The sequence below is a fragment of the Apium graveolens genome, chromosome 5 (assembly GCF_009905375.1).
Source record: "Apium graveolens cultivar Ventura chromosome 5, ASM990537v1, whole genome shotgun sequence".
Lineage (NCBI taxonomy): Eukaryota > Viridiplantae > Streptophyta > Magnoliopsida > Apiales > Apiaceae > Apium > Apium graveolens.
The window spans coordinates 282,702,289-282,774,377 of record NC_133651.1 but is presented as its reverse complement, the minus strand read 5'-3'; the positions used below and the strand labels follow the sequence as shown (position 1 = coordinate 282,774,377).

Below are 72,089 nucleotides of genomic sequence, written 5' to 3'. Positions count from 1 at the left end.
TTTGATGATGACAGTATCTTAATGAGACTGGGTATTTCTAACGTTCTACATTTACATGAATTAGTGCGTCAGATGCATTTAAAATCTCATGTTAATAAAAAAACGTAGATCTGAGTTGTTAGATTGATTTTTGGTGAGTTATTAAGGACCTAGCCTGGTTATTAGAAAAATACCCAAAACTTGATTCAAGTTATTGCACGTTCAGGTAAAAGTATGAGTGCGGTATTTAATCAACTTTTTCTCATTATTCCATTTTGCTAGAAAAACATGCATGATAATCAAATTTTAAAATATGTGTAAATCTGGATTTGATATTTTTTAATAATGGTAAATTATAAAATAATTGGATTTTAAATTCTAATTTATTTTTTCAAAATTAGAAGAAGAAAATTAAATTTTTATAATTATAAAAAATGGCACGGTTAATTTAATTTGAAAACTATACATTTAATGATTTTTTTATCGTAGTTAACCCGCAGCCGCTACCCTTCGGGTGCGCACTGGGTACCACTGACTCATGAGGCATAATCATAAATTTTCCTCCGTGGAATTCGAACATGTGACCAAGAGGATAGTTATCCCCATTTTAACCAACTGAGCCAAGCGGACACATTTAACGATTTTATACATTACCCTTATAAACAAATAAGTAAATATAATTGTTGATATAATTAACATTATATTTTATTCAAAACTTTGTGAATGAATATTAATCTCACACAATTGTTTAATTGATATAAATTATTTCATGTTTTAAAAAATCATGATAAATCATCAAATCATATTTTATCAGAGATATGAAAAGATTAGGTAACTGAATATGTTTAAAATTACTTTAATATTAAATAATTTCATATATGAATATAACTTATAAATTCACTCAATTATATAACTTGATTTGTTCCTTTTTATGTTATTTAAAGAACAATGATTATATTGTTCATATAAATTATTGTATGAATTCTTTCATAGAGATTTAAAATTATAATTTTAAACTAATATTTATTACCCTTTAAACGAATTTAGAAAATCTTGATTGGAAAATTAATATATATCATTATTAAGTTAGTATACGAAAAAAAAAGTTGAACTCATACACGGACAAGACTAAGCAACGATTCAAATAACGCTACATTAGTACTTATACCAGAACACAATGAATGCATACATTATGCATAATGATAAACATACATATATTTGTTAACTACACACCGTCATCATGTACTTAAGAACATAGTATTGACATTTTAACACAGGAACACTGAAATTGGAATGAAATATCATCGATTCATACACAACAATTTTTAATCAATGTATATCCATACATATTGAAACTACCCAAGTTATGATTAATATGAAAATTCTTTAACTCGAGATCACAGACAACCAAAAAATTTTTCATCATCGGAATCATCAAAGCCTAAAAAAATAAAACTATAAACATTGCATGATATATCATTATTCAACAGGGTAGACATACTAAGATATTAAACGATGTCAATTATCAGTTTAGAATAAGTAATAAAGAAAGCGTTGTAATATCATACAAAATATATGGGCGTGCTTGTATTTTAAGAGAGTCGAGAGAAAGAAAGATTGTAAGATATTGAATACAACACATAGGGGGTGAATGTGTTTGGATATTTTGCCTTTTTCAAACTATTTTGGAAGGTGAACAAAGCAGATTACTTTGTAGAGATATTGTGTTTAAATAGAAATAATAAAGCATGCACAACAAACACAGTATTTTCAAAACTCACTTAACTTTGTATTAAAATTAAGTATGTCATGCTACAAATTTCTGGGTTCTTTTGTTAGTAAAGAACTAAGCTTCTATCTTGAGAGAGTTAAAAGAAAATCTAGATCTATTTTTTTATTACAACTAAAAACAAAGGACAACTATTTATTTTATAAATTAGTAAACACAGATTTACACAACATGCAATAAGATGTACTAGACCCTACTTTAAATTATCTCTAAAGCTTTCCAGTTCTGGCTTATTGAATCTTTGCAAATCGTGTAGGTATGTAACTTTCCTTTGTCAGTTAATCTTGGCCTTTGATCTTGCACTCTTCAAGCTGCTTTTCTAGACTTTTCAATCTAATTGATTAGATCATTTATTGATTGATAATATTGAATCTTTAATTGGTCTGCATTCTGTACTTGAGGTTCATATCGAGATTTCTAGTTTGTTTTATATAACCGGCATCTCGATGAGTATAGTGGCTTATCGAGATCTCTGAGTTCTTTATAAGTGTCTTTGACGAGGTCTTTGAGTTCTCTATAAGTGAACTTGACTTGTCAAGGTCTCCAAAACTCTGTATGTAGAGATGGCTTGTCGATATCTCTAAGATCTCTATAGTCATTTTGACTTGTCAATATCTCTGAGATCTCTAATGAGAGATTGACTTGTCGATATTTTCAATCTTCATATCTTTATTTTGACTTGTCAATATCTTTAAGTTCTCTATATACAAAATGACTTGATGATATCTCAGAGATCTCTATATACATTTTGACTTGTGGATATCTCTGAGATCTCTAATGAGAAATTGACTTGTCGATATCTCCAATCATCATATCTTCATTTTGACTTATCGATATCTCTGGTACTTCTCTATAAGCCAATTTGGACTTCTAGATAAGTCATTCGGAAGTTCTGAATGACTTCCCTATATGACTTGATCTCTGACTTGTAGATATCTTGACTTAGAGCATTTTTCCTAAAACAGATTTATTCAAATCCAAACTTCTTCACATTTTCTCTGAGGCATGATCTTCTTGATCTTCTTCTAGAGTTTGTTCTTAAACTTGAGACTGTTTACAGAAAAATACTCCAGTTTGATCTTTAACATTTTTACAGACTCAAGTAATACAATACAAAATACATATATATTATCATTCAACTAAATATTAGGGGTTGTCAATGTGACTTAGTCTTGTTATAGTACAAGCATGTCTTGCACAACAAGCTGCCCCAATTTGTGAGAAGATTGTTTATCACAAATTCATGCCTGGTAACAAGACTAACCCCAAGTTAAAAAGAAATAAAATGTACAAAAATTGACAGGCTTAATAATTTTAACATTTAAACTCTGAGCAATTACATTGGTTCAATAGAACAAAAACTAGGTAAAATCCTCATATCCTGGTTCCTTCCTGATGAGGTCTTTGAGATTTATAAGTACATTGAGTTCTTCAATAATTTGAGTCCCTCTCAAGGCTTCTACCAGTTTGAGGCAATCATCCAGTTTGTATCCATTGAGGTAATTAACTATGAATCTTGAGTAACTACCAATCTTGATATTCAGAAAATATCCATCCTTTGAAACTCTACTCATTCCCTTTGCCTTGAGCTCATTTGACATTTGTTCAATTATTGCAATCTCTTCTGCATACTTTCTGTCTTTTTCTTCCTTTTCAGCCCTTTTTCTTGCATTTCTTTCATCCCTTTCTCTCACCTATACACACAACACAGCCTTCCTAACCCTTGTAATTGTGTCCTTATCCTTCATCAAGCCAATCACTCTTTTGAATTCTGTGGTTGAAAGTGTATCCATTAAGTTCCTGCCAAGTAGAGTGAAGGTACCATCCTGGTAATATATTCTGACTTTTATATAAGATACTGTTAGATATATTGATAATGTATGGCTAATATGTTTTATGTTTAGATTTCAGATCTTATTTGAACAGGACAAATCAGTACTTAACTGTTGATCAGTACTTATACTGGAAGTCAGGACTTAAGGGATATCAGTACTTATGTTATCAGGAGATAAGCATCAGGAGATAGATATCAGAACTTAAGTGCTGAAGGACGATCAGATAAGGACGGTAGCTGGTTGAAGTTAAGAAGATCAAGATAAACATAAGAAGAGATAGCATGAAGAAGGAATTCCGTGAAGAATGGAATACTTGGAATAGAAGATATCTGATTGATATATTTTAGGAAGCAGAATTATATTCCATATCAATTAGCGATTATCTTGTAACTGTGTAGTATATAAACACAGACATAGGGTTTACACTATAAGTGTTATCATTATCGAGAATATTATTTACTGTAACTCTAGCAGATCTCGTGATATTTTGTTCATCACTGAGAGATAACAGTTCCAGATTGTAACAGAGTTTATTGTTTCAATAAAGTTTGTTTTCTGTTACATAAGTTCTTGAAGTTTGATTTGATTGTAATAAACACTGTATTCACCCCCTCTACAGTGAAAGTGTGACCTAACAAGTGGGTATCAGAGCCTTCTGTTAACACACATACAGTTAAAGATCCAAACACAATCATGTCTGACACAGAAACTCCAACTAAGCCTACCAAAACTGAGGAATCATCAAAGACATCAACTCAGAGTCGATATGAGACTATCAGAGTTCCCATATTGAGACCATCTGAATATCCCATATGGAAGGTAAGGATGACCATGTTTCTGGAAGCAACAGATCCAGAATACCTTGATAGAATCAAGGAAGGGCCTCACAAACCTACCAAGCTCACTGTTGTAGTTGCAGGTGAAGCAGCAAAGACCGTACCAAAGGAAAAGAGTGATTACACTGCTGAAGATATAGCATCTATTGCTAAGGATGCCAAGGTACGACACTTATTGCATAGTGCCATTGATAATGTAATGTCAAAACAGGGTAATCAACTGCAAGACTGCTAAGGAGATATGGGATGCACTGGAGACAAGGTGTCAAGGAACTGAAACAGTTAAGAAGAACAGGAAGACAATACTCACTCAAGAGTATGAACACTTTGACTCTAGGACTAATGAGTCATTGACTGATGTATATGATAGATTTGTCAAACTCTTGAATGACTTGTCATTAGTAAATAAGGAGTATGATCTTGAAGATACAAACCTTAAATTCCTGTTAGCTCTTCCTAAATGTTGGGATTTGAAGGCAACAACAATAAGAGACAACTACAATCTTGATGAAACAACTCTTGATGAAATCTATGGAATGCTCAAGACTCATGAACTTGAGATGGAACAAAGAAGCAAGAGGAAAGGAGGAAAGTCAAGGACAGTTGCTCTCAAGGCTGAAGAGGAATCCCCCAAACCACCTTCCTCAAAGAAAGACAAGGGTAAAGCTCTTATCATAAAGTCTGATACTGAGTCATCAAGTTCTGAGAGTGATGATGACTCAGATTCTGAAAGCTTGCCTGAAACTGATGCTGATGAGGAGATGATGAAGCTGTGTGCTCTTATGGTGAAAGGAATCACAAAGATTGCATACAGGAAGTTCAGGAAGGGAAAGAAGTTTTCCAGGAAAGGCATAAGTTCTGATAAGAAGAATTTCAGAAGATCTGAAGGAAGAGGAGGAAAGATTGACAGAGGAGATTACGCTAATGTTAAATGTTATAATTGTGGTGAGAAAGGCCACATATCTCCTGATTGCAAGAAGACCAAGAGTGACAAAGGCAAAGCTCTTGTCACAAAGCAGAAAAGCTGGACAGACACCTCAGACTCTGAAAGTGAGGAGAACTATGCATTGATGGTAAATGCTGATAAATCAAGTTCTGAGAGCAGTTCTGAAGCTGCTGAAATAAAGGTACCTCAGACTACTTATGCTTTTCATACTGATGATATTAATGAGTTGAGAAGATATCTTAAAACCATGTTTGTTAGTTATAGAGATCAAACTTTAACATGTGAAAGATTAACTTCTGAAAATCTTGCTTTTAGGAAAAGAAATGATTTCTTAGAAAAAGAGTTAGTCATGTTCCATCAAACTCAGAAGGATAGAGATGATGCTTTTTATGTTAGGGATGAAGTGCTAAAAATGAATGAATCTCTAAAAACTGAGTTAGAAAAGGAGAGAGAGATTATCAGAACTTGGACTAACTCTGGCAAAACAACTCAAAATTTGCTAAGCAGTGGAAACTGGAAAGAGGGCTTAGGTTATGGAGAAAATAAAATGAAAAAGGAACTGTAGAAATTAAGCCTGTTGACAAGCAAAAGCTGAAGTTAAAACCTGTTAAGTTTGTAACTGAAAAATCTAAAAATGAGAAATCAGAAGTTAAAAAGGAATTAGCTTCTGACAAACTAAAACAGGAAAAGACAGCTGAAGTTAACATAGGCTTAATGACAAAGAAGCAGCTTAAGCATAAGCTGAAAGATGTTAAGAATGCAAACAAGGTAAAATCACCTAGGAAAAACAGGAATGGAAAGGAAGGTGTGAATAAAAGCAATAACTATAAATCTGTTCCTGATGCTCCTAGGAAAGCGTGTCATAACTGTGGAAGTTCTAACCATCTGGCTTCTTTTTGCAGGAAGAATAAGAATATTAACTCCTTATCTACAAAATCAGGAGTTAAGAGTCAGTCTGTTAGATACAAACCACAAGATCCTTGTTTTCATTGTGGTAGTTTATGGCATTCCATTTATACTTGTAAGGAATATCATAGTTTGTACTATGATTATTATCAAATAAAACCTTCTTTAAAGAAAGTTTCTGTTGTTCCTTCTAGTGTAAGTTCTGATTTAAAGTCTGGTAGTATAAGTTCTGATAAGAAAACTGTTAACATAAAATCTGATGCTAAATCCGCTGCAAATGTTAACAAACCTAAAAAGGCCAAAGGATCCAAGCAAGTCTGGGTCCTTAAAACTAATAATTAGTGGTCTTTTTGATTGCAGGGCAACAGGAAAAATATTTTAGTTCTGGACAGTGGATGTTCAGGACATATGACTGGAAATAAGGCCCTGCTATCAGACTTTGTGGAGAAAGCTGGCCCAAGTGTTTCTTATGGAGATGGCAACATTGGAAAAACTTTGGGATATGGCAATATCAATCTTGGGAATATCATCATTAAAGATGTAGCTCTGGTCTCAGGACTTAAACACAACTTACTGAGTATAAGTCAAATCTGTGACAGAGGTTATCATGTTGATTTCTTTGCAGAACATTGTGAAATAGTTAGTAAATCTAAAGAAAAAATTGTTCTGAAGGGATTCAGGCGTGGTAACATTTATGAAGCTAAGCTTTCAACAAGTTCTGATGGTTCTGCAATCTGTTTAGTAAGTAGAGCCTCAACTGAAGAAAGCTGGAATTGGCACAAGAAACTCTCTCATTTAAACTTCAACAAGATAAATGAACTGATCAAGAAAGATCTTGTGAGAGGACTGCCAAAATCAGTGTTTGTTCCTGATGGTCTTTGTGACTCATGTCAGAAGGCTAAACAAAGAAAATCTTCGTTCAAGAGCAAGACTGAATCATCAATTCTTGAGCATTATTATCTGCTTCATGTTGATCTATTTGGTCCAGTGAATGTCATGTCTATTGCAAAGAAGAAATATGCGTTGGTCATAGTAGATGAGTTCACCAGATACACATGGGTGTATTTCTTGCACACAAAAAGTGAAACTGCATCTATCCTGATTGATCATGTCAAACATCTGGATAAATTGATCAAAGATTCTGTGAAAATTTTGAGGAGTGATAATGGCACTGAATTCAAGAATCAGATAATGGAAGAGTTCTGCAAAAATCATGGAATAAAGCAGGAATTTTCTGCTTCTGGAACTCCACAGCAAAATGGAGTTGTTGAAAGGAAGAATAGAACTCTCATTGAAGCTGCACGAACAATGCTTGAAGAAGCAAAGCTTCCAACCTATTTCTGGGCTGAAGCTGTGCAGACTGCTTGTTTACTCAAAATGCAACACTCATTAACAAGCATGGAAAAACATCATATGAGATGGTGAAGAACAAGAAGCCAAATCTCAAATACTTTCATGTATTTGGATGTAAGTGTTTTGTTCTCAAGACTCATCCTGAACAGCTATCCAAGTTTGATCTAAAAGCTGATGAGGGAATCTTTGTTGGATATCCACTTTCAACAAAAGCCTTCAGAGTCTATAATTTGAGAACAAAAGTGGTCATGGAATCTATCAATGTCTCTTTTGATGACAAGAAGATCACTGGACTTGAAGATTGCATTGATCATGATCAGCTGAGATTTGAAAATGAAGATTCATATTCTGATACCTCAAGTCCTGACAGTCTAAGTCCTGATACTGTAAATTCTGATGGATTAAACTCTGATGTTATTGAAACTGTGGTGACTACGTCAAAGGAAGATGCACCAATGCAGGGGGAGCATACTCAAGATATTATCACATCTCAAGAAGCATCAGAACATACATCTGGCTCTTCAAATTCTGATTCGTCAAGTTCTGATAAGCCAAGTACTGACAGTACTGAAAATCTAAATACTGAAGGATCCAACTCAGAGAGCATAGTTTCAGGGGGAGCATCAGAAAATGAAACCGAAGACAGCATGAATCATGGGGGAGCATCCAGTTCTAGAGAAAATCTTCCATCTGCAAGGAAGTGGACAAAATCACATACACCTGATTTGATAATTGGAAATCCTGAGGCAGGTGTCAGAACTAGAACAGGTACTTCGAATGAATGTCTTTACAATTCTTTTCTCTCTCAGACTGAGCCAAAGAAAGTGGAAGAAGCTCTTCAAGATGCTGATTGGGTGCAAGCAATGCAGGAAGAGTTGAATGAATTTGAAAGAAACAAAGTCTGGACCTTAGTGCCAAGACCTAAGAATAGATCGGTTGTTGGTACAAAGTGGGTATTCAGAAACAAAACTGACAGTGATGGCATAATTGTAAGGAACAAGGCAAGGCTGGTTGCAAAAGGATATTCTCAACAGGAGGGAATTGACTATGATGAAACATTTGCGCCAGTTGCTAGGTTAGAAGCCATAAGGATATTCATGGCTTATGCTGCTCACAAAAAGTTTACTGTCTTTCAAATGGATGTGAAAAGTGCTTTTCTCAATGGAGAATTGGAAGAGGAAGTATATATTGAACAACCTCCAGGCTTTGTAGATTCCAAACATCCAGATTATGTCTACAGGCTTGATAAAGCACTTTATGGACTTAAGCAAGCTCCTAGAGCATGGTATGAGACTTTAGCTCAGTTTCTTCTGGAAAGTGGATTCAACAGAGGAACTATTGACAAAACACTGTTCTATCTCAACCATGGCAAGGACTTACTTTTGATTCAGATTTATGTTGATGATATTATTTTTGGGTCTCCAAATGACAAACTTTGCAAAAAGTTTGCCAACCTAATGCAGTCAAGATATCAGATGAGTATGATGGGAGAACTTAGTTATTTTCTGGGCCTTCAAGTCAAGCAGAGTGAAGAAGGAACTTTTATTTGTCAATCTAAGTACACCAGAAACTTGCTGAAGAAATTTGGAATGCAAGACTGTTCAAGTGCATCCACTCCCATGGCCACTGCAACAAAACTGGATAAGGATACTGGTAATTCAGTAGATATTACTGATTACAGAGGTATGATTGGCTCACTTCTCTATCTAACTGCTAGTAGACCAGATATCATGTTTGCTACCTGTCTTTGTGCAAGATTTCAAGCAGATCCAAGAGAACCTCACTTAACAGCTGTAAAAAGAATCTTTAAGTATCTTAAAGGAACAGCTGATCTAGGATTATGGTATCCTAGAGAATCAGATTTTAAATTAATAGGTTACTCAGATGCAGATTTTGCAGGTTGCAAAATTGACAGGAAAAGCACAAGTGGTAGCTGCCAATTTCTTGGAGGCAGGTTGGTTTCTTGGTATAGCAAGAAACAAAAGTCAATTTCCACATCAACTGCAGAAGCAGAGTATATTGCTGCAGGAAGCTGCTGTGCACAGATTCTCTGGATGAAGAATCAGTTACTGGATTATGGGTTAACATATTTCAAAATCCCTATTTACTGTGATAATCAAAGTGCTATTGCTATGACAGGTAATCCAGTTCAACACTCTATGACAAAGCACATCAGCATCAGGTACCATTTCATCAGGGAACATGTGGATGAAGGTACAGTGGAATTGCATTTTGTTCCCACAGATCAACAAGTAGCAGATATTTTCACAAAACCACTGTGTGAAGCTACCTTTACAAAATTGGTAAATGAACTTGGAATGATTTCAGGTTCTTTCTCTAAATCTGCTTAAACTTGTTCTATGTTATCAGACTTTATGATCAGTATTTACAGAATTAATCTCTTTGTATATTCTGTGCATTAATTGATAAATGTCTTTAAGTACTGACTGTTGTCTGATATATGTTTCTAAACTCTGATAAGTGATATGTCTGTTTCAGTAACTATTCAATCCTATGAGGATAACTGTGCTAGATACCGATCTAGTAATCTTCAATAAACAAATGATTCCATAGAAGAAGTAATTATTTCAGTGGAAATCTTATGACACTAGCAAATTCTGATAACTGAGCTTAGTTAAGTTTACTTTGTATATCTTATTACTAAGTCACAAATTAGAATAATGCTACTCATCTGTTAAGTTCTGATACTAGTAAAACTGCTGAATGTACTAAGTGCTGATAGACCTCTCTTATTAAAAAAAAAATCAAAGAATAAAATCAGGTACTCCTTTGAGATCTAGAGTAAAAATGTGAAAGGGACGACCCAAGTGCATTGCTGGTATTAAGTAAATATGTATTAGAAAAGCAAAATATTTTCTTGGTGACTTTTCACACTCTATGATTACTGGAGAAATACTCTGATAATAGCATAAATTCTGATAAGCAGTCGTGACTCACTTACACTGAGAAGCCACTGTAAAAGAGAATTTTAAAGATGCATAAAATTAGCACAAAAACAGTTGAGGTGGACTCATGCATGAACTCATTTATCAGTAGGTTTCAGGATAATGACAGCTCTTTAGCAAAATTTTAATTATGACTTATTTCTAAGATGTACTGAAGTAGATCAGACTTTACTCTTTGTCTGTTATTTAGCTTAATGCACACACTAATCACTCCATCTGAATGATGAAAATTTCTGTGGTGGTCTATGTTATTTTAGATAAACAGTCATTGTGTCATTTTTACACAAATTCTGAGGACAAGTTCTAGTTACACGTTCTGATGATTAAGTTCTGACGTTCATAACTAAGAACTTGTATGAGTATTTACTAAGATGAGCATTTTTTTTCGAGTTAAGAAATTATGTTCTGATGACTGTTAAGTTCTGGTATAGGTCTAAGTTCTGATTTCTCAGTCTAATCCTTTACTTGGCTTATCTTTGGATGAAATTTAATAACAGTCTCAGTTTGTACTCGCATATGTTGAAGTGGAAGATTAATAGTCACTATGATTAGGATTAATGGTTTTGTACTTGAACAGTCCACTGTTTCTTGTGTCTTGTGCGGTCTAGACCATGATTCCTCTTTCCAATGACTGTTATTCTTTTTCAAAGTCTAGGGAGACGAGGTAGAATTAATTCTATCTGTCAGCATTAAATATCTTCGCGTCTCCTGGCATTCTCTTGCCTATATAATCAGCCACTTCACTTTAGCCCTTTCATCAATTTTTCTCACAATCGTAACTTCATATTCTTTTTCAAAAGCATCATGGTTCGATACAACATGTTTTTGAATTACCAAAATTTTCATATGGAGCTTAGCTGCGCCGACTGGCAGCAGGAGTGGCATGTAACTGCCATTCCTGAAGAGATATGGGGCTCTGTCCCACAGGCGGTGCTGAACCAACTTCTGTTCTTCGAGATGGACTACCAGCTTCATCTTGATCGATTGGAGGCGGAACGGCGGGAAGCTATCCGTCAGCAAGAGCGAATCATTCGACTCGCTATCTTGTTTGTCGAAGATAGGAAGAGGAAGATGACTTAATCTCGTCTTCTTCCTGTTCTTCTTCATCCTCAGCTTTGTCAGGCTTCTTTGCTAGGACTAAAGCTGTTGACGTTAGGATTAGAAGCTTAGGGAAAATCTTGTATTGATGTAATTCCTATTTCATATATGTATTGACTTGATATATTAATGAAAACTGTTTTTACTTCAAGATTTTGTCTCTGAGTTATTTTATCTTGGGTTGTTAAATCCTGCTTGATATTCTGATGACCATTTAAATTTTGTCTTTATTTAAGTTCTGATTCTTTGTCAGCACTTATTCATCGAAATTATCTCGGTCATTTTTAACATGATTCATTTTCAGGATATTAATGTAGCAGTGAAAAATAATTCAATCAGTGCTAACGGTTTAAATTTTGAATTAAAACTGTGTCTCTTGATAAATGAAATGGTTTTTCCTTGAAACAAGGCAACTGGGTAAGTAATCATTCCTGTTTTCTCGAGCCCAGTAACTATTCGTTATTACTGCATGTCTGACAGGTGTCCAACGGTAACATTCTTTTTCAGAGTATAAGAACAACAGAGAGAAGATTTCTTTAATCTTTTATTTTCTTTATACTTTATCTCTCTTCTTACTTTTACTCTCTTTCTCATTCTTTCTCACGTTGGTTTTTCATACAGATATTATCTCAAACACCTAACAGGCATACTTGAATTTCAATATTTTTTTTTCACATGGCACCAAAGGATTTAATCATTGATGGAGCAAAGTTTGTTCCAAACAACTATGCTGCAATTCTTGATCATGCTGACGCTCCATCAAAATTACATTTTGTGCAAGATCTTCTTGCACATAGTGAGGTTGGGTACGCCTTAACTCAGCCTGAATTATTTTCAAGTCAACAAGTTCTGCGGTTCTGGAGGACTGGAGTTTTTGATGATGGTGGTAAACGAGGAACTCCCAGTATTATCTTCCAAGTGGGTGATTCATCCTATGTAGTCACTCCTGGTACAGTACGAAGAGCATTACATCTTCCAGAAGATTGTACCTTCTCTATACCAGAGGAATCAGAACTTCGGGGGTTAATGACTGATTTGGGATATGAAAAGAGTCTGACGAAACTTGGCCAGTTGAAACGGGCCAATATCAGAAGAGAATGGAGTTTCTTCTTCGATTGCATCACCAAGGCTTTTGGCAACAAGTGTTCAAATTTTGATGCCATCCCAATTCTGAGTCAGCACATCGGGTATGCTATTATCCATCAAACTCATTTTGATTTTGCAACTGGAATAATTGGTTTTATTGGGGATAGGATGACAGAGGATCGAGATGTTGTTTATTTTGCTAGATTCTGTCAACTTATTTATACGTATTGTACTGCTGAACCCCAGTTAGTCAGCACTCAAACCCCACCTTTTAAGGTTGCAAAAAGGTACTTTAACGACCTGATAAATGCTGACACAAAGAAATCAATGGTGAGACAATTACAGATTCCTCAGTCTGTGAAACAGATTCTGGTAAATGCTGATCCTGCTACTTACAAATCTGTTTACTCAAATGTTCAACCAACTCACCATAACCAAAATCCATCAACCTCAGTACCTACCTCTCCTTCTACTCAACCTACCCTCAGAACTTATCTCAAATCCTATCTCTCCACTTCACAGACTGCTCAACCTTCTTCTTCAGCACCTACTGTGAAGCCTACATCCTCTAAGCCAAAGAGAACAAAGACTGTTCCTCAAACACCTCAAAAGAGGAGAAGCATTACTTTGAGAGATGAATCAGATTCTGAGGATCAGATTCCCTCTTCAGAACATGTGGTAAATGAAGCTGAGAAGGCAACTTCTCAGAAGGATTCTGCAATTGGGGGTTCTAGGCTTCTCAAGAGGCTTAGACGTATGACGGTTCCTGAAACTCCCAAGGAATCCAACTCAACAAGGAAGTACAAGAAACAGAGGGCACAAAGGCCAGTTTCAGATGATGAGGAGGAAGCAGCTAAGGAAGGGGATCAGGAATCTCTGATCTCACAAGACAAGGAATTTGCTCCAGTCACTTCTTCTCCATCAACTCCATCTCAGGAACCTGTATCTGACAAGGCTAATTCACCTTCTATGTCTCTTGTTGATCCAGGCACAAGTGCTGAAATTGATATTCAGAACCTGGTTGTGCCTGAAATACTTTTCTTAGAAGCTCCAACAGCAAATAATCCTTCCACAACACCTCTTACTGATGCTGTTCAAACTCCTGAGTTATCACTAACTCCTTCTCTGCATCAAGATGCTGATGATCAGATTTTAGGTGAGCATCAGGATATGGCTGTTGATCAGAACTTAGTATCAGATCAGCAATTAGAGGATGTTGAAGCCTCCATTGCTACTCACACAGTTGTCTTATCAGAAGATACTGATTCTCTAAGTTCTGATGCTGCAAATGTTGGAGATACTGGTGAGGCTGCTACAACTGTAGATGCTGATGAAGCAGGTCCTTCAGGACATACTCCTCCACTGACTCTTCCTAAGTCTGAACTGGTAAAGGAGTTTGTTCTCAGGGATGCACCAGTACCTTGGAGTGAAACTCCTGCAGGTCAGGAGTGGACTAAGGAATGGAACTCAGTTTCATGTGTTCCAAATGCTTTACATCTTGCTGAGCACTTGACTAAAGCTGATGAAATGTTACATTCTGATGATTTTAAAACCCAGCTTAGAGTCACTGCATTGAGTACTAAACATCTACAAGGTCTTCATTCCAACACTCATGCAGAGCTACACAAGATTCAGGAGAACTTTATCAAACAGGAACAAGTTTGGAAAATTGATAAGAAAAAGTTCTTCCAACTTACCATTGACAGGGTTGCTTATATTGAGAAAACTCAAGAGAAGCAACAAGCTCAGATTGATCAAATTCTGACAAATCAAGCTTCTCAGCAATCGCAACTTACTGAAATCCAGACCTCAGTGGAACTACTTATCTCTCTTTTATTACCTGCTGATGCCAAAAAGGGGGAGAAGGTAATTAAGTCCAAATGCAAAACCAACAATTCACTGCAAGGAAAGGATGATGGAAAAGATGACCAAGGAAACTCTGGAATGGGTAGTGGTCATAGTCAAGGTAGAAGGTTTACATCAAGACAAGCTAGTTCTGATACTGGGAAAAGAATAAGTTCTGCTGCTGGTAAAAGGACAAGCTCTGATGAACTTCTAGATCTTGATGAGGAAATGTCAAGACAGTTATTTCTTCAAGAAAATCCAGGGATGGACTTGGAAAGTTTAAAGGAAGAAGAAGCCAGAATTAAATCAGAGAAAGTCACATCTAAATCTGAAGCTTCTGGTAAAAAGTTACTTCCAAAACCTAAAGGCATTGTGATCAAAGAAAGGATACATACTGAAGAAACTTTGGCTAGATCACAACCACAGATAGATCCAAGATCCAAGGGTAAAGAAAAGGTTGGTGAACCTATCAAGCCTTATGTACCTCCTGAGGAAGAAGAAATTACTGATGGAAAAGATGATCTTGCTCTGACTTCAAGAAAAGTTCTTAAAACAACCTCTGACATGGCTCAAGTTGTTCAGAGTCAAGAAATTGTAAGTTCTGATATTCAGAAGAAGCAAGTAACCTCTGACAGTGCTCAAGTTAACTTGATATCAGAAAATAAATCTAAAACACTCCTACCAGGATTCACTAAAGCAAAACAGACTCAATCTTTGAAGACTACTCCAAGTGGTTTTGAAGCAAGAGTAGTTACTGGAAAGGAAGCTAGAGATAAAACTGGATTGGGAAGTGCTGATGAAAGAAGAGTACACAACACTACCAATGATCCAACTTCCTTGAGTGAACCAGGTATTGGAGCAACTCCTGAGAGATTGAATCAACTAGAATCTGTACAAATGGTTTACCATACCTACTTGAAGGAACACATCTTGTTGTATTTCATGACAGATGGTAGGGTTTATCATATAAGACAAAATGCCATTCCTTTGAAGTATTTTGAAGAATTGGAGCATGTACTTTTCTTACTTCAAGTGGATAACAGATTAACAGAGACTGCTGCAAACTACTTAAAAGAACAGATTCAGAGACAGAAAAGACTTTATTCTGTTAAGTCTGACAGCATATATGTTCCAAAGTACAGAAATCACAATGGTGATATTGTTGATATGAAGCCTAATACTGCACAGATCAGAACATATCTTGGTATTAAGGGGCTTGAATTCAATCTAGAGTCTAACAAAGCTTATGTCATAAGACTAGATCGGGAGTTGAGAAGAGCAAAGATTAATGATCTCAGAGCTGCAATATTTCAAACTGGTGAAGATACTGCAGAGCTTAAAGATGTCAAACGGAGAATGATTGATGAACTCAGATATGCTGAGAAATGTTTGTTGAAGAATTATCTCAGAACAACTCCTGACATCAGAGAGATCAGAAAATGATGAAGCCAAGTCAAAGATCTACAACTACTTAAATTCTGATGTGTATACAGACCAAAGTTGTTATCAGAAGTTGAATTGGTAAAAGCTTTAAGGACTGTAAGTTGTAGTTATCTTGTCTATTTCTCATGCATTTGTACTTAATGTTTTTGACATCATCAAATATCTGTTAAACTTGTATATTTTGCTAATTTACAAGTTGGGGGAGATTGTTAGATATATTTGATAATGTCATGGCTAATATGTTTTATGTTTAGATTTCAGATCTTATTTGAACAGGACAAATCAGTACTTAACTGTTGATCAGTACTTATACTGGAAGTCAGGACTTAAGGGATATCAGTACTTATGTTATCAGGAGATAAGCATCAGGAGATAGATATCAGAACTTAAGTGCTGAAGGACGATCAGATAAGGACAGTAGCTGGTTGAAGTTAAGAAGATCAAGATAAATATAAGAAGAGATATGCATGAAGAAGGAATTCCGTGAAGAATGGAATACTTGGAATAGAAGATATCTGATTGATATATTTTAGGAAGCAGAATTATATTCCATATCAATTAGCGATTATCTTGTAACTGTGTAGTATATAAACACAGACATAGGGTTTACACTATAAGTGTTATCATTATCGAGAATATTATTTACTGTAACTCTAGCAGCTCTCGTGATATTTTGTTCATCACTGAGAGATAACAGTTCCAGATTGTAACAGAGTTTATTGTTTCAATAAAGTTTGTTTTCTGTTACATAAGTTCTTGAAGTTTGATTTGATTGTAATAAACACTGTATTCACCCCCTCTACAGTGAAAGTGTGACCTAACACCCTGTATCTAGGGAATACAGGAGGGACGATTCAAGGATAACCTTAGAGGTTTTACAAGGAAAAAGGTAATATTCAAAGTTCTCAAGAATAGAAATTTTGATAAAGGAAATGTGACGTAATAATAATAATGCCAGGTGGGGCACGTATTGAACCATAAGAAAGTATAGATCAACCCAATGAGGGTCGAGATTGGTGAAAACAAGAAGGACCCAAGATAAGAGACGTTCTAAGTATGATCGAGAGTCAGTCGTGGCAATGTTCACATCTAAAGACTAAGGCAATGACTTATGGAAAAAAAATGGTGATTTTTTTTCTTCTCACCAGGACTTAAGAAAAGCATTTTCACATAAGCAATGATTGAAATGAGGTAGAAAATTTATTTTGAAGTGGTTAAAAAAATGACATTGATGGTATGGAAATTTTACTATCAGGAAAGGTCAAAGAGGTGGCCGACACTTTAAGTGTAATAGGACAATTATAAGCACACGTGCCAGAGGAATACAGTGATGATGGTTAAAACCGTGAAGGTTGTATTATGGTTTGAAAGATTGACATTCCTTCTGATGACTGTGCAATACCCAACCGTAATAGTAGTTTGGTAAAGGTTTAATTTGTGTAATCGCCATGAGCAGGCTATCTATCTTAGAAGGTACTATCTTGAGAATAAGCCTGGACCATGTTTCAAAAGGACTAAACGAACCTTTGAGTTAAGTCTTCTATCGAAGGTATATGAATAAGAATGGTATTAACCTGCTATCGTTGCTTTGATTGAAACTCTTCTGCAATTTTATCTGCTTCATGTCATGTATGTACATCAGGATCTAGAATGTTCTTCATGAATCATGAATGATAATTATGTTACGTCCTCAGAAGAATCCGATACGGCAGGTATGGACTCCGTATGGTTAGCTATTAAGACTTCATGGAAAATAAATGATGACAGTAGGTCAGTAGTGGACCATAGTAATGCAGCAATGATTCTGCGAGTAATGAGCTGATTACAACCGTGAGAGTTGTATTGGAATGGATGTTGCTAATCGGGTCGTGTTGACGTATAAGTTATCGTTGATAGACTAATTAAGTTGATTATTTACCTATTGAATATTTATTCCTTCTTATGAATAGAGAGCCGTATTACTATACGAGGAAAGTTGCAGTGCAAGCATAGAATTCTAGTAACGATGATGTCTATAATGAGATCCCAGATTCAATTTTCGATATCGAGGGAGTTTCAAAGGTGATTGTGTATAAGCTCGAGGAAGAGCATGGGTCCATAGAATGATGGACGAAATAGCAAAAATATTTAGGCATGTGAAATACGATACTATAATACTTAATGTTGATATAAATACATATATGTTTTGTTCTCCTATGACAAACCTCTATAGTTCAGAGGTAGGTTCCAAGCCAGATATTTTGTGGCAGTATATTTTTTTTTTCATATACACAATTCTCTTCAATTCGTTCTTTTCTCTTCTTTTCATTTCATATAAGCTGAGAAGAACAACCCTTCCAGAAGGGGAGGTATTGCCGAATGACTATCTATCTGTATGATAGAAGCCTAGTAGGATACCATCTATTGTTTAATTGCTTGTCAAGTACTAAAGGCCGGCCACCTTCTGTACTAACTATGCAATAGAACAAGTGTTCATGATCATAGTGATCTCTCAATAAATTCTTTTACTTCTATATGAAGGACCAAGCTTTCGAAGATGGAGGAAGCTAGAAAGGAAGTGGTACCAAGTATGGTGGTATTCCGATTCTAACGCGTTAGTGATACTAAGGTTGACGTGGTTATTAAAAGGTTATAGAATGCTAACGAGCAAAAGTATAACCAGTATAATATTAGGAACGGAAGGTAGTAGCGATTACGAACTGGAAAAGAGTGGGTACTGAGAAGCAAAACCTATAGCGCAAAAAGCTATAATAAGAGTCTGTGTAATAGACTTGGAAGAATTTGGAATGATCACTTAACGCGGATGAGTTTTCTCACGATAATAGATCTTATGTCAGGTATCGAGATGTCGCCTTATGAGATCCTTGAGGGAAGACAATGTCGATCTCCCTTATGTTAGGATGAAGTTGTAGAGCGCAAGATGCTCGGACCCGCAGTAGTCCAAAGGACCAGGGATGTAATAGATCTAATCAGAGGACGGCTGGTAGTAGCCCAAGATGGACATAAGAAGTATGCTGATTTGACTATGAAAGGACAAAGAGAATGAAGGAGGGAACCTTGTATTGTTAAAAGTATTCCCTTAAAAAGGAATTGATGAGGGTTGGAAAGAAAGGAAAGTTTAAGTCCACGAATTGTTGGACCCTTGAATATATTAAGACGTATTGGGAAGTTAGCATATGAGCTATCCCTACCCCCGAACATGTAGCAAGTCATAACGTGTTTCACGTATCAATGTTAAGGAAATGTAATTCAGATGACAGATAAATAGGGGCATATGAGCGCATAGACATGCAACCAGACGTAACCTATATGGAGCAACCAGAAAGGGTTATAGACTAAAAAAGGGACAAGTGCTTAGGAGAAGAGTTATCAAACTAGTCAGAATTTGATGGTAGAACCACAATGTGGGAAAATTACGTAAGAGTTAGAAAGTGCAATGCTAAGAAAGTATCCCTACTCATTTTCTATCTGATTCCGGGACGGAATCCTTTTAAGGAGGGGAGACTGTAATAACCCCCATTTTTGGAATTTTTGAAACCCTTATGAATATTGTTTTGCTGATTATGCTGAATAAGAAAACTTTTCATGCCACACTATGTAGGGGTTCTTTTATTGATCTTCTGGGATATTATTAGTACTCTATGTGGTATATAAGTGTATGTAAAGATCGTCAGAATCCAAATCCGAACACTTTGATTTTTCCCGAAAACCAACCAGATATCGAAAGAATTGAGTATAAGGTAACAGGATAAAAAGGATTTAAATTCAAGGATTTTAATAGAGGATCATAAAAGGAATATAATGTATTGAGAAAGGTTAAGGGAACCTAAGTAATAAGATCCCGGGTATGATCCCTCAAACGATAAACGAAAACGAAAGTTAAGCGAACCGTATAATAGATCAGCGGTCATTAGCCAAATAATTAAAAGCTAATCAAAGAGATTAGTGGGGATGATGTCATCAAACCAATGAGAAGAGGACAAAGGAGGGAGGGTGACATCACATGGTGACATAAGCATGACCAAGCAAGTGTGTTGTTGGTTGAATTAGAACCACACAAAAATTACCAAGGTAAAAAGGTAACAAAACAAATCAAAAGGTCAACCAACCAAGCCAACACTTCATTTTCACCAAAAACACAAATTTTTTCACCATTCTTCATCTTTGCTCACGGCTTTTCTTCTTTTCCAAAGAAAGAAAAATCAAAAACCAAGTTCCAAGCTTTGTTAAATTACAAGGTATTTATCTAAGACTCCTTATGCATAGTTATGGATATCCTATAAGTTTGAGCTCCTAAATCCTTCACAATCTCTTCCTAAAAATCATGGAAGAAGATGGTGAATAGTGTTTTTCAAGAACTAAAATTTTTGTTCTTGAAGTTTTGTTTAGTTTAAGCTTGGATAAGGACTTTAAGGGTGATTCCAAGCCATTCTCTTGATTCTCCACTCTTTAAGGAAGATATAACCCCTCCAAACACTAACTTTATTTGAGTAATTAGGTTTAGTTTTGTTGATTTTAATTTATGGGAGGCTTGCTTGTTGTGAATGTAGAGATTAGTTAGTTTTGTGAAGTTTTGGAGTAGTAATTCTTGGATTGTTGATTAATGAACTTAAGTGTAGTTAAATTCAAGTTTAAGAATAAGTATAAATTGTTAATGTTGAGTTGTTGGGGCTGTTATGATGTAGTATGGGTGGAGTTTTGATTTGGTTGTGATTGTGGATTGATTGTGGGTTGAATTGGAGTGTTTTAAATTTGGGTAATCGCGTAAACATAGCCGTCATAATGTCCGATTTACTTTAGGCTGTTTTTGTTCTTAACATTAGGACCCGGGAACTCACTGCTAGGTTTTGAGCATTGCCATGATTAGATAGTTCATGAGCTTCGTTTTGATATGTAGTTCGTTTGATTCCGATGTACGGTTTAGGAGAAACGACCGTTTTAAGTAACGGCGTTTCGCGACCGAACCATTACCCCTCGCTTTAAATTGAAACCTTGGTTAAGGACCTTAAATGACTAATTGAGGTATGAAACATTTATGTAAAGTGGATTAGGCAGTTGGTAACGTACTCGCGAAAGCATCGCCTTAAAACTCGTAATGGTTAATTTATTAAAAATAGTGGAGCCGAGGGTACTCGAGCGACTTAAGAGAATCATTAAGCGCAAAGCGAGCGTTAGAGTATAAATTGGTTAAAGTATAGATTTATAAGTGACTTTGGTTTAATTCCAACTTATATGTTGTTTATAGGTTATTAGACTCGTCCCAAGCCATTTATAACCCCCAGTTGCTCAGGCAAGTTTTCTACCCGTTATACTGTTGTTGTGATGTATATATGTATATGCATTATCTTGTGATAAGTGCATGATTGTTATTAGCAAATTCTTGCGATATATTGGAGCATGTTGATATGATATATATGCATGTCTGTTTCATATTCTTGATTTATATATCTATTGGTTCAAATGCTTATTAGTTGCATAATACCTATGCTAGAGATAAGCAGTAGTTGCATATACCCTGAGTGTAGGGGACCCAAAGGTGAACCCTTTTCTAAAACCGGGAGTAGATGTTCCCGAGTATATTATATATATATTTATATATATATATATATATATATATATATTGATGTAGTTTTCAAAACTATTAATCGAATAAGGTTTATTCGATAACTTTATATTATTTAATGAATATTATTTCGAATATTCATTCGGGGGCTTATGACTCCTTTTATTTTATTTAATGAATATTATTTCGAATATTCATTCGGGGGCTTATGACTCCTTTTATTTTATTTATTGAATATTATTCGAATATTCATTCGAGGGCTTATGACTCCCTTTATTTTATTTAATGAATATTATTTCGAATATTCATTCGAGGGCTTATGACTCAGTTTATTTTATTAATTGAATATTATTTGAATATTCATTCGGGGACTTATGACTCAGTTTATATTATTTAATGAATATTATTTGAATATCCATTTGAGGACCTATGACTCCGATTATTTACTGAAATATATTCTTTATTTTATTAAAGAATAAGTTGTCGATAATCAAACTTATTTTTGATTATTCAAATAAAGATAGTACTTTCGTATAAGTATATCTTTGGTTATTTAATACTCATTTCAAGTATAAGTTTTACAACTTCTACTTCAATTATTTGTATAAAGATTATTCTTTGTGGGAATATTATTTAAATAATAATATTCAGATATTTTCTAATATATTGGGACTGATTTACTTTATTAAATCAGCATTACTCCAAACACTCTTTAAAGTATTTTCGAGTCTTTAAAATGATTTTTAAAAGTTAGAGCGGATCCCAAAACTCATTTTTTATATATTTAAGATCTTCCTTTTAAAGGGGATTTAAATACTCACTCAAAACCAGAGGGATCCGGCTCTGTGGTGTATTTTATATTCGCAACAAGGTTGCGGTTTTGGTAAATGAATTGATTACTTACCCAACGTTCGGGAAGTAAGTCCATCTATTTGAGTCGGCATAAGCAACATGGGCTCAGTGGGCGTCCATGAAAGTGTAAGTGGCTCAGTGGGAGTCCATCAAATGCGTAAGTGGCTGAGTGGCAGTCCAGCATAAGGTCCTATTACGACCAGGGTGATGACCAGTGGGGAATTCGTCCGTCTACTAGTAGAAAAGGTTACTTATTGGTATCTTTGCCTGATCAGCAAGATATCAGGTTTATGCCAAGGTTTTCTCCTTTCCAAATTTATTGGATATTGCAACTCAGTTTATTATTTTCATAACAGAGGTTTTAAAGGAGTGTATGAAATGTATATATATATATATATAGGTGTATATATATACATCGGGACTTAATGAAGTATCTTGTAACTTCATTATTTATAATGATATTTCAAGGATTGAATCTATTCAAATCTTGTCTTGTAGTCTCATCTATGTGATGAACTTTTGAAACTAATTATAACTTGAACGGTGGTAGTTCAAGTAGTATTCGGAAAAGATATAAGCATATTGGAGTATCTTGTAACTTCATCTTTTAAACTTATATCTAGTTAATGATTGTCTTATGAATGACAAAGATTTTCAGAAAAACGTTGAGACAAGGTTAGATATATGAGATCACCTTGCAACGATATTTTTATACAGTTATAAACTGGAACTTTGTGTATATTATACATGTCAGAGGATTTCAAAGATTGTGAAAAGTATATATGTATATATATACTGAATATTTTGTGACTTGGTCGCGTTAAGATATCGGCTTGGTTCATTTCTTCTTGACCAAGACTTTCATGAGTACTATGAGAATGCTCATATATTGTTAATCATTATACATATTATTTTGGTGGGCTTGTTGCTCACCCTTGCTTTCTTCTTTCATCACACAACAACAGATAGAAAAGATGAACAAGACCAAGCTTCCAATTCGCAAGCGGTTATGAAACGTTCCGCAGTTTTCTGGAAGCATTGATGCCGCCGTAGCTGAGGTAGGAGCTACCAATAGGCTAGGCTTTCAACTTTTGATGTACCAGATTATGTATATCTATGAATTGTAATAATGGCAAAAAATGTAAATTTATTCAGAAACCCTTTTGAGGTGTAATGGCTTATAATTGTGGAATAAAATGACTTATGTTATTTTTTTGGGTATTCATCTATGAGACCATAACTTGCGGTGTGTGTGTTTATTGTGGGGTCACAGTACAGAGTAGTTGATTATTTATTAAGATTGGGTCTTATTAAGGGAAATGGAACTCGTGACAACCCGGATCCCCGACCCCGGATTTGGGGGTGTTACAAAATCTCTCTGTTCTTTTCAAATAATCTCATCACTTCTCACAATATATTACTTTTATGAGTAATAGTATTCTCACAGAAGAACCTTTATAAGTAAAGAAAAACTTATAAGATTCTTGTCTCAAAGCTACCTCTCCTTTTGCCAGTACAGGAGACTGTCACTCAAAAAAAAAAATAATCTGATATTTTCACACAGTCTCACAGAAAGGCTCAATCACATATTTAGCAAAGAAATAAGAGATGGATGAGAAGAGTTGTATGCTTGTCATATAAATAGAGGTAACCTCAAAGAAGAGACTATTTATAATCATACAAACATGAGAATATATATGAGAAAGTTAGAAATACCTGAAGGTGAGTCCTCAAGTGGAAGTGAGGATAGTGGAGGAACAAACAGCACATCAGGATGCTTCTACAAACTAATAATCAGTAGTGGATCATCAATAGTAGCTAGTGCAGTTGAAGGATGATTCTCAATAGGAGCTGTTGTAACGTCAGGATTTGTTCTGTCAGGAGAAGGTAGAAGTCCAGCATCAGTACTTTAAACTGATGGTTCTTGTGGAGTCTGAGACATGTGAGCTGCTTCAGCAGTACTTAGTGAAGGTTCTTGTGTGCTCTTCTCAAAAATAGGATTATTTATGATTGCATCCACCTTTGACAGTATCTCCTGATGAGTTTGATTTTCATGTAGTAGTTTGTAACACCCCCAAATATGGGGACGGGGATCCGGGTTGTCACGAGTTCCATTTCCCTTAATAACACTTAATCTTAATAAACATACAACTATTACGTACTGTGACCCCACAATATACACACACACCACAAGTTATAGTCTCAGAGATGAATACCAAAAATAACACAAGTCATTCTATTCCACAATTATAAGTCGTTACACCTCAAAAGGGGTTTCTGAATAAATTTATATATTATTTGCCATTGTTACAATTCATAAATATACATAAGTCTGGTACATCAACAGTTGAAAACCTAGCCTATTGGTAGTTCCTACCTCAGCTACAGCGGCATCAACGCCTACAGGAAACTACAAAACGTGTCATATCCGCTCGCAAATTGGGAGCTTGGTCATATTCATCTTATCTAGTTGTTGTTGTGTGATGAAGAAAGGAAGCAAGGGTGAGCAAAACAGCTCACCAAAATAACATGTACAGTAATTAACAATATATGAGCATTCTCATAGTACTCATGAAAGTCTTGGTCAAGCATATATGAACCAAGTTTGATATCTTAATACGACGAAGTCGCAAAATATTCAGTATATATATACATATATACTATGCAAAATCCTTGAAATCCTCTGACATGTATAATATACACAGAGTTCCAGTTTATAACTGTATAAAAATATCGTTGCAAGGTGATCTCATATATCTAACCTTGTCTCAACGTTTTTCTAAAAATCTTTGTCATGCATAAGATAATCATTAACCAGATATAAGTTGAAAAGATGAAGTTACAAGATACTCCAAAATACTTATATCTTTTCCGAATACTACTTGAACTACCACCGTTCAAGGTATAATCAGTTTCAAAAGTTCATCACATAGATGAGACTACAAGATAAGACTTGAATAGATTCAATCTTTGAAATATGATTATAAAGAATGAAGTTACGAGATACTTCATTAAGTCCCAATATATATACACACCTATATATATATACATTTCATACACCACTTGAAAACCTCTGTTATGAAAATTATAAACAGAGTTGTAATATCCGATTAATTTGGAAAGGAGAAAACCTTGGCATAAACCTGATATCTTGCTGATCAGGAAAAGATACCAATTAAGTCACCTTTTCTACTAGTAGATGGATGAATCTCCCACCGGTCATCACCTTGGCCGCATTAGGACCTTCTGCTGGACCGCCACCCGGCCTCTTACGCGTTGATGGACTGCCACCCAGCCACTTACACTTTGATAGACCGTACCCCGGCCTTTCGCTTATGCCGACTCAATTAGATGGACTTAATTCCCGAATGTTGGGCAAGTAATCAAATTCGTTTATCAAAACCGCAACCTCGTTGCGAATATAAAATACACCACAGAGCCGGATTCCTCAGATTTTTAAGCGAGTATTTAAATCCCCTTCAAAAGGAAGATCTTAAATTTGAAAACGAGTTTTAGGATCCGCTCTAACTTTTAATACAATTTTGAAGACTCAAAAACATTTTAAAGAATGTTTAGAGTAATGATGATTTAATAAAATAAATCAATCCCAATATATTAGGAAATATCTGAATATTATTATTTAAATAATATTCCCATAAGGATAATCTTTATAAAAATATTTGAAGTAGAAGTTTTAAAACTCATACTTGAAATGAATAATAAATAACAAAAGATATACTTATACGAAAGTACGAACTGTATTCGAATAATTGAAAATAAGTTTGATTATTATTCAAAACTATCGAATATACCTTTTCTAGATTCATAGTTATAGACACTATATATATATATAAATATATATATAAATATATATATGTCATACTCGGGAACATCGAATCCCGGTTTAGAAAAATGTTCACCTTTGGGTCCCCTATACTAAGGGCATACGCAACTACTGTTTATCTCTAGCATAGGTATTATGCAGTTTATAAGCATTTGAATTGATAATAGAATATCAAGACTACGAAACAGACATGCATATAAATGTCATATCATATGCTTCAATATATCGCAAGACTTTGTTAATAATAACCATGCCCTTATCTCAAGACAATGCATATACCCTTAACGATCACAGTCGCTTAAGAAACTAGTCAAAACTCACTCATACCCTAACGGTCGCTTATACCCTTAACGATTTGCGTTAATCACTCGCGTACCCTCGGCTCCACTAATTTTAATAAATTAGCCGTTACGAATTTTAAGGAGAATATTTCGCGAGAACTTTACTAACTTCCTTATTCATTTGACATAATTCTCTCGTGTTTCGATTAATCATTTAAGGGTCTCAATTATGGTCTCAAAGTTACTCGAGGTTTCGGGGTTCACTCGCAAAACGCCGTTACTTAAAATGGTCGTTTCTCATCGCTCGTAACTTGGATTTAGGCGAACGACATATCAAAACAAAACTCATAACATGAACTATCTAAACATGGCAAGGGTCAGAATCTTACAGTGAGTTCACGGGTCCTAAAGTTAATCACAGAAACAGTTAAGGAAAATCGGGCATTACGACGGCTATATTTATGAGATTCCCAAAATAATTACCACTCTAAATCCTCATCAATTTACTCACAACCACCAATACAACAATATTCAACCATCATACTACAAACTCAGTCCCCAGCTCCAAGTTTTACCAATTTATCCAACCAATCAAAGACCCGATATTCAAAACCAATACAAATCCACCAAAACTACTTATAATCAAAGATCAAGCCTTAATACTAACAATGCTTGAATAAAACTTAATGGAATCATAAAATCAAAGCTAGGGTTTGAAGTTTATACCTTCCTTGGGAGGTGTTAGTTGCTAGGAAGCCTTAGGGAGCCTCCTACAAGCTCGATCTTTCCAAAGAAATCTGATTGAAATAACTGTAAATATGAAGGTCTTTCCATGCTTATTTAGACGAGACTTGTGAACAAGAGTTGTAGGCCATCTCAATACCTTTCCAACGAGCTATAGAACACAACATTTGAGTGAGTATTGAAGGAAATATGGCAGTTTGAAGTTGCTGGGTTTGTTTTGGCCGAGAGCTTTCTTCTTGGATGGCAAAGTCAACTTCCAATTTTGTGTGTTATGATTTTGCTTGGTTGCTTCTCTTGCTTTGTTAATTAAAATTTTACCATGATAAATAATACTTGGCTCACATTCAACCAACTAAACATATCCATTTGTCATGCTTATGTCATCTTGTTTGTGTCATCTTTTAAAACATGTCTCTTCCTTGTGGTTTGATGATGTCATATTCTTTGGCTTCTTGTACAAGATTGTCTCTTGATCGTTCATTTATTTTACGGTTAGCTTAACTTTCGTTTCTGTTCGTCGTTTGAGGGATCATATCCGGGATCTTATTACTTGGGTTCCCCTAAACCTTTTTCAATATCTTAAATTCCCTTTTTTTATCCTCTCTTATAATCCTTGAAATTAAATCCTTTTAATCATGTTACCTTATAATCAATTCTTTCGGTATCTGGTGGATTTTCGGGAAAAATCAAAGTGTCCGGATCCGAATTCTAACGACCTTTACATACACTCATTTACTTTATGGAATACTAATACGATCTTAGAATTTCCATAATAGTACTCCTATATAGCGTGGTCTGATAATTTTCCTTAATCAGCATAATCAGCAAAAGTTACTATTCATCAGTGTCTCATAAATTCCAAAATTTGGGTTTATTACATAGTTGAACAGAGTCAGCAAGAAGATCACTCTGAACAATGGTAACAATAATTTGTGTAGCCTCATTGTCTGCATCTTCCCGTTGATAAGATGGTTCTTGTTTGACTGGATGTGTTGCAGTTGCTAAATCCCTTTGAGACTTAGGTTCTTGTGTACTGACATCATTGGCAAGAGGCTGAGTCTTCTTCTTCTTTCAGATGTATCCAACTACTTCTTTACTTTTTCTTTTCAACTGGCTCTTTGAAGTTTTCTTGTGTTCAGCAGTTGCTTCATCTACTGGAAGCTTGTCAAGCAGAGCACTAGCATCAGTAGTTGGCTCCTTGGTTCCAGTAGTGTTAACAGAGTCATCAGGATGTTGATCAATGGACTTCCTGATTTTTGATAAGGACCCTATTGGCATCTGATCATCTGAGTCAGACTCTTCTTGTATGATCAGCCTTCGTTTCCTGATTGGAAAGCAGTCTTCTTTCTTCTCACTCTCACTCAGTGAGGCTTGTTTAGCTTTCTACCCAGATGTGACAGATTTCTTAAACAGCCTTTTCTTTGTTACAACTGATGTCTTTTGAGAGACAGCAGAGGAGGCTAATTTAAGAGCTTGATGTGTTTTCTGTTTGGAAGAAGAAATGCTTGGTTAGAAACAAGATGGGTGGTTTCTTGATTCTCAGCATCAGGAACTGTGACAGAGGTGCCAGCATCTGGATTTGCAGGCACTTGTGTAGGAGTAGGTCTATTTCTTAACAGAAATTTCCTAACCTCTCTAAGAAGAAAGGGAGGTCCTGAAAATTTATTCTTTTCATCCCTTTTAATATGATCAGTGATTGCTTTTTCAGAAATTTGAAAAACAGAGAGTAATTCATTATCATCAAAAAATAGCATTAGGGCATAGAAAACTGAAAATCAGTTGTAGAAATCTAGTATAACCTATTATTCCTGAAGCATCTGCTCTCCTAGTAATTATGAACTGTAGTATAGTATTACCATAATCAAAATTACCAGAGTAGAGAAGAGAGTATCCAATTCTCAGAGACGTGGATGGAATCAAAATTTGTTGTCTTATTCAAGAAACACCTACTGATGCAGTCAAAGAAAAAGTTCCACTCTCTTTTCAGTTTAGTCCTGGCCAGTTTTCCAATGGTTTTGATTTCTCCTTGATAGCCTAAGGTCCTTAGCATATCAAACAGCTGCTCAGTGGTATGAGTATCAGGAGCACCATCAAGGGCAGGAAATCTCAAGGCTTGAAGCAGAATATCAGTATCAACTTCATATCTTTGGCCCTTATATTCAAAGGAAAAGCAAGTGTTTGTTGAATTTACCACAGCTGTATTCCAGACCTGCATGACAGTCCTGTATGACACCTTGATAGGATTCATGAGAGCATACCCAATTGAACATAGAAGGAGAAAATCCTAAATATCATGAAAAGAAGATGGTAGTTGCTGATGTGTAAGCAGAGCTAAGTAATTGTTAGTGCCAAATGTATTTCCATGAATGATTGTGGTTTGACTGAAGAGTGGCGAAACTTCAGATGTTGTCATGATGTGTATAGCTTGTGAGAGAGAGAATAAGTGAGATACGCATAGTGAAGCTATGTGTATGATGAATTATGTCACATAATTTCTTCTAAATTCAACATTTGTTTGTCAAAGCAGCACAAATTATTAGCAACCACAATTTTAATCAAAACAATCATCAAGATATACAATTTAAGTAGATAATGTAAAGATTAACAGGCTTCAAAAAGAACATTCACATGCATACAATACGAGATAAGCATAGACTAAATCTTTCAATCAAAAGAAATTTCATTAATATATCAGAAGAGTACATTTCACGAAATTTGTAGATTACATGCAAAAAGATTACAAGATAGTCCTAGTCTAAGATGATGAACATCAACAGCCTTGGTCTAAGAAGCCTGACAAAGCTGATGGTGAAGAGAAACGGATGGAGGATGTTTAATGCTTCTTCTTACTTTCAACAAAGAGAACAACAGGACGAATAATTTTCTCCTGCTGTTTAAGATTGTGGAGATGAAATTCTCTTTGGAAAAATAGAAGATCATAGCAATATATTACATTTCAAATGAGTCATCCACTAACTGAGTTAAAAAAACTTAACGATTATACACAAAATATAATATTTTGATAATTTTAAGTACACATTTTGTTATTTTCAAATTACAGGTACATAAATTGCATAATTTATGAATTTCAGGTACATATCTTGTATTTCACTCATAAAATAACAAGTCAATTAACTATTAAAATTATTAAAAAGAATAAGGAGTCAAGTGTTGATCAGTAGGAACAAAATGAAGTTCTATGGTTCCTTCCACGACATGCTCTCTTATGAAGTGATATCTAATACTGATGTATTTTGTAAGAGAGTGTTACACCGGATTTCCTGTCATAGCAATAGCACTTTGATTATCACAATAAATAGGAATTTTTGAAAATGATAATCCATAGTCCATGAGCTGATTCCTCATCCATAGCAACTGAGCACAACAACTTCCAACTGCAATATATTCAGCCTCAACAGTTGAAGTAGAAATAGATTTCTGCTTCTTACTGAACCATGAGACTAATCTGCCTCCCAAAAACTGATAGCTGCCTGATGTACTCTTCCTGTCTATTTTGCATCCAGCAAAATCAACATCTGAATAACCACATAGTGCAAAATCAGCTTCCCTTGCATACCAAAGTCCAAGTGAAACAGTACCCTTGAGGTATCTGAAAATTCTCTTTACTACAATTAGATGTGGCTCCCTTGGATTTGCCTGAAATCTTGCACACAAATAAGTGGCAAATATAATGACTAGCCTACTAGCAGTTAGGTATAAAAGAGAACCAATCATACCTCTGTAGCTTGTGACATCAACTGTTGTACCTTCATGAGGATCAAGTTTTGTAGTAGTTGCCATAGGAGTACTTACAGTTGCACTTTCTTGCATATTAAACCTCTTCAGTAGATTTCTCGTGCAGTTGGACTAATTAATATAGATGCCATTATCAGTCTGTTTAATTTGCAAGCCTAGGAAATAGCTCATCTCTCCCATCATACTCATCTGATATCTTGATTGTATCAACTTTGAAAACTTATCACATAGTGTTTGATTAGTTGATCCAAAAATGATATCATCCACATAAATTTGAACTAAAAGAAAATATTTACCTTTATTCAAATAAAAAAGGTTTTATCTATTGTACCTCTTTTGAATCCACTTTCAAGTATAAACTGAGCAAGGGTTTCATACCATGCTCTAGGTGCTTGCTCCAGTCCATAGAGTGTTTTATCAAGTCTGTAAACATAGTCAGGATGTTTAGGATCCACAAATCCTGGTGGTTGTTCAACATAGACTTCCTCTTCAAGTTCTCCATTGAGAAATGCACTCTTGATATCCATCTGAAAGACCTTGAACTTCTTGTGAGCAGCATATTCCAAGAAGATTTTGATTGCTTCCAGCCTAGCAACAGGAGCAAATGTCTCATCATAGTCAATATCTTCCTGTTGGGAATAACCTTTAGCCACCAATCTTGCCTTGTTTCTGATGATTGTTCCATCAGAATCAGTCTTGTTTCTAAAGACCCACTTTGTGCCAACAATTGACCTGTTATTAGGTCTAGGCACCAGCTTCCATACTTCATTCCTTTTAAACTCATTCAATTCTTCTTGCATAGCCATGACCCAATCTGCATCCTTAAGTGCATCTTCTACTTTCTCTGGTTCTTCTTTTGAAAGTAGATTATGATATAAACATTCATTCTGAGTTGCACTTCTTATCTTTACACCATCATCAGGATTTCCAATGATCATATCAGGAGTATGATCTTTAGTCCATTTTCTGGCACTGGGAAGTGTCCTTCTGGAGCTAGATGCTCCCCCTGAATTGTATGCCTCATCAAGTGCATTTGAGGCTCCCCCTGAATCTGTTGTGTTATCTCCTGATGAGATATTGGGACTTGACTCATGTTCATCTGATGTTGAATCAACATTGGATTCTGAGAGATTAGATTGAGAAGAATCTTGAGATGATTCTTCAGTATTAGTGCCATCAGTTAATCCTTGCAGTTGCTCCCCCTCAATATGTGCAGGTTCATTAGTACAGTGATTATATTCAGGATCTGAAGGAGTGTCAGGATTTGGATCATCAGGATTTGTCAGTTCATTAGAGTTTGATCCAGATTCCAACAATACATTTTTATTTGCAAAGATTAGACTTTCATAAGTATCTTCTGCAAAGCCAGGAATCTTCTTATCATCAAAAGATACATTGATGGAGACAATTACAGTACTTGTTCTTATATTGAAAACTATGTATGCTCTTGATGGTGAGTATCCAACAAAGATTCCTTCATCAGCCTTTGATTCAAACTTTCCAAGCTGATCAGTATGAGTTCTCAAAATAAAGCACTTACATCCAAATACATGAAGATGTTTGAGACTGGGCTTCTTCTCTTTTAGCATTTGATAAGGAGTAACACCATGTCTGTTTATCAGAGTGATATTCTGAGTATAACATGTTGTGTTTACTACTTCAGCCCAAAAGTAAGTGGGTAGTTTTGCTTCTTCTAGCAGAGTTCTGCCAGCTTCAATCAAGATTTTGTTCTTCCTCTCAACAACACCATTTTGCTGAGGTGTACCAGAAGCTGAGAATTGTTGTTCTATGCCTTTGTACTTGCAGAATTCCTCCATTTTTGAGTTCTTGAATTCAGTGCCATTATCACTTCTCAGAATTTTCACTTTATGAGTAGATCCATTTTTAATTTTCTTATGTGGTCCAAAAGAATTTTTGCAGTTTCATCCTTCCTGTATAGAAAATAAACCCAAGTATATCTAGTGAAATCATCAACAATTACGAGTGTGTACCTTTTCTTGTTGATGGATATTATGTTCACTGGTCCAAAAAGGTCCAGGTGTAGCATGTGATATGGATCAGAAATAGAGAATTCTGTTTTGCTTTTGAAAGATACTCTTCTTTGTTTAGACTTTTGGAAAGCATCACAAAGACCATCACTTGAGTATAGCATGTTTGGTAATCCTCTTACAAGCTCCTTCTTGGCAAGTTCATTGATTGAATTGAAGTTTAGATGTGAGAGCTTCTTATGCCAGTTCCAGCTTTCATCTACTGATGCCTTAGAGTTAAGGCAAGTAGCTTCCTTTTCAAGACTTTCATGTAGCCTTGCTTCATATATGTTACCATGTATGTATCCTATCAAGACAATTTTCTTTGACTTGTTATGAACAACTTCACAGTGTGAGTCATAAAATACCACATGATAACCTCTGTCAGTGATTTGACTGATGATTAGAAGATTATGCTTCAGTCCATCCACCAGAATTACATTCTCTATTGCTACCTTTCCAATTATCAAGTTGCCATATCCCAGAGTGTGTCCTATATTTCCATCTCCATAAGATACATCTGGGCCAGTCTTCTTCTCAAATTCTGACAGCAGGGATTTATTTCCAGTCATGTGTCATGAACATCCACTATCCAAGACAAGTGTATTTTTATTGTTACCCTGCAATCAGAAGAATAATTAATTAGAAGGATTTTTAAGGACCCACACTTGTTGGGCCCTCTTTCTGGATAACTTAAGCCTTTGTGTGTCAACAGTACTTTTGACAGTTTTTTCTTTGTCAGGATTTGTCTTGTCAGAAGCAGATTTAGTAAAACCAACAGAATTAAGCACACAAACAACTTTATTAAACTTAGGCAAAGGTTCAAAATAATTGTGATACAACTTGTGATAAGAACTACAAGTATAAATTGAATGCCAACTACTACCATAATGAAAACAAGGATTTTATGATTTATAAAATACTGATCTACCCCTAACATCATAATCAGGAATAGCAGTTTTCATTTTCTTACTCCTCCTGCAATCAATAGCAAGATGATTAGTATTTCCACAGTTAAAACAAGTTTTTCTAGGAGCATTAGGAACAACCTTGTAATTTGAATCCTTAGAAATACCTTGCTTACCATTCCTGTTTCTTTTAGGACTTTTTATTTGAGGTTTGTCAGTAACCTCAAATATTTTCTTTTTCAATTATCTTGCTGACAAAAGTCCTATGTTCTTTCTTTCTTAACAGGCTTAATTGTTTCCTTGCTTTCCTTTCTTTGAGATTTATTACTTATCGATTTTTCTTGTGATACTGATGTTGAACCCTTTTCAAAGATGGATTTGGATTCATCAGCTTCTGAAGAAATAAACTTAACAGGAGTTTTAAGGGAAATTTTATTTTCACTGTCCGCATCTTTAATTCCATCCTTATAGCCTAGGCATTCTTTCCAGTTTTTCTTTGCGATCATCTCATGAACCTTTTTTCCTGAATCAGTCCAAGCCTTAAGGGTTTTTCTTTCATTTTCTAAATCTATTTCCAACATACTGTATCTAGCCTCAAGAATTTCTACTGTACGTTTAGCTCTCTCACATTCTTTTTTTAAATCTATCTGATTCATTAAGTCAGACTCTAACTGTTCATTCCTAGATTTTAGGATCTCAATTTCAGTTATCAATCTATCATTTTCTAGAGTCTTATTCTTAAAATTACCATGCAGAGATTTAAGAATAGATTTCAATTCAGAAATATCTTCAGTATTAAAAGAGAAGAAAGAAGTTGGTACCTTAGACTCAGAGGAGGCATGATCATCAAGACTAGCCATTAGTGCATAACATGTATCTTCATTTTCAGAATCAGAGGAGTCCATCCAATTCTTGCTTGATGTGATCAGGGCTTTGTTCTTCCCTTTTATCATGCTTTGTTTTCTTGCACTCTGTGGCAAATTGACCAGGTTCATCACAGTTGTAGCACTTGATCTTTGTCCTGTCTACCTTTCCAGCTTTAGAGTCCTTTCCATCTTTTCTTCCAGTTGACTTCCTTTCACCTCCAATAAACTTCTTCCTGAAGCTTCTGTTGTTCTTGGACTTCCTGAATTGCATCCTCCTGAAGCCCTTAATTAGCAATGCGGCCATTTGCATGACATCAAAATCTGTCATGTTCTCATCAACTTCAGAATCAGTATCATCATCAGGATTTGATGATGAGTCATCAACATCTGATTCTTGAAAAATTTTCTTCTTTCTTATAACTCCAACAGACTTTTCTTTTGAAGCTTTGTCATTTACTTTCAAAGCAACAGATTTCCTTTTTCTGCTTTTCATCTTTTTCCTTTGCTGGACTTCCAAATCATTAGTTCTCAGCATGCCATAGACTTCATCCAGAGTAATTATTTCCAAATCATACTGATGTCGTATGATTGAAGTATGAGTCTCCCATTCTTCACTTAAGGCTCTCAGAAACTTGGTGTTCGAATCCTCTCGATCATACACCTTTCCCATCAATGATAGATTGTTGAGCAAGGTCAGAAATCTGTCATAGATGTCAGTGAGACTTTCGTCAGGCTTGGCCTCAAAGTGTTCATATTCTTGAATCAGAACAGCCCTTTTGTTCTTCTTGATGGCCATGGTTCCTTGACATTGAGTTTCAAGAGCATCCCAGATCTCTTTGGCAGTCTTGTAGGCTATCACCATGTTTGACATCACAGCATCAAGACTATTATGCAAAATATTTCTTACCTTTGCATCTTTCAGCACAGCTACTTTCTCTTCTGGTGTCCACTCACTCTTCTCCTTTAGCTGATAGTGTTCAGCAACAGTAGGAGTTGAAGGCACCAGTTTTGTTGGCATGTATGGTCCATCATTAATCACATCAAGATAATCTAGATCTGTAGCTTCGAGGTGCATGAGCATCTTTACCTTCCATGTAGGATATTAAGTCTTTTTCAGAATGGGAATTTTAATACTTTCATACTTGTTCAGATACATGTTTAGATCGTTTCTGATTGTAAGTTTATCAGTTGGCTCTGATACCAATTGTTACCCAGTGAAGATACAATTATTTAAAGGGGGTTGGATACAATTGTATAAATGTTTCGAACAAGTAATAAAATATAACAGCTTTTAATATATCTGATAAAAACTGTTATAAAACTCTCTCAAGAAATACTGATGTTCTTGAGAGCTGCTAGGTCGAATGATACTCGAGATCAATCTAAGTGATGACCTAAACTGTGTTTATATATTACACAGCTACAACAAATCCATCTAAGATATGCATTATCAAAAACTAATTGAAACTGATACATATCTTCAACTGAATAAATAAAGTCCTATAACTCAGATGTAAAAGATTTCTGCTCCACAATATAAGGAACAGAACAAATCTTCTCAGCTGACTGTCTTCAAATACTGATGACATCCGAATGCTGATGATGTGTCAAATCCTGACGACACATCAGATACTGATGACACCCGAACAGCCAGATCTTGAGCTTTTTTTGATCATTGAGAATTCAATATGTAACAGAATTTATTAATAAGAAATATCACTCAAGATAGTCTCCACCAACTATGTAGAAGGAGATAAAAATACAATGAATTTAACACACGGGTGACTCTAGCTAAGCTATGTGCCATCCTGTTGACTTGTTTTTTAACATGATTAACAATAACCAGAAGTAAATTTGTAGCACTAACTTAGAACTCTCAATAACATGTCCAACCTTCAAAAGATTTACAATCTTTACGAGCAGAGCTCATACTGTAAGCAAGGAATCTGATCCGATTACCACCTTTCTGTTTGAGAAATTCATTACCCACAATGGGGCTTCCCTAACCCCAATACACTCAGCCTCAACTACCGTTGACGTGCAAGGGAGAGAGATGCACTTGCCTTCGAGAAACACAACATTGTGATCGCGAACAACCTGAAGGGTTTTGAGGCATAAAATAAAACGGAATTGTAATTAAAAACGTGAAAAATTCAAATTTTTGAAACCCTACGCATCCATGCGAAAAACATATATTTGATTTGTAGATCAAATTGTTTACCTTAAGAAACTTTACAAATTATTTGACTAATGGAGGTCCAAAGGTTGTTCACAAGCATCCCGTTCTCGCGATCTACACTCTATCGGTATCCATACGAATGCTTGAACTCAATTATCGGATATATACTAGCACAAAGTCGTTTCTTCTTCCTCTCTCCATCTTTTCTCTTGGTGGCTAGGGTATTTTAATCATAATTTTGTTTTAAAAATCAGCTACAAGAGATTATATAGAGAGTAGAAAATTGAATAATAACTCTTAACTAATTAGGAGTTATTATTATTAACTCAAATTTCTATTTGTATTATAATTAAGTCTCATTTAATTATTTAACAAATAAATTTCAAAACTAATATTTATAAATTTGAATATCATTACTTATCTAATTAATTAAGTCATACTTAATTAATATTATGATTAATTCTAATTATTTTAATTTAACTTAAATCTAATTTAAAATAAATAATCCTTCTAGCATACATTGTGTGTGACCCTATAGATTATTATTACATTGGCAACGAATTTTAAATCTAATTTAAAATCATAAAAAATGATCGACATCTAGTAATACATTGTTACTACCCAAGTAATAATAATTAAATCGGTGATCGATTAAACCTTTCGTGGATAATTTACAATGTAATACAATCCATTTAACCACATATTATAGATTAAAGTAGAGGCATGTTATGTGTCATCCTCATCATAATTTAATCCAGGTTTCCTTGATCATTGAGTAGACTATCATATCAAATAAACATTTGAGTGTGGTCACGCATTTCATAGTCTAGCTCATACAAGAGGCCAATAATATAACTCCTGAAATTAGGAGGGTTAAATCATTTATAGATCGTCCATATCTCTCATACAATTCATAATATACCTGAAATACACTTTTATCATTACCCGGTCAAATGTAACTTTTAATATAATCAAAAATTATTAATTCTCGCATGGAAATATAATGAGTTCAAGTCTAAAGGTCATTACATCAGTATCATTATGAGAATTACTTATGACACAACAGATATGTGAAATCTCACATTGGGTTTATCAAGGATCATGTACATTTACATGTGCCTGTGTTTATGACTTTAGTATCACCGTACACATAATCAAAAAGATGTGATCATCAGTCAACAAACAAACCAGTTTTAATGCATTATTTTTGTTCCTAAATAATAATATTCGACTAAGGACTTTTAGAAATATTTCATTTCTAAGTCACGTATTTGGAGATATAAAATGCATATTATATTTCGATGACATTTATTAATCTAACATTTATATTACAATAAATAAACACATAATAAATTATAAAAGAAATAATCGATAGAGAATAAATATGAATTTTAATAATTCAAATGTCTTAACTAAACATAAAAGTGTTGTCTTTGAGTACAAGCATGACACAATCGTCCCTACCTTAAAAGTTTTAGGTCAAGCAAAATAAGACGCATCAACGTTAATCTTCTATGCACCTGGGTGTGGTGGTTTTCATCTCCTGTGCTATCAGTATTCTAAAAATCGGTCTAGGCGGCCGGTCTAGTGGTGCCTAGACGCTAGGCGATGATAAAGCGTACCGATTCGGATCTAAACGATAATTTAGGCGTTTTTTTAAATCGGGATTAGGCGGGTCAGACGGTCAAAAATCAGATCGAGGCGGTCTAGGCGGAAAATAATTAAAAAAAAATTTACGTTTTTATGATTTTAATTCATTAATTTTATAATTTCACACAATATCATGACAATTTCTAATATAAAGTATTGGTAAAAAGTAACAAGTAATCTAATATATTTATTTTCTCACTTAAAATATAAGAATGATATATTGTAATTAGTTTAGAAGTGTAAATTAAAATATAGTTAATATTTTAAACACAATAATTAGTACATAACGAATGTCAAATGTGTAGATATTATATAATATCAATCTAATTTCTTTTGCAAACAAATATTTGATATATCGATCATTATATAATTTTAAAAATTAAAAATAATATTTATATTTTTCCGATTAATGTCCCTAATCGGTCCGATTAATCTCTCGAAGGTACTCTCACCGCCCCCTGGACGCCTAACAACTTCTGTAACACTGCCTGCTATCTACACATTTTACCTTGTCGCCACCTCCTCTGGTATTTAAACTCGATCAAGCAGCTTTTCGTTCCTTCAAATTCTCAAAGCTGTTCTCCAGTGCAATAGTTGGGTTCATCTGTTGCCCCTTCCAAATTTTCTTATTTCGCCAAAATCATGTTCCCCTCGAAACAATTTAAATAGTAATAATCCCGTCATGTCACATTTTAATCGTCACATTTTTCTTTTTTAATTGATCAAATTAACTAATTTTTTTTTATTATCAAAATTTAAACCCTATTTTTATATTACTAAAATAACTGAAAAATATATATTAAAATAGATTAAATATACTTTCCAATTATGTAACTATTTTATTTTGTTGTATTATAAAATATTAATGAATTTCAATTTTACTGCACAAATATTAAATTGAAGTAGGCCATTACTTTGTTTAGACTTTAATTAATTGAAGTAGGAAACGATGAGATGGTGGACTTTCGTTGAAGGAAAATGCTATATATCCCAATATTTTCCCCAAAAATACTGATGTGTCAAAGATGTAACTGGTAAGTTTCCTAATAATAATATGAACGCATATAACGTGTATATATATACGTCCCCCAAATCAAACCCACCAAGTGTATGACACATTATTTGGTAAAAAAAAATGGGAAATAAATATTGGGTACCTAGCACTACTCGGATAATAAATCATTCATGTTTACATGTTTTTATTACAAGAAATTGTAGAAATCCGAAAAAAAATCTAAAATTTTCCCAAATATTTACGTGTCAAAGTGAATTAGTTATTTTCTACCTTGCGCGTTCAAAAACTAAAACAATCAGTAACTAGCTTCATAAAATAGGAATACAATATACATACAACACTAAAGAAGAAAGAAGAAGAAAGGGCCAGTATATCACTTTTCTCCTGAAGCCAACGAGGTGTGATGCAAGGCAAGAATTCTCCAACATAATGAGCCAAGGTAACACCGACTACCTACCGTTGTCAACAGAAGAGCATCAACGTATTAACCCTTACTCCCAGCCAAAAAAAAACAATAAACACTATCAAAATCATAGATACTTTATAGAGTTCCCTTTTCCTAGGCATTTACTAAAGGCTCCCTTGACTAAATAGCTTAAGCAGCACTCACCTCAATAACACCATGCATAATTTAACTCGACACTTCACTAATCAAACATTGGCAAACACGAAGTACACCGGGTGCCTCTTCACTCTTGATTCCTCTTCGCTTACCGCGACACAATCAACTAGTTCCTGAATCTGAGAAATATATTTACACAAATTACCAACATCCTTAAGCACTTGGGTCCTCTGGCACATTAAGACCCTAGCCCTTTGAGTCTCGTAATAGAGGAATGACCTCATTATCCTCAAATTTTGACTCAATTGCAACCTCAATAGGGGTTTTACCTTCCCCGTTAACTCCACGTGGATCAGCACCCCTACAATTAAAGAAGAAACCCTTTTAATTGAAGTTTTAAGTAAAAAATGTAACAAGCATCAGAAAATCACAAAAACGGTGCCAGTCGACCTATTAAAAGCTTACACAATCTTAAGAGTAGATGTGTACTAGAATAGTTCAGGACACAAGAATAGGATACAATGGAAGCATTGACGTGATTAACAAGCAAAATCTTAAAAAAATGCAATCTGCATATAACATACGTCCATATGAGAATATCACGGAAATACCTCGTAAGAAGTAGCTTAGCAAATGCTGCTTTGCCGCTAAGAATACAATGATGCAGTGGCAGCTGACCTCTTGAATCAAGAGCATTTACATTTGCACCATACTGTAAAAGGAGATCCAACATGCCAATATCTGCAGCGTCACAAGCCAATTGAAGCAAGGAGCAACCACTTATATCATCCACTTCATGGTCTTCACTTGTATTTGCTATGCCTGAGTAGCTCAGAGAAGACTTTGCTGACAATTCCCGCATTAAACTTGTGCTATAATTAAGGTTTGTATGCTCTTGCAACAACATTACTTTCGCAAGGGTCAAAGAGCTACAAGGCACCTGCTCACATAAAGCATTAATATCCACTCCAGAAGTAACGATCAAACGATATACAGCTTTCTTGTCATTTGCACGAACAGCATCCCAAAGCTGTTGTTCCACTAAATGAAGTTCCTTGTGCTTCCTTACAAAAATCTTTTCTGCATACTGTAGGCATTAAAAACGGAAAATTAAGAGGATTTGGTAATACCGTAGTGACAAGACTCCTCCAAATAATCAAAAAATGAAACTAAATGGAATCATAAGGCTACTAGCAAGGCAAGAAAATACTAATAATGACCTAAACTATTATATCTATTTGGTCATATTAGCATATTAATACTTCAAGTATCGAGAGAGAGTAGTTTCCATAATCCAAATTTCAACATGTAGTATTAAACTATTTAGCACATACTAGTCCAAACAGGTCAAAAAAGGTCTTCTTTTTCACTACAAAAAATATGTGATGACAGTCACCACAATTATATATTTCTACAAATTACTTCCATAAAGTTCATTTTGTAGTGACAAAGAGACACTTCATGGGTGTGTTGCGATCGTTAAGCACGCCTTAACTCCACAATAGATGATATGGGCTGAGCCTGGACGGAATTCTTTTCAGGCACATCCCAAAAAGCCTCGGAATACTAATGGAGTTAACTGAAAGCTTATTAACTAACAATTTGACAATCCCATAAACAATGGGAGACAACTCCCAACAATCTTCTCCTTCACACATCATGCTCGACACCTGCTGAGTCCGCCTCTGACTCCCTCTGGCCCCTAGAAGTACACCTGCTCACCCTAGGCCCATGTTTACTTAAGCCAATCTGATTCCTCCCTAAGCCCATACTAGGGTAGTCCAACTCCATGACCCAATGGTCAATCTTGGACGGACCCTATCTGAAATTGTAATATTAAATCTATAAATCTGATATCAATTGTTAGGCTCCAAGCAAACTTTAACTCCACAATAAAATGATATTGTCCGCTTGCATAAATTTGTTTTTGGGCACATCCCAAAAGACTTCTTACTAATATTAATGGTGTTAACTTGGCTGGTCCCCCCCCCCCCCCTTTCAGAAAATGATGTAGGACAACTCCCAAAAGAGTGAAAAACACTTTATGCAGAGGTGATACTGCCTAAACAGCATATGCATATGTGCCTAGTCTATAATACAAGTTCAAAACTGCTCAGTGCTCAATTTTTCCCTGCAAATTGATTTGGACAACCAATTGTTGATGAGCCTTAAGAGATCATTTCTATTGGTAGCTTAAGAAGCTATCAGTCTTTAGGGAGTCTAGATTTCCCACTTGCAACTATATCCAAGGTAAAAACAGGCTAGCCAAGTTCTTGCATAGTAACGTAGGTTCAGCCAACTAAAACCAATATTAGGAGTGGGCAAGTTAGATTATTATTTTTGAAAAAGAAAGCATAATACAATATTGTTAACCCAAATCAAAACCACCCTGTATTCTTCCAGTCCTACCTCCTAAACAAAATGGAAATTTGAACGAATACCTTTGCATGAATAAACTTCTCCTTGATTAAAATGGAATCAGCATGACCAGGCTTGCTGATATAAAACATCTGCGATTTCTCAGGCTTGCACAAGCTTCAGCACAACAACCACAAGGTAATATTAGCAACTCCAGATGGAAATATAACATTAAATAAATTACATGAAGAAAGAAGGATTCACACATACTTCTGTGAATTCTATAGGTATGTCATTATAAATATTTGATTAAGGGTGGACTATTACCCTGTCGGCACAAGATCAACTTGAAAGACGCCTTTTGCTTGCAGCAATTCCTCCCAAACTGAATTTGCAAATGTGTTGCCCAAAGACTGAAACAAATTGATGACGGAAGGTTCCCATACTTTCACATCAAGAGTCAGGGATCTTACCTGAGACGGGCAAGTCAACCACAGAAAGCATAAGGATGATGAAGCATACATAAAAATTGCTAAAGACCATTTTTGCTGACTTTTAGAACAAAACAGTAACTAATCAAGTGAGCCTTTCAATGTACAAGCCTCACCTACAACGTATTAGTAGAAGTTATTATGTGAATATATACCACTACAGTTGTAGGTATTGCTTGCACAAGACAGATAATAGGGAAAATGAAAGACATAACAGAGTACCCTATCTACCCTCAAAATCAGAGGCCATGCAGTAATAATGCACTGCAGTAAGAACCATAACAGTGGAAAGAAATTTCATAGAAAACCCAGAAATGACTGAGATTGTATAGAAACTTATATATTCTTTGTAACATTTAAAACTATATGAAATCATGTTATATTTTATCCTTATTATTTGTTAGATTCTATTTTTGTTTATAAAAAACTCTTTTGGTATGAAATTAGAACCTAAAATATATGTAATTTGATTTAAGATTCTATGGCGTTCTTTATTGTTCTTTATATAGGGTGTTCTTTATGGAGCAATATATATATATACTCTTTTTATATATTATTCTTATCCATTATCTATGTTACTCGGACTCTTCATTTTACCTTCGAGTACCCGTGTCGACACTCGGACATTGACACACGGACTTGGACACTTATTTTAGGCTAAAATCATGTATATTTTTCAAAATATAGCCAACTCCGATACTTGGACACGTATCCATGCCGGACACTTATAGCCGAGTCCGAGTTTAAAATGAAATGTCTAAAAGTTAGAAGCCTGCACAAAGAGAAACGAATGGAATAGTCACAAATAATAAGATAATAGATTATTAGGGCATATTTGTAATTCCATATCAATACACACTACACAACTGCTCTCAGTACTCTATGCCGCCACTCCCTTGATTCCACGACCATATCCTAAATTCACGGTTCCCCGATCATGTCTCTATTGAGTGATAACTGTATGTTGCTGCTAAAGAGCGAAGAAAATTGTCGATTTGTTATTAGTTGTTCTAATATTCTTGATTCCTGCCTTAGGTTGTAATTCATTTTTTTCAAACAAATATAACTATAAAACTATGCTTCAGAGATGTAGGATTGATGTAAACTCGATTACACACATGTAATTTAATAATTTCACAGATTGATGGCCAAAACTTAAATGTGGCCAAATGTGTGGCTTAACATATATTTTTAATGCATTTAAGGGGTTCCACACAATTGACGTTTGGAAAATAAATGGACCAATAATATGAGGAGGGTAAAAGCGTATCTAGCACCCAAGACTCCGGGAAACAAATTTTCAATTGCTCTGTTCTCGATAATATGTATACATGCTGTATATATGAATTGTATATGTAAATGTTTATTACTGATTTGAAATGTAAAACCCTGATTTTCTAAATCATTTATCACTCCCGTAAAATAAATCCATACATACACAAATCTATATATATGTTAGCGTTCAACAGATTGATACACTAAGATTTGAACAGAGTGACTTCAATTAATCAATTATCAAGGTTATTAATGGATTAACCAAGCTAATCAACAATCGAATTGTAATTGCTAACGAACTCAATGAGTTAATAAAGAAGAATAAGAGATGAGAAGATAGAACAGTTGCTAGAGAGAGATGAGAAGAAGAATAAGCAATGTTTTGCTATTGAATTATCAGAATGAATCACACAACTCAAGTTCCAACTGTTTATACTGAAATTCAGTTGTAACAGAATTTCCCGCCAAAACATTGATACAAATTGTGCACTTGTTTTACTGACTTAAAACTGGAAATCTATACTATACTATAATAGCCGGAATAGAGATAATTTGGTTCAACGGTTTGATTCAACGATAATTCCCTAATTTTAATTATTACAAAAATAGATAAATAGTGTTATAAATCTAATAAACTACTAAATTATTGAACTACTACTAAATATAGTATACTTATCCTACTAAACTACGAATACAACTTATCCTATTATTAAAAGATATAAATAATAGTGTTATATATCTGCTAAACTACTAAATTGTTAAATTACTAGAAATAGTCTATTCATTCTACTAAATTACGACCACATGTTATTCTATTATTTTTATTATAAATTTATAATCATTATATATATATTTATATAAATATTTTAAAAATATAATATACTGGATAAATAAAAATTTAAAATATTAATGGGAACCTGTGCATCGCACGGGATTTATGCTAGTAAAATGTAAAAACAAGTTATTGTAATGCTACTATAACATATCCCCCTTCCAAAAAGACTTGACCTCAAGTCTGAAAGTAGCCCTGCACAACGGCTGGAAATCTCTCAGCAATCAACTCAGCACAAGAATTGTCAACTTCTGAGGTGTTCTTCCACTTGACCAAGTACTGAACTTGAGCCTTGTTCTGCACTTTGACCATCCTATGATCCAATATAGCTTCAATCTCTACAGGCTTGGACTGATTATCTTGCTGCACCCAATTAGGAACTGTGGATACCAATGGAGAAGGCCCATGAAATGCCTTTAACTGTGAAACATGAACTACATCATGTATTTTCACCTCTGATGACAATTTTAGTTTATAAGCAACCTTCCCAATCCTGGCACAAATCTAGAAAGGTCCACAGTAAGCAGAAGATAGCTTTTGATTACCCCTTGATTGCAGTGTGACCTATCTATAGGGTTGAGTCTTTAACCAAACCCAATCACCCACCTTAAATTCCCTCTCAGTTCTGTGTTTGTCAGCTTGAACCTTCATTCTATTCTGAGCTCTTTCCAAAAATAATTTCAAGGTAGATATCATTTGTTCTCTTCTTAGCATACTTCTGTCTACCTCATGATTATCAGTTTCACCCGGCAGATATGGCAGATGTAGAGGTGGGGGTTGGTTATAAACCACTTCATATGGAGTGATATGTGCTGCAGTATGATAATGTGTATTATACCACCACTCAGCAAGTGAAAGCCATTTACTCCATTCCTTCTCTTTGTCATTGCACATACATCTGAGATACACTTCCAAACACCTGTTTACCACTTTTGTCTGACCATCAGTAGCAGGATGATAAGCAGTTGACATTCTAAAAATAGTACCATGAATGGTGAACAAAGCTTGCCAAAACTTGCTAAGGAAAATTGAATCTCTGTCACTCACAATACTTTTAGGCCAACCATGCAATTTAAAAACATTATCTAGATAAACCTGAGCCACTTGCCCAGCATCAAAAGGGTGTTTTAAAGGCATAAAATGAGCAAACTTGCTTAGCCTATCCACCACTACAAAAATGACTGAATAACCAAGAGAATTTGGTAATCCGGAAATGAAATCCATGTTGATATCAGTCCATACCTCTTCTGGGATAGGTAGAGGTTGTAGTAAACCTGGATAAGCAGTTGTCTCATATTTAGTTTTCTGACAGATTTCACAATTTCTTATGAAAAAACTGATATCCTTACTCATGCCCCTCCATGTAAACAAATTCTTCACTCTCTGTGAAGTAATATCTCTTCCTGAATGACCTCCTTCAGGGGTTGAATGATGCCAAGAAATAATGTTGTGCCTTAAAGCTTGATCAGGGCCTATGATGATTTTGCCTTCTTTCTCACTAAACCATCCTGAATGGAAAAGTGTTCGACTACCTCCCCTTTCTGAAGATTATCACTCATTCCTTTGAGAAATGCATCAGCATTATAACTATGTTTAATCTGATCTCCCAAATCAGAAGAAATTACTGAAATTGCCCGACATAAGATGGTAGCTCCTTCCATTCTTGACAAAGAATCAGCTACCACATTATTAGTACCCTTATTGTACTGTATTTCATAGTCAAAACCCAACAGCTTTGACAACCAGAATTGCTGAAAAGGTGTTGATATCTTTTGCTCTAACAACCACTTCAAAGATTTTTTATCAGTTTTGATATTGAAATGTCCCTCAATCAAATAATGTCCCCACTTTTGAACAGCAAAAACAATGGCTAGTAACTCTTTTTCATATACAGATAAATTTGCCATTTTGGTCCCAGAGTTCTACTAAGAAAGGCTAAAGGATGTCCTTCTTGTAAAAGAACTGCACCAATTCCTTTTTTGGAAGCATCAGTCTCTACAATAAAGGTTTTTGTAAAATCAGGTAAAGCTAAAACTGGACTGGAAACTAAAGCCTGTTTAATGATTTTAAAAGCTTGTTGAGCCTGATCAGTCCAGCAAAAGGCACCCTTTTTAAGCAGATCAGTTAAAGGTTTGCATAGAATAGCATAACCTCTTACAAATTTCCTGTAGTACCCTGCTAGGCCTAAAAAACTCCTTAAGTGCTTCAAAGTCTTGGGAATAGGCCACTCAACTACTGCCTGAATCTTCCTTGGATCTGTGGAGATACCTTCTGCAGAAAAGAAATGTCCTAAATACTCAATCCTATCCACAGCAAAAGAACATTTTGACTCTTTAGCATATAACTGATTTTGAGCCATCAATTGAAAAACTTCTCTCAAATGTATCCAGTGATCTGTTTTATTCTTGCTATACACCAATATGTCATCAAAAAACACTAGAACTGTCTTTCTCTTCAGAGGTTTGAAGATATTATTCATCCATCTCTGGAATGATGCTGGAGCATTAGTCAAGCCAAAAGGCATAACTAAAAACTCATAATGACCAGTGTGTTTTAAAAGTTGTTTTAAACACATCATCCTTGTGCAATCTCATTTGATGATATCCAGCTCTTAAATCCAGCTTGCTAAAAACTGCTGATCCTGCTAATTCATCCATCAATTCTTCAATTACAGGAATTGGAAATTTATCTTTCACAGTCCTTTTGTTCAGTTCCCTATAATCTATACATAACCTCCATGTACCATCTTTTTTCCCTACTAATACAACTGGTGAAGCAAATGGGCTAGCACTGTCTTGAATTATCCCCCTATCTAACATTTCCTGAACCAATTGTTCTATAATATCTTTCTGCCTCAAAGGATACCTGTAGGGTCTGATGTTGACTGGCCTTGCTCCTGGTATTAATGGAATCTGATGATCCAAAATACCCCTAGAAGGTGGTAACTCTGAAGGTTCTGCAAACACTTGACTGAACTGATCTTTAAGCTTACTTAATTCTTTGCAATCTGGAGACTTCTCTGTTACTTCCAACTTTGTATTGACCAACTGTTAAAAACACAATTGAGCAGCACTTTTCATCATTTTCTTTGAGGGTCCTTTTTCTAAAACCTTCATTTTCTTTCGTGGAATTCCTTTCAATGCAATAGACTCATCATTGATTATAAAATCCATCCTCAAATTCTTAAAATCCCAGTAAACAGGTCCTAATGTAGATAACCATTGAATTCCTAATACCATATCACAGCTGCCCAGAGAAATTAACATTACTTCAGTAGAAAAACCAACATTACCCATTTCCCAATCAAATTGTCTACAAATTTGATTGCAATTCATCTGATTTCTATCTGCTACAGTAATTTGTTGTGTTGGCATATTTTCAACTGTAATTCTTAACTCTTTGGCTATCCCTTCATCTAAAAAGTTGTGAGTGCTGCCAGTATCAATCAGAATATGAATAATTTTTCCTTTAACACAACCTTTTACTCTCATGGTCTGGAAATTCTGATTTCCAGCCAATGCATTCACTGAAATCAAAGGTTCTTCAACTAGACCAGCCTCCTCACCCTCACACTCTAACTCTACACTTCCTTCCTCTTCTGTATTCCAGTTATTCTCAAAATTGCTAACCCTTTCTCCTGGAACTTCTACAGTAAATAATTGAGGTTCCTTGAACTTACATTTATGACCTCTCTCATATTTCTGATCACGGAAATAACACAATCCTTTTGCTATTTTCTCAGCTCTTATGTCAGCAAGAATAAACCTGTTCCTTCTAGTGAAATGCTGATTTCCTGAATCATTATTTGCAGGCTTTAAAAGGATACTAGGAGTAGGCAACAAAGGTGGTTTCACATTAGCTAACATGGCTTTGTTCTGTGTCTAAAAACCTTGTTTATAGGCCTTATTAACCTGTAATGACTCTTCCTATAGTCTTGCATACTCAATTGCCTCAGTAATTGATGTTGGCCTAAATGCCTTAACAAAAGGTTTTACTGCAGGTCTCAACCCACCAATAAAACTATCCAAAAATATAACCTTCAGGCAACACATGATTACTTTGCAACATTACAGACCTAAGGTTCTCAAATTCATCCACATAAGTCTCTAATTCCCCTACTTGATACAATTTATTAAATTGTTCAACTATATTAAGCCCAGATTCATCTCTAAATCTCCCTGTCACATCCACAATCAATTCTTCCCAGCTTACATACTTCCTAGCAGACAAGTAACTAGTGACCCAACCCTCTGCTTTATCAATCATATGCAAAGAAGCAGTATCTACTTTCTGAACATCGGTAATCTTACACAACTCAAAGTATTTACTACACTTCTCAATCCAAGTTCTTGCATTAGATCCATTAAATTTTGGAAACTCAAGTTTAGGAATAAAATGCAAGTTCTGGTTAAAATTGTTACCAGGTTCACCCATAGATCTTCTACCATTAACGTCATTCCTTGGTGTTAACTCTGATTCCTGATGATTCTTCTGCATTTCTACTATAGCCAGCACCAATTTAGCCAAAGTTTCCTCCATGCTTTTGTTCTGTACTTCCTGGTATTTCGGGAACGAATCCAATCTCTGATTCACAGCTTTAATGTGTTCATCCATCGATGCTGATCCCTTCCTGGTGTTTGGAGCCAGACTGAATTTTCTTTGTATGCAAACCTTTAATGGCGGATATAAAGCCCTAAATCGAACGGCTCTGATACCATTGTTAGCGTTCAACAGATTGATACACTAAGATTTGAACACAGTGACTTCTATTAATCAATTATCAAGGTTATTAATGGATTAACCAAGCTAATCAACAATCGAATTGTAATTGCTAACGAACTCAATGAGTTAATAAAGAAGAATAAGAGATGAGAAGATAGAACAGTTGCTAGAGAGAGATGAGAAGAAGAATAAGCAATGTTTTGCTACTGAATTATCAGAATGAATCACACAACTCAAGTTCCAACTGTTTATACTGAAATTCCGTTGTAACAGAATTTCCCGCCAAAACATTGATACAAATTGTGCACTTGCTTTACCGACTTAAAACTGGAAATAAAATGTAAAAACAAGTTATAGTAATGCTACTATAACAATATAAATATAAAATGACCTTAAGATAAAGAACCCCACATATTGAGACAGATCTTTTCTGTATTGGGTTTATTAGATTATTTGTGTGTGTGTGCGCGTGTGCGTGTGTGTGATATTTTGGCTTTGGGATTGGCAGGGGGACGGATACTATGAGGGTGAGTTGACCAAGTTCGTTTTCTAGGTTATTTGTGTAAGACTAAATTGCACTGACCTATTTCTGTATTTACATAAGGACCACATGTTAGTTTAATTTTAACAGAAGATGTACTAAGCCCCTCAAGTGCATTTAAAAAATTATATATTTCGCCCTGCATTTGGCCACTTTTAAGTTTTGGCCATCTATCTGTGAAATTATTAAAACATAGGTATATATAGTGCAATTTAATGTTCATAATATACTTGTATTTTTTAAGTCTTGCTGAATTATTTTAAAAACTAGATTTTTATTGTCGGGTATTATCCAAATCTAATCCAGAAATTTATGGGTTTTGGGCATATCCAAACCCGATCCAAAATGCATTGGTTCTGGTTTGGATTTCGATTTTCGGGTATTTTTCGGGTTTGGGTTGGGTATGGTAAAAAGAATCAGGTCTGGGTTTGATTTTGGATTTTGCCTACCCGACCCAGTTGACATCCCTAATCAGAGTAGCTATGACTACAACATCAACTAAGTTTTCACTCTGTCAAAAATCTTTCCAAAAAACGTGTAAACGAGATGAGGGTTCAACAAAGTGGTTTATGGATCAGTTGAGTGCATTATCTACATCTACAGACCTTGCACTGAACATAAGAGGATCATTTATTTATAATAGGTAACTTTTTATAAAAAAAAAAAAACCTTCTACGTATATATGTTGAATTCTTTTAAATTAGGTAGTAGTTCTGGAATTAGCTTGCTGCCAACTCAAAAATTCTGGTCCATTGCTAAACAGAACTATAAAAGGTGATACATGAACTTAAGTTCTTTCCCCCATCGAACAAGATTTAATAAATTGCTGAAACAACATTACAGTATTGGAAACTAAAAGGTAGGAAAACTATTTAAAGAATAAGTTTAAAGACAGTTGTCAAACAAAGTTTACCTTCGATATGTGCACACCAAGGTTACGGTGAACACCTGAACATTCAATACATACAAGAACACCAAGATTTAATGATGCCCAATCAGGTTCCGGGGACCCGCAGTCAGCACATTTATCATTTCCCGTTACTTTCCGCAGAATGTCAATCGGCTTCTCATGTTTCACACCCGGTCGTTGATGTTGTGAAATCCTTGATGGTCGTTCATGATGAGAATGAGCAGAGGTAAGCCTCTCCGTTGTGTATTCCTCAACAGCAGTGTGATCAAAATCCGAGCTTTCAAATGAACTGCTGTCACTGTTAGATCGATGATGACTACTTCCAATAGGACTAGCAGGCAGACACTGATACAGAATGACCACAGATGTCACAAAATGATTGACAATAAAGTGTACAAATTCGCAATTAAATGCAGCACAAATTTACCCTCTCAGGAGATTGGGAACTCAATAAAGAAGCAATAACTCCTGTTATCTTTTCAATCCAATCCATTTGATCCAGGGCACTTTCAGCCTTCAATACGGTCAAAATAAATCATTAAGCCCATGATATATATCAAGTTCGATGTCAATAACATTAAAGAAATTTAAAAACTGTGTGAATCCTAATAATATCAAATCCTAAATACAATAAGCGTAGGAAGGATCTTCAGTTACCACTGGACCACCATAAGCCTAGCGACCATTAGATATACCACTTATAGATGGCTCAGAATTTGTGCCAAGTAAACTCTAGGGCTCGATTCTTCAAAATAACAAGAAATAACCAGATTTCATCAACTATTCGTAGAATAAGAATAGGGCTCGATTGTTGGCATTTGCAAAAAAATAACATAATTAATTATTGTTACTCCAAAAAACAACACATATTTTACATATAGATAATGTTTCGATAAATCATGACAGCAATACCATAAAAACACAATACATATATATAGTTATTAAAAAGCTAACAACCCTGTGCATTCGAACAATAAGTGTATTTAATAACAAGTGAATACATACCCACAAATATTGTAATCAATTAATATTTTATTTTCATCATGGGCATGTGGGAGCGGCTCTACCTGCAAAGTGTAATTTTTTGTTGGTGAAATAATCCTGAAGCAAAATCGCAGATCCGATTGGTCAGCGTCAACTTTAATTGTTGATGTCAGTAAATTGACAGTATGATGAGCAACTGATTTCTCATCATGGGCACCGCCATGATAATGAGAAGAAAGCCACCGACTTAGCAATCCAGAACCAAGTTCAGAACTATTTCTTTGACCAGCAAGTTGACTGCCAGACCCCTAAATATATACTTAATAACAATAAGAGTAGGCAGGATAGACATTGAAATGTAGCATTTTAACCTGAAAATAAACTCAAGAAGATTACTTACAGATGGTTTGCTACTCTGTTTACGGTAATAATACAACATCCCTCGGCTATCAAGAACAAAAAACCTTCGTTTCCAGTCACCTCTCAAATTCGAAGAACGTTTAGAAAGATAACCTTGCCGAATAGTTTGAACCTGTTATTAGCACAACTTCATAAGCATCTTAGGCACGGAATTGAAAGGCAACAGATGAAAAGAAAACAAATCACGCAATCAAAGACAAAACTACAGAAATAATTATTCACCTTTCCCTTTGCAGCAGATTGCATCACTAACTCTATCTGTTTATGAGAACTTCTACCTATGGCCTGTATGCCATCTCCATTAGGAGACCTATTAGAACCATTTGAGGAGCATCTGCTATCTCTATCTATCTGCCTTTTGTACTCTTGCATCCGTTCATTAAGGTTTGCCTGCTCGTAATTTGATCTTTCTCTAGACTGTTGCGCATAAGTCAGGACCTGATAAATAACATTTGCAAACAGCAACTTTATATATGTTTCTTCAATTATAAAGCATCTTACAAGCTATGCTGCTCCATCTTCCAATTAATTTCTTTCATGCAAAAAATAATCAACCTAAGAATTAAACTACACTTCACATACAATTTCAGATCTATGAGTTATATACAACACTAGGATGTAATGAAGCTACTTCCTTCAGAAAGCTTTATCACTCGATGTACACAATCTATCCTTTTGAGACTTCCATTTATACCCAGAGTCACAAAAGAATTATTCATTTGAGGCGTAACTGGTCATTAGATTGCTGATCACCCACAAAGTAGCAATGGATATATTCAAGTAGCAACCAACTGATATACTTCAATTTACGACATGTATCCCAATTTTTCAATCAAATGGAAAATTGAGTACAAAGAAAATTTGCTAGCTACGCAGTACTTCCAGCTGCTAAAATAAGTAAGAGTATAGCTGACATTTTTTAATCAAATTGAATATTGTATATAAAAAAAAATTGTGTCCTAGGCAGTACTTTTAGCGGCCCAGAATACTTTAGTGCATAAGTAAAAGCCAGGCCAACCTACTTCCAAAGTGATGCTCCTGACTCTTAAGTGAGATGTAATCATATTTATAAATACTAAAATGTACAAGCAGCCAGCTGAAACCAGATATGATTTTGATAAAAGGCTTTTACTAACAAACCTGGTTAATATAAGGTTCCATCTGATGCAGCAGCTCATACCCCTAGATGCGCCAAAAGTTAAGTAAGCTCATTGAGCATAACAGCAGCACAGAAATTAATAAGTTTTTAACATAAAATTTACCTGTTTAAAGTAGCGGAGATGGGCATCCATCGTACCACTAACTGCTTCCAAAAATTCAAACCTCTTTTTTGCTTCAACATTAGAAACCGCAGTTACCTGCGCAAGAAAGACGATAGGTTCACTATTGCAGGAAGCTACAATCTTACCCCTGTTAGAATGGTGATGGTAGAAAGTGAAGAAAATTTCACACACCAGACTAAAGCGAGCTTGCTCAAAAGTAGATCTTGCTCTATGAAGATCCTGAAATTCAGAAACCTAATATTAGAAATTAGAGAATGCAATATGGATACTGAAGTACACAAGTTCACAATATAATGCAAGTCATATGAACTGCTCAGGCGTGATACTGGTAATTAACCTCTTCTAACATAGTAGCTATATCACCCTTTGTACCTTTCCTCAGTGACAAAAACTTTTCACGAGCCTGATGACAAAAAAAGAAGTCATAACCGCAATACAGGGACGATCATATTATTACATCATATATACAGCCGCTGCAACACAATATTGGATATTCAAACAGTTGTCAATGGTGTTGACAAAAGTAGGTTGATTTGATGCATTTTTTTGCCATATATACATTTCAAAAAAATAACACAACCAGTAATGATATTGGGGATGTTTGGATTAGCTTTTTTACATCTTATAAGAGGAAAAAAGTAACCTAAGAAAACAGGAACACTATTTCCATTATTAAAAATGTTGGGATTCTACAATTTTTATGGAAAAAATTCTTAAAACTTTTATCACAGTAAACTCATAAGAAGTGTAATATACTTTATCTATACTGGATAAACAACTCACGAGCCATCAGAATAAATAAGTATGGTATATAAAACTGAGCTAATAATCAGATGAGAGAAGTTTAACTGAAAATTTAACAATGGTACCCTGAGTTATACTATTCCTTTAGCTTCAGTACACATCCCTCTAATGTTGTCCTAAAACAAAGAACAAGTATATTCACTCAACTAAATTTTTTCATAAGCAGAAACTATAGTTAAACGATAGACATAGGAAAGTTAACTTGCTAACCAGGAAGAGATTCATCAATAATTAACGAGGTCAAGGTTTCATTAGAAAGAAATACCCACTAATAACACACAGAACTTTGGGTTTAAAACTAATAATTTAATTAAGGTAAGCGTTGGAGACAAGTTGAAATTACCAATTAACAATTTTTATGTTGATCCTATACTTTGTCTTTTAACACATCAAAACAGAGTGCTTGATGAAGAAAGGAGCTAAGACTTGCGACACTCACCTGGTCATAAGTAAGGCTAGCTTTGTCAAAACGCTTCCGAGCTTCCTACATTATCACTAGACCGTTAAGAAGCAACATAGCAATGAAACACCAGAACTGATTGGCATATGATAATTCCATGATTTGACCAGAATGGCAGAATGTAGATGATTAAACATGAGAAACACAGGCAAAATAAAACATAGCGTATCACTAGGTCAGCTTAACCATTTAAGGGTCGGAAAATTTCTACGATAATCAAATACACGTGAACATCGAAACCACAAATTTCAGCATATGAAAGCTAAAACCACATTTCGGTAAAGCAGGGTAACTATTCAAGTGGAAACATAATGTGTTCATCTACATGAGAAATAAATGATTACAGCATTGGGCTTGAAAAAGGATTTATAAAAGGAAAAAAAAAAGATATAGGCTCAGCGATTCAGTTGCATAAGAACTACTGGCCCATAAAGTTCTCAAAGCAGAAGAAATGAAAGTGTTTAGAATGTAGCCCATAACAAGAAAAGTATCTTAATTTCAATAATCATTTGACCTATTGTGCCCTAAGGTATCCGTGCATGTATCGGCAGTAGGCCTTAAGTATCTAAAATCATCCAATTTATATATTTGTGCCCTATTGAAGTAATGAGGTGATCATTAAAAGGCATAACACACCCCAAATAAAGAGCCGGTCGCATTAGACAAATGTCATTATTGCGCTGACGAACAGACCAAATTTAATTCTGAGCTTGTCCAAGCCTACCCAGTTCGGCACACTTACACAATAAAAAGGACCAACACATCTCGCCTAGAAGTTATATTTGTGTCGTATACTTGCGTGTTTTATGCATCATTTCACCACCTCAAATACAACCCAAATCGTTCTGCGTACCTCATTACTCATTGCTCAACACTAACAGGGCATGTCGTGTATTTGCAAAATGTATGCAAAACCTTTTCTCTTTTGTGTACAGAATGATGTAAGAAAACGGAATGACACATGTGATACACACACACAAACACAAAACACACACAAATATTTACTTAGCGAAAAAATATATACATACATAAATGATTTAATTGTTAAATTAATATAACGATGCTAAATATAATTACTTTAACTAGCACAATACTTAAAGTACTTGTATTTAGTAAAGTAATAAATTAATATTAAAATTATATATATTATTTAGAATATATACGTATATATATGTTTGTGTGTGTATTTGTATATTTACGTATATATTACTAATGCATAATAATTATATTCTTAAATAAGCGTACTTCGTGTTACACGAACATGACAAAAAATCATTTTTGGCACCCACAACATTATCACAAGGATCAGAATTCAAATATGATTGCTTTTCCTGTGGTGTACAAAATTAAAAGGTCTAATTCACATTTCGCATGTCTAGAAATACCTAATGGATAGGCAAAAAAAACTCAAGTAGTCTATAAACACAATTTCTTGTGTCTGCTATGTAGCTATTTTACGCAACATAAAACTATTCTATACTACTAATCATATAAAAGCAGATGAGATACCTTAACATCATGCAAATCTATATTGACAAATTGCAGCAGCCGGTCATTAAGCAGATTCTCAACCTGATCACCGGAAAAGATCAAATAAGAAACCAGCTAGCATAAAAAATAGAACAAAGAATGAACAAATACTTATGAAACTAAATTTGACGGTAATACAAATGTTAACATACTTCAATAAACATGTAAGAAACATTCCAATGACCAATAATGATAACGATTCCATGCAAGAACCTTAAAAAAGAATAGAAACAAAAGCTGACCTGTGACCGAAGAACTTCCTTGTATGTTCCGATTTCCCTCAGTGCAATAGTAAATTTTGTCATAACAGGACCTGATATTTAGTAGCAAAACCTTCAGTAAGCACACATCATTCATTTACTTTTCCTACTTCTTTCACTTTATTGTTCTTTTCAATTTAAAAAAATACAAACTTTGATACCACCATGACCACCTATGTTTTAGTTACACATACATAAATCTATCACGGTCATTTCTCAGCTAACACAAAATCAGATCTAGATGACTAAATATATATCACATAAATGTGTTATAAAGTAACAAAGCTGCGACACACCTCCAAAAGCAACACTAATAGGATCATTATGCCCTCCACCAAAAGTTTCAAGGGCACTAGCAAAAGCAATGTCCCCGTCATATCCTTCCCCGAGTCCTTCCCTGCATGTTTAAGTTATATACAAAGAAAAGGTCAAATAAGATGCAGAACTTCCACTCCAATTATTAAGGTGATTATACAAAGACTAATAGTCACCAAGTCTTCGCAATTTACATTTCCTTAAAAATCCCCAGCAGCAAAAACTACAATTCATTTGATGAAATAAATGTGCTATGATTAGCACAAAAATATATAATTACTAACTTAACAGACATCCTAGCTCAGAAACGAACAAATTATCATGAAAAAACTAATTGGAAGAATCTCTCTGGTGCACATGAGGGGTATTGATGGTACATAACTAGATATATAAAGAAAATACAAAGGTAAACTGATAAATCAGATGAAACACATTGTTCTGGATGAAACTAATTTTGTGAAGAACTACGTAGCTTACAACAGAAGTGGACCGACGGAAATCTGAACCATTCTCAACAAAAGCCAAAATCAGCAATGATATGTTTTAAAAATGTAACAAAAAATATAATTGCAGCATTAATTCAACTCACGTGTACTTTCGGCATCCTTTGTAAAACCTTAAACTTCGATCCCTCAGGGATTCAGCACCTTCCTCGAAGCTTTGTATCTGTTTCATATAATTCATTCATTGTTGCCATATGGGAGGAGAACTCAGTAGTAAGAAGTATAAAGGAATTAAGATTAAACAACAAAAAATATGTGGATATTGCACTTGATGAGAGTTTAGTTTACTCAACTTATTTGACAGTCTGGTAACTATCAAATTAGTTAGCAAAAAAAGTAAATAATCGCGAATGCGCATGATTAAATCTGTATAAAGACATAATTAGAAATATATCAAGAACTGTAACGTGCAGCAGTGACAACAAAGCAGTCTAATTAGGTATAAACATTGAAGATAAAGTGAACAGACGGATGCTTATAAAAAATAATAACACGATCAAAGAGAACTTACAGCAATATGTTGGACATAAAGGAGAATTTTTTTTTTTTTTGAAAATATAATTATTGCTGCTGTAGAGTACAAGTACAGGCACATGGAGATGGAGATGGAGAGGGAGAGGGAGGGAGGGAGGGAGGGAGAGAGAGAGAGAGAGAGAGAGAGAGAGAGAGAGAGATGAACCTGTTTTCTAAACATAGGAGAATCATCGAGCTTGGCAAAATGCATACTGATGCGGGCGATTAAACTGACAAGGGATAAATGTGTGTATGTTTGTAAAAAGTGGTTTGTAACATTACATTGATAAAAAAAAGGTGGATCTAATTTAATTGCAATCCCCTGAAATAAAAATGCTCTCTGCAAAATCAAACAACAAAGTGAGCAGCTCGATCTTAGATCAACACCAGGAAGCAATTATTCATATATACTCTTGTATAAAACACAAACAACCAAAGTAACTAAAGTCAGTACCAGATAGATAGATGTGGAAAGATAGGTAAAGTGCTGGAGTTACTAGGAGATGATTCGAGGTGTTGATGGTGGTGTAAAACCCTAGAACAACAACAACTGATTAATTGAATAGCCCCCAGAAAAGTATACTAGTAGTGACTGCAACTAAAAATACTAAAACTGTGTAGTACTAGAATGTAATAATAATCGTACTAGTAGAATTCTAATAATAATGTTACTATTAGTAGTTAAATAGCTTAAAATCTCAAGTGAAGTCTGGGGTTTACTTGCCTTTGAGAACAAATAAAATTGTTTTGGCTGAATAGAAAACCACGCAAACACAAACACTACCTAGTTGGTAGTATAAACTTAAACTATAAACAGACAGACAGACAGGCGGACGGACCGACCGATCTTTGATAAAAGTGAAGTGTGGTTCTTTTGCCCTTCTCCTCTCTCTCCACTGCCCCCTTTTTCTTTTTTATATCTACCAATTTTTTATTCTTATTTCCACCCCCCTTTCTCTCTGTCTTTTTTGAATTTCATGTGCCTCCTATCATTATGCAAGACGTGGGAGGTTGGTCCATTTGGTCACTATAACCACACTCGTAAATGGCATACTTTACCCTTCACGTTACTTTTTTTAATACAAACTAGCACAAAAATTTATTAAAATATTAAAACTTAGTTGGAATAAACTTTCAAACCGCTAACTATAATTTAATTCTAAAATATATGAGATATTCAATTTTTTTAAACTAAAAAATATTACAATAACCTCTCCAACAATTCAACCTCCACTTGTTATCAAACTTGTAGTATCACAATTGATATTCACATAAATATCATCTATAACACATGCTCAAAATTATGGAAAAAAAATAATGTGAAATATGAGTTCTTACAATATTTATCACCGTCCCAAATTTGATATAAGTCTTACGAATCTCCCAAACTATCATATAAATCTTTCTCGAATAAATTACTGAAATTCTTAACATGACTTATTATAAACATATTAAAACATAACACGCTAAAATCCCAATAAGATGGGTATGCTTAACAACCTTGATGACAGTGTACTCAACAAGATCTCATCCAAAAAGGATTAAACCTTGATTTTATTGAAAAAATGATAAATATAAGAGAATATGGGAGAGCGAAAGGGAATGAAGATGAAGTTGAAAGTGGAGAAGTTACGGCCACAACCCTATGTGACGCCCTCCAAATCCGGGGTCTAGATTTGGGGGTCACTAACTGCTAAACAATAAAAATAATATACACAGCGGAATTAAAATACTATTTATAACCCCTGCATACATAAGGATTGAGAACATGTTATAATATGAAACAAACACTATATCAAACCATTACTTAGTACAACTATAAACCTGATAAGGATAACCTCTACATGAAGTTATGTTAATCCTCAAAAGTCTAATAAGTTTTACAAACCAGTTCATTATTATTATTACACAACAAACTAATTTACAGACTACGCCAACTCCAAGATCCTACATGTTACTGCTGGGGCACCTGAAACCTAAAGATCTAAGGATGCACCAGAGGCACCCTCTTCCTAACAGTGTGCAACAGACGAGGCATCTCAAGCCCTCTCTGAAAGATCAGCATAATAAAACAAGTATGAGTTGTGAAATGCTCAGCAAACAGTATAAAATATGTGCTCGGGATGATAATAATAGTATTGTGCTGATAAAGAAAGAACAACAGATAAATAATAATATTTGCATAATAATCAAAGCTACATAAGCTGTGAACAACAAATAATAAGTTTTTGAGATTGGATTCTTTTAACTAATGGACGTACTACTACATTTTGATCAGCTACTGTAATAGCACTAGATCATGTTTCACAGGAACATGTCTGAAATCAAGAGTACTCTGATAATTGCCACATATCGGCCACCACCGATATTCATTTAATGGCAACATATCGGCCACCACCAATATGCATTTAATTATGACATATCGGCCACCACCAATATGCATTCAAACACGACATATCGACCACCACCAATATGCACTCATCCAATCAAAATAATTTTATAAAGAAAATCGAATCGATGGATATCTTTAGATTATCAACTCCCCATTTAACATGGTCCGAAGTAATCTCAACAACTGATGGTGAGATAACTAGTAAGGTTAGTTATTCGCTAAATATCAATATTATGTTCCACTGTATAGAGTAAAATGAGATAACATAGTTATTTACTATCTATCAGGAATAAGATCAAACTTCCAGTAGAATAATTACTAGAATTGTCTGACTCAAACAATCGAAGAGTATTTGAAAGTACTGTATCAAAAGGATTTTACCTAACAACAAATATCAATCTCAAGTATATAACATTTCTCTATTATGAAATTGGAATAGGACAGGGGTACTTGCCAGATATGCAAATTTTGGATTTAACCTTGTTAACCCTGACTACCTTCATGGACTTGATTCTATAAATCAAATGCACTTATTTAATAAACCAGACAAAACTCGAAGGACGTCTATACGTCTCAGCCTAGACTGAGAAATCAATTAAATTTCTGGCTGCATTTCAACTTGTAAATTAACTCATATAGATTTAAGAATAATTAAGCATACCTAACTTACTTACCAACCTTGAAAAGGTAGATTCATCTAGTGGCTTGGTAAAGATATCTGCAAGCTGCTTCTCACTTGGAACAAAATGTAGTTCTACAGTACCATTCATTATATGTTCCCTTATGAAGTGGTACTTGATATCTATGTGCTTTGTCCTTGAGTGTTGTACTGAATTTTCAGTGATGGCAATTGCGCTTGTGTTATCACAGAAAATAGGAATCCTCTCAACTTGCAAACCATAGTCTAGCAATTGATTTTTCATCCATAATATATGTGCACAGCAACTACCAGCAGCAATATATTCAGCTTCAGCTGTAGAAGTAGAAACTGAATTTTACTTTTTACTTAACCAGGACACAAGCTTGTTTCCTAGAAATTGACAGGTTCATGTTGTACTTTTTCAATCAATTCTACAACCTGCATAATCTGCATCTGAATAACCAGTTAGATCAAAACCAGAATCTCTAGGGTACCAAATGCCAAGTTTTGGTGTTCCCTTGAGATATCTGAAAAATCTCTTAATAGCTATTAAGTGAGATTCTTTAGGATCAACCTGAAATCTAGCACAAATATATGTAGCAAACATTATATCTGGCATACTAGCTGTTAAGTACAAAAGTGAGCCAACCATGCCCCTATAACTTGAAATGTCCACAGACTTTTCAGTAGTGTTTAATTCAAGCTTAATTGCAGTGGCCATGGGAGTTTTTACAGATGTGTAATCCACTAGATCAAACTTCTTTAAAAGATCAAAAATATATTTAGTTTGACTAATGAATATTCCATCACTAACTTGCTTAACTTGTAAACCAAGAAAGTAAGTCAGTTCTCCCATCATACTCATTTCATACTTACTTTGCATCAATTTGGCAAACATTTTGCAAAGTTTCTCATCTGTAGAGCCAAAAATAATATCATCTACATAAATTTGAACAAGTATAATAGAGCCATTAATATTTCTAAAGAATAAAGTTTTATCTACAGTACCTCTTGTGAAATGGTTTTCCAGAAGGAACTTTGATAAAGTGTCATACCAGGCTCTAGGTGCTTGCTTCAGTCCATAAAGTGCTTTCAAAAGATAATAGACATGTTCTAGAAAATTTGGATCTTCAAAACCAGGAGGTTGACTGACATAGACTTCCTCCTCCAAATCTCCATTCAGAAAGGCAGTTTTGACATCCATTTGATAGACTTTGAAATTGGCATGGGCTGCATAGGCTAAGAAAATTCTGATGGCTTCAAGTCTTGCAACAGGAGCAAATATTTCATCAAAATCTATTTCTTCATGTTGACAATAGCCCTTAGCTACCAATCTAGCTTTGTTCCTGACTACTATGCCATTTTCATCCATCTTGTTTCTGAATACCCATTTGGTGTCTATTGGATTCTTTCCTTTAGGCTTGGGCACCAACTTCCATACATTATTCCTTTCAAATTGGTTTAGCTCCTCCTGCATAGCTAAAATCCAATCAGGATCCAACAAAGCTTCTTCTACCTTCTTTGACTTTTTCTTGGAAAGAAAGCTACTGTATAGACATTCTTTTTGAGTTGCTCTCCTTGTTTAAACTCTAGAAGAAACATCACCAATAATAAGCTCAAAGGGGTGATCTTTTGTCCATTTTCTTTGTTGTGGTAGATTAGCTCTAGATGAAGAGGCCTCATTGTTGTCTTGATGTGGGATTGAGTTTTGATTGTTAGAAACTCCCCCTGAGTTTGTGGATCTTTGATTTGAGAAAAGGGAACTTTCTATAGGTGATCTATCTTGATTTCCAGCTTCTCTTGATAACCCGATGGATGGTGAGTTTTGAGTACCGACGGATGAGGCTGGTTGTCTCCCGACAGATAACGCAGATTGCCTCCCGACGGATGAAGCATTATGCAACTCGACAGATATTGAGTTTTGTGCTTCATTGGTAGTGGATTTTTCTGCATTATCCTTAGGTACAGTTTCTTGATCACTTTCATCATCACTATCATCACTAACCATCTCCACATTGTCGAATTTGAGGCTCTCATGGTAATCTCCATCTTGCAATCCTTCAATCTTTTTATCATCAAACACAACATGTATTGATTCCACAATAATGTTGGTTCTTATATTGTAGACTCTATATACTTTACCAATAGCATATCCAACAAAAATTCCTTCATCTGCTTTAGCATCAAACTCCCCATTTTGATCAGTTTGATTTCTCAGAATATAGCACTTGCAGCCAAAGACATGAAGAAAATTTAGAATTGGCTTTTTATTCTTGAACAATTGATATGGAGTCATGCATCTTGCTTGATTAACCAGAGAGATATTCTAAGTGTAGCATGTAGTATTAACAGCTTCAGCCCAGAAATATGTTGGCAGTTTAGATTCTTCAAGCATTGTCCTTGCAGCTTCAATAAGTGATATGTTCTTCCTTTCCACTACTCCATTCTGTTGTGGAGTTCTTGCTGCTGAAAATTCATGCAGAATCCCATTTTCCTCACAAAATGCTCTCATGACAGAATTCTTGAACTCAGTTCCATTGTCACTCCTGATTCTTCTAACCTTGAAATCAGGATGATTATCGACTTGCCTTATGTGATTGATGATGATTTCACTAGCCTCATCTTTAGATTTTAGGAAATATGTCCAAGAGAACTTTGAGAAATCATCTACAACTACTAGGAAAAATCTTTTTCTTGAGATAGACAACACTTTGACTGGTCCAAACAAATCCATGTGTAGCAGTTGCAAAAGTTCTTCAATTGTTGAATCAAGTTTCTTCCTGAATGATGTTTTAATCTGCTTCCATTTTTGGCAAGCATCACACAGTCCATCCTTAGAAAACTCTACTAGAGGAATGCCTTTAACCAGTTCTTTCTTTACTAGCTCATTCATGGTCTTGAAGTTTAAATGGGATAGCTTCTTGTGCCATAGCCAACTTTCATCCTGACTTGCTTTACTGAGAAGACAAGTAACAGATTCTACATTAGATGAGTTGAAATCAGCAAGGTACACATTTCCTTTTCTCACACCAGTGAGAACCACTTTGTTGCTTCTTTTATTAGTCACAACACAGGCTTCTGAGTTGAAGGTTACTGAGTTGCCTTTATCACAAAGTCGGCTGATACTCAAGAAATTGTGTTTGAGACCATCCACTAAGGCAACCTCCTCAATGATGACATTGTCCTTTGAAATCAAGCCATATCCCACAGTATAACCCTTGCTGTCATCTCCAAAAGTAATACTTGGGCCAGCTCTCTCCTTAAACTATGTGAGCAAGGTAGAATCACCAGTCATGTGTCTTGAACAACCACTATCCAAGTACCAAAGATTCTTTCTGTTTCCCTGATTACTTCAAGAACTTGTTTCTGTCTCATCAGACTTGGCCATTAGGGCTAGTTTAACATAGCTGACATCTTCATCTTCATCTAGACCATCTGCTGCCCAATCATTTTATTGTGTTATGAAAGCCCTTTCCTTTTGTTTGAGCAGTTCAAAGTATTTTTGCTTATAATTCACAGGCTCAAATTTTTTCTTACTGGAATCTGACTTTCTACACTCACTGGCAAAATGCCCTGCCAAGCCACATTTGAAACATTTGAATTTTGATTTATCCATCATGTTTCTATTTGGCTTGGCTGCTCCAAAGTTCTTCTTGAACTTGAGCTTGGCAAATCTCCTGGAAAGAAATGTTAGGTGTTCATCAATGTCCTCCATGTCATCTTAGCTCAAAGAATCTTCATATTCAGCTGCAAGCCCCTTGCCCTTGCTTTCACAGCCCTTTGAAGTTGACTCAACAGCTTCCATCTTCACTTCCTTCTCTTTTTCAAACTCAGCAACTAGTGCAATGGATCCTCCTTTCTTCTTTCCTCTCTCCATCCTCTCATCTTGCTCTATTTTAAGCTTATAAGTTTTCAGGATGCCAGACAGTCTCTCCAAAGTAAACTCCTTATAATCTTATGAGTTTCTTAATGAGACTGTCATTGGTTTCCATTCCTTTGGAAGAGATCTAAGAAATTTCAGATTGGAGTATTTTGTCTGATAGACCCTTCCATGCAACTTTAGAGCATTTAGTAGTTTTTGAAACCTACTAAAAATGTCAGTGAGAGACTCACTTTCTTCATTATGAAAATGCTCATATTGCTGAATCAGGAGCTGCATCTTGTTTTCTCTAACTTGCTCAGTGCCATCACAGATGATTTGTATTGTATCCCAAACATCCTTGGCAGTTTTACAGTTGATAATATTGTCAAACATATCTCCATCAACTCCATTAAACAGGATATTCATGGCCTTTTTATCCATCCTGGCTTGTTCAATATCAGGATCAGACCATTCATGCCTTGGCTTGGGGACTGATGGCTCGTTTCATGTTGCAGCTCTCATTGGAACATGAGGGCCTCTTTCTATGCAGTCAACATAGGCCTCATCTTGAGAAAGCAAATGAAGATGCATCTTTACCTTCAAATGATGGTAATTATCTTTATCCAGAAAAGAGATCTTGACTCCAACATCCTTCTTGTTCATCTTGCTGTATTGTTTTGATCTTTAAACTCTGTGTAAGTTAAGAGCTTGCTCTGATACCAATTGTTAGTCCCTTAACAATATAACAAGAATTACAGAAGGGGGGTTGAATGGAATTCTTGAAACTTTTTCTTGAAATAAAAATGTTCTCACTCGAATATATATAAGTGTGAATTGATTAGTACAATGCGGAATAGTTACTTAAATGAATCAAAACACAAGTAATTAAAAATAGGAGTCTTTAAAAACTTTCTGGTCGATTTGAATGATTCCACCAGAGATATATAATATATATCGAGAGAACCCTGTGTGCAAAATGCTCACAGCTGCTTACAACAATTGAACATCTAAGAATACAGAGAAATGCTAAGGATTCTGCTTACAAATGTTTCTCTGCTTCTCTATCTTAGATTTCTATAGTTGCTACTTCTTGGTTTATATATATCACCAATATTACAAAGTAATGAGACATGATAATAAAAACAAAAACTATCTAGTCTATTACAATGCTACTTCATTACTCTATTCCAGCATCTTTGAATATCTTCATAATAGCATGGAAATGACAATGCTTCTTTGTTCTCGAAAAACCAGTTGAATAGGCTACCACATTCCATTTGCATCCACTCGACGCATGTGACTGTGTTGTCACTGTCAACAGATATTTGAATTCTTTATCCGACGGGTTCATGATCATCCGTCGAGATATTGATCATCCGTCGGGTTGTTGATCATCCGTCGAATTCATTGTTTGTTCATCCGTCGGGTAGCAATCAGGCACTTGACTTCATTTCACTTATATAGAATTACAAGACATCATCTATGTACAATTAATCAACCTATTCTACATATCTAACTAAAGTCATCATGACTTAAGTACTACTACAGATTCTAAACAATGTGTATGCAGAAATGTGCTACATACTTATTGTTACATAAGCTACTCACTCGATGGATAATAAGTCATCATCCGTCGGGACTATATTGAGTCATCCGTCGGGATTATAAACCTTATCCGTCGAGTGCTACAAAATTTCACTAAGTAAAATCTACCAAGGTGTTTTGTTCATGTAATCATCAAGTACACAACATATACACAACAACAAGATTTCAAGCCAATCCAAAAGAATCACATTTGATGGCTGTAAAGAGGATTTTCAGATATTTGAAGGGAACATCAAACTTTGGATTATGGAATCCTAAGGGAACTGGTTTTGAAGCTGTTGGTTACACAGATGCAGATTTTGCTGGATGCAGGGTTGACAAGAAGAGTACTAGTGGAAGCTGTCAATTTCTTGGACAAAGACTTGTATCCTGGTGTAGCAAGAAACAACAATCTGTATTAACTTCCACAGCTGAGGCTGAATACATAGCTGCAGGAAGTTGTTGTTCTCAAGTGCTTTGGATTAGAAATCAGCTAATGGATTATGGTCTAGTGTTACACAAAATTCCTATCATATGTGACAATACTAGTGTTATATCTATAATGGCTAATCCAGTTAATCATTCAAGAACAAAGCATATTGATGTAAGGTACCATTTTATTAGAGAACATGCTATAAATGGTACCATTGAGCTCATTTTTGTCCCAACAGAAAAATAATTAGCTGACATTTTAACTAAACCTTTGGATGTGGCAACTTTCACTAGACTTGTAGGTGAAATTGGAATGCTTAATACTTCATCCTAAGGCAAGAACTCAGCTAATGTTTTGCAGCAGATTAATTTCTAATAAATCAATCGTTATTTGATTTAAATTGGAAATTAACTGAAATATGAATTATAAATATTTCAGAAATCTCTGCATATTTATTTTTCAAAATTCAAAATTTAACTTGGAATTTTTCAAATTCTAAGTAAACTGCTCAGTTGTTAATTTACATCCTTAATATTTAAATTAACACAAGGCATAATTATATTGGTCAAAAGTATATAGAGAACTGAGTTCTCGATAAGTCTAATTGACTTCTCGACAAGTCATTTTTGGACGTCTCGAGTGAGTTCTCGACAAGTCAATTTACTGACTTCTCGAGTGACTTCTCGATAGGCTTAAATATGACTTATCGATAAGTCCTTGCAGAGTTCTCTAGAAGTATTGATTCACAGAGTTATCTACAAGTACAATTTTTGACTTATCAATAACTCAGAACTGAAACAATTTAATTTAATAAATTATTTTGGTAAAATACTTTTACAAAATTTATTCTAATTTTATTTTGAATTTATTCAAAAAAAAAGTTAGAATTAATTCAGTCCATTTTTTGACAAAGTGGGTATTTATTTGACATCTCGATAAGTCAATTTTTGGTTCTCTAAAAGAGTAATTTAAAAAGACTTCTTGATATGTACTTCATTTCTTAAAATGACTTCTCGATAGACAAATTCCAAACGTCTTTTTTGAGTTCTCGATAAGTCATTTGCTTTTACTATAAATACCTAGACTTCTCGATACATATATATACTTACAATTTTCGAGATCTCAAGTGACCTAGCCTTTCAAGCAAAAACCGATTCCTCTCTCAGTTTTACTCCTTTCTCAAAAAAATTCTTACTCATTCATTTTCATCAATCAACGATGGCACTCAATATTGCAAGAACCTCTATTCCAGAGAAAGGAACCAATTACCTCGCTTTTACTGATGCTAACCAAGCTTCTAACAGTTTCAAGGGGTTTATGAAACTTTTGGCTGAGTCTTATCTTGCAGAAGCTTTGACTGCAAATCCAGTCATGTATCTAGATGTGCTGTATGAATTCTGGACTACAGCTGTGGTGATGACTGATATGAATGACAACTCTCTTTCTATGATGGTGACATGCACAATTGGAGGCCAACTGATAGAGTTCAATGATCAAGATGTGAATAGAGTTTTGGGGCTGCCAACTGAGAATTTGGTGGAGGTGCCAACTCCTGTTGAGCTGACTAAGTTTATGGACTTCATTAATTATGGTGGAAGAATCAATCTGTCAAGCTTAAACATGACCAATCTAAGGAAAGAGTGGTCCTTTATCTTTGACTCTGTGGTAAGGGCCTTCACTTGCAGGAAAATAGGGTATGACAATATTTCAAGTGTTGTGCAAAAGCTGGTGTATTCAATTGCCCACAACGGACACTTGAATGTTGGTGTGTTGATCCTGGAAGAACTTGCAACCAGACTAACAATGCCCCTGTCAACTAGAGGTAAGGAAATTTTCTTTCCTAGATTTATTATGTCCACTTTAAATAATAAAATAACAGACATACACTTATTGAATGGTATAGATAGTACAAAATTAGGCAATTGTAAGCAAGTGTCCAAAATAATATTTGGTTCACTTACTACAAAGAATAAGGTAAATGTAAGTCTAAGAATCACTCCATTCATGTTGAAGAGGTACAGGACTTACCCTTACCCTATGCCTGCCATGAGATCAAACATACAATCTAACACAGCTATGATCCCTGAACCTGTGGAAGCACAAACACAGGAACACCCATAGGGATCTTCCCAAGCTACAACCATTCTTTCAAAACCTCTAGAAGCTAGGAAACCAACCACCTCATCTTCTTAAAAGGATGAGGTGAGTAAAAAGAAGAGAAAGGGGGTAACCTTACCAGTTATAGCTGAGAGTGGTGAGGATATAGCAGAAGCTGAGTCACCCTTAGTTAAGAGATCCAAAAGGAGTAAAAAACCTGAGCTAACCACTCAAGTCACCTCTGTATCCTCCCAACAGGATGCAGTCATAAAAGCACCCAGTAGTGAGTCTGCACAGCCTGCACCTGAAGCAATTCAATGTATGGTAGGAGAAATAAGGATGGCATACACTGTGAGAGCATATCTCTTGAAGCTCCCTCATCTACTCAGGGGGAGCTGCCAACACTCTTATCTGAGCAACATTCTCTTAAATCTCAAATTCTTCCTCACCAACTGCACTTGAACTCAATTCTCAAGTGCTAGCTCACTCAAGTGACTTGGCTCAAGAAGCCTTGCTCACCACCCAGACACTACATTTAGATGGTGAGAGGCTAGTAGCTGGGGTAGACCTTCATGACACCATCAAAATATGAGGGATTCATCAGTTTTTACTGAAGACCCCATGGATGTCTCTAATGCACCTTCATGTGCAAAACAGTCTTCACAGACTGAAAGGTTTGAGGGTAGTACTCCTGAGGGGGAGCTATCTAAATCCTCTCCAATTCAATTGGAGGTTCCTCATGTAGGAACAACTCCCCTCAAAACCCTAGCAGAAATTGTCTTGGCAGTTGATGCTATGTAATATCCGGGATATTGCGTGTAATTATTTTTATCAATAAATGATTTTTATGTGATTTTTATGTGATTTTTAGTGAATCATCTGATGATTGGTGTGGATATGTGGATGCTTATAAATATGGTAAAGTATAAGTATGTTAATTCTATTATGACCAGAATAAAATATAGATAATTACGGTATTTTTCTGGTAATTTTTGGACTGTTATATGATTTTATATTGATTTATAAATTTATTAATTATTTTCTGAATAAATATAAAACTATTTTATAAAGCCGGGAATCGTCCGACTTCAACCATTTTGACATTTTTACAACCGTTTCTGAATAATTCCGGACATTTTCTGTGTTTTGACTTTTTCAATCCGGATTACGGTTTGACCCGTGCTTGGCCCGACGCAAGATTTTCGATATGATAATCATTTCGGTGAATCATCAAAACCCGTATTCTCGAAAGATGGGATATTATTACATTATTTTCATATAAAGTGTTTTATAAAAAGCCCGGTTTGGATAATTATCCAGTAAAGGTATCAAATCAGATCATTTTTACAATTACTTAGCAGCTAAGTAACTAATTATAATCATTTTATCATTTCATTTTATTCGTATAATTATAATCAGTCAGTAAAACCCTGTAAAATACAGAGAAAATGTCGAATTCATGTCGCGTTCTTGAAAATCAAATGCACGAACGAAGGCGTTATCGAACTCCGATTCAAGCGTGGAATATATCAAAACGAAGCTCTCAAAAATACCTTTATGAATCAACCATAAATTTTTATGCAAAAACCAAGGTATTTTTCTTATTGAATTGTTTTATTTCGAATTTATTAAATATTAAATTATGAAAATTTGTTCTTGATGTTGTTGATATGATTTGATGATTCCATCGTGTAGATAATATTTTTCTGGTCAATTTGGTATATTATATGTCAAAAATAGAGTTCAATAACATATAGAAAATTGAGTTTGATTCTCGAAATTAAAAAAATAGGGTTCATGTATTTGAATGTTCTTAATTAAATTTTAGGCGTTTTTGATTCCGGGGTTATTAGTTAAAATTGACTATACCAACGTGTAGATCGTTGAAAACCGAATTGATTGATGTATATGTGGTTAACGAACGAATCCTGGAAGGCTTTCATCGGAAAATGGATTGTAGTGGCGGCGGGATTTTCCGATTAAAAATCTGGTCGATTCAGGAGTTGTTTGCTAATTTTGTTATTGCAGATACGTCTCTGGGTACAAGAGGATTAATTTCTGTTAATCTGGCATGTTTTTGAATTGATTTTGAGTTGGCTGGAAAAGCTCCAGTCGCCGTTAATGGCGACTAGCCGGCGGTAGCGGCGGGACGTCCGGGAAGACGGTAAAATTACCGTTTGCACCCCTCGTTTCCAAAGTCTACAAAAACCGTATTGTTGTTTTAAAATGTTATAAAAAATGGATTTTTGTTTAAAAATATTTTAAAAATGATATTTTGGTATTTCACAAATCAGAAAAATGTTTATTTATTTATTATAAATTCAGAAAATTCTTTTTAATTATTTATTTAATTGAAAATGAATCTGATTTATTTTTTAGTTAATTTTAATAGGTTTTAATTATTTTAATTAATAGATTAATTAAATATTAATTAATTAATTAATTAATTAATTAATCTAATTAATTATTAATTGATTTTAATTGATTTAATTATTAGATTTAATTATTTATTTATGATTAAAAATTTTGAAAAATAGTTTCGAGTTTTAAA

The 72,089-nt window shown here is 34.9% G+C and overlaps 1 protein-coding gene across 2 annotated transcripts; it reads right to left on the bottom strand.

Annotated features, from left to right (window-relative positions):
* Positions 1-39,934: 39,934 nt before the first annotated feature.
* LOC141659084 (ADP-ribosylation factor GTPase-activating protein AGD3) lies at positions 39,935-59,484 on the bottom strand. Of its 2 annotated transcripts, XR_012549607.1 has the most exons (22): positions 59,255-59,484; positions 58,985-59,065; positions 58,697-58,870; positions 58,104-58,180; positions 57,496-57,596; positions 57,182-57,252; positions 56,919-56,981; positions 55,389-55,433; positions 54,483-54,548; positions 54,317-54,364; positions 54,125-54,220; positions 54,003-54,044; positions 53,085-53,300; positions 52,843-52,974; positions 52,526-52,750; positions 51,886-51,972; positions 51,462-51,803; positions 43,015-43,160; positions 42,771-42,864; positions 40,941-41,416; positions 40,378-40,690; positions 39,935-40,220 (listed from the first exon to the last, which is right to left on the bottom strand). XR_012549607.1 is itself a non-coding variant. In XM_074465816.1 (21 exons), exons 3-21 carry the CDS (start codon positions 58,739-58,741, stop codon positions 40,576-40,578), a joined length of 2,487 nt encoding a protein of 828 aa, XP_074321917.1. In that variant the 5' UTR covers positions 58,742-58,870; positions 58,985-59,065; positions 59,255-59,484; the 3' UTR covers positions 39,935-40,575. The 2 variants fall into 2 exon arrangements, 1 of the variants encoding a protein (XP_074321917.1); XM_074465816.1 differs by having other exon boundaries at positions 39,935-40,690.
* Between the last annotated feature and the right edge of the window lie 12,605 nt (positions 59,485-72,089).

Excerpts from the sequence above, each read along its gene's own strand:
- LOC141659084 (XM_074465816.1), bottom strand. The coding sequence starts at position 58,741 with ATGCATTTTGCCAAGCTCGATGATTCTCCTATGTTTAGAAAACAG. Across the intron at positions 54,365-54,482 it reads TAGCTACTATGTTAGAAGAG|GATCTTCATAGAGCAAGATC; the intron begins GTTAATTACCAG and ends TCTGAATTTCAG. Across the intron at positions 52,975-53,084 it reads AATCTGCTGCAAAGGGAAAG|GTTCAAACTATTCGGCAAGG; the intron begins GTGAATAATTAT and ends TGCTAATAACAG.